The sequence below is a fragment of the Onychostoma macrolepis genome, chromosome 14 (genome assembly GCF_012432095.1).
Source record: "Onychostoma macrolepis isolate SWU-2019 chromosome 14, ASM1243209v1, whole genome shotgun sequence".
Classification (NCBI taxonomy): Eukaryota; Metazoa; Chordata; class Actinopteri; order Cypriniformes; family Cyprinidae; genus Onychostoma; species Onychostoma macrolepis.
In genome coordinates this window covers 1561493-1633581 of record NC_081168.1, presented here as the reverse complement: position 1 = coordinate 1633581, position 72089 = coordinate 1561493, and the positions used below count along the sequence as shown (strand labels likewise).

General features: G+C 38.8%; 2 protein-coding genes and 1 pseudogene across 8 annotated transcripts in view; 1 reads left to right on the top strand and 2 right to left on the bottom strand.

The window, feature by feature from the left end:
• Positions 1-6946, bottom strand: part of LOC131553354 (uncharacterized) — a 12174-nt gene extending 5228 nt beyond the window's left edge. Inside the window, exons 1-4 of one of the 5 annotated variants that reach the window (XM_058797961.1) lie at positions 6674-6946; positions 5496-5871; positions 1760-1889; positions 1580-1645 (exon numbers count right to left, since the gene is read on the bottom strand). The gene's annotated coding sequence lies outside the window, so the exon portion shown is untranslated. Of the gene's footprint in view, positions 1-570; positions 851-1579; positions 1646-1759; positions 1890-5495; positions 6240-6673 lie in introns of those variants that run through there. The other 4 variants (XM_058797962.1, XM_058797960.1, XM_058797963.1 and 1 more) reach the window with 4 other exon arrangements.
• A 33123-nt stretch (positions 6947-40069) lies between these two features.
• On the bottom strand, positions 40070-55998 carry LOC131553355 (tripartite motif-containing protein 16-like; annotated as a pseudogene).
• A 3553-nt stretch (positions 55999-59551) lies between these two features.
• On the top strand, positions 59552-71728 carry LOC131553352 (probable serine/threonine-protein kinase irlD). Of its 3 annotated transcripts, XM_058797957.1 has the most exons (12): positions 59552-59879; positions 60732-60811; positions 61810-61897; positions 61976-62041; positions 62126-62289; positions 62496-62622; positions 63570-64199; positions 64380-64561; positions 64725-64945; positions 68832-68967; positions 71323-71411; positions 71589-71728. In XM_058797957.1, exons 2-12 carry the CDS (start codon positions 60770-60772, stop codon positions 71683-71685), a joined length of 1842 nt encoding a protein of 613 aa, XP_058653940.1. In that variant the 5' UTR covers positions 59552-59879; positions 60732-60769; the 3' UTR covers positions 71686-71728. The 3 variants fall into 3 exon arrangements, with proteins under 3 accessions (XP_058653940.1, XP_058653941.1, XP_058653942.1); XM_058797958.1 differs by lacking the exon at positions 59552-59879 and having other exon boundaries at positions 60301-60811; XM_058797959.1 differs by lacking the exons at positions 59552-59879; positions 60732-60811; positions 61810-61897 and having other exon boundaries at positions 61958-62041; positions 62126-62273.
• The last annotated feature ends 361 nt before the right edge of the window (positions 71729-72089 follow it).

The window sequence follows — 72089 nt, the reverse complement described above, 5'->3', positions numbered from 1 at the left end:
GCATTAAACAGCACAAATATATTTGCTGTTTGCCATGCTGGATCAATCTAATCCTTGATCGACATTAAGGGCTACTTAAGAATAAGCATGTACAAATTAGTGAGATTGTGTGAATAAAAACCGCTTTAGCCCCGATTGATTTATTAGGTTATTTCAAGTCAGGTTTTGGACTTTAATCCCTGTTTTTCCTCAGGTCTCCGTGCTGTTGTGATTCGTCAGCAGTGGTGATGAGAGAAACAGTTTAGAGAGGAGAAATACATCTACATATAAAATATTGGTCAGAGTATTGGTCACTTTCTAAATAAAATATAGCGCATCCACTAGTAATTATATATAAATAAATCGCTTTTTACCAATGCAAATATGTTAGAAATGCATTGCGATTTAAATGACAACTTTGTAGCCGATGCACACTTTTTAAACCTATGCATCGCACTTTTTATGCCGATGCACCAAGCGAATCGAATAGATAGATAGATAGATAGATAGATAGATAGATAGATAGATAGATAGATAGATAGATAGATAGATAGATAGATAGATAGATAGATCCAGGAAGCAGGAACTTACCTAAGAACTTTGCGCAAAAGGATGGGTGTAGTCACTAGGGCTAACAGATCTGAGACAAATTTCCAGCCTGACTTAAGACTTGCCCAAAACCCAGCCCAGTTTTGCCCTGTTTCCAATCACAGTTGACAGTTGACAGTGATAGTTGAATTTTTTTTTTTTTGCTAGACTTTAGCATATTTAATTATTCAGTCTGTATTTTATTCTTCTTCAATAACTTTCATTTTAGTGATAGCTTAATTACATCATTACCGTTTAAAGTTTAATTATCTTTTAAGCAATATTACGCATTTAAAACCTCCTGAAATTAAATGAATCTGAAACCTTTAGCTCATTTACTGAACTGGCACCGTATCACGTTACAGAAAACAAGTTGTCCGGTTGTTCCAGTTTCTTTCACACAGAAGGCGGAATCCTGACAATTTACAAGTGTGTGAGTTTGTTTATAGAATGCTGTCGTCACTGCTGCAAACTCCCATACATACAAATAATTATCCGAAAAATATAATTTAGCTGCAGCCAGTATAGGCCCCTCCGCTAGGCCTCTGGGCTTCAGCCTGTTGAACCCTGTATGTGCCCCTGGCTCAGGCTGTCAGACACTACTGGTACTGGGTTCAGTTCAGTTCAGCGCAGCCGTAACCTTGACAGGGAAGTGTGCATGAGTGAAAGAGAGTTACAGAAACGTATAGATGATTAGAATAGAATCGTATACAATCAATTCTGCTTCTCCTGACTAGGTCTTAGATGACGAAAAGGGAATATTTTAAAATTCCCTAATATAGTGTTGCATGAATTGGGGAAAATATTCTTCTGCAATTTTTCTGATAAAAGACGCTGAAAACAGAATCATAAGCTGCTTTAGTGTAAATGAACACAGTGCCGAGCTTTACTCTGAAACATGCAGTGCATATATTTACTGAAATAAATGGCAGATGATCTCAATTTTATTTCAATTATCCATGCAGCCCCACTCTAATATCGATTGCTAACTGATATGGTTTATTGTGCATACCTTTAATGGTGGGTCCCAAAACACCAAGTTCTCCCATCTCAGACACAATCTCACGATGAAAAACTACTGCAGAACAAGGGGCAGTTAGTTTAAAAATGCTTTAAATCAATAGAAACTATTTTAGAAGTCCTATTGTAAACTATTAACTGTCAATGTGATATGAGTATACACATAGCATACCTTCGTTTCTGTTGGCCATCAGGATGCGTGGCATGAGTTTCTCCTGGCAGTAGGTGCGAAAGGAATCCCGAATCTTGATCTCCTCCTCTGTCAGGAGACCCTCCAGGTCCAAAGCATCACGCCAGTTCAACTTTATGTTATAAACAGACATGAAGGTTAGTGATCACCAGATCTTTACAAGTTTAGAGCATAAGAAATACTGCAAATGAAGTAAACATACATGTTTTCACTTGCTTCGCCAGACTTCTCTGCATCTGATAGAATAATATACAGGTGCATCTCAATAAATTAGAATGTCGTGGAAAAGTTCAATTATTTCAGTAATTCAACTCAAATTGTGAAACTCGTGTATTAAATAAATTCAATGCACACAGACTGAAGTAGTTTAAGTCTTTGGTTCTTTTAATTGTGATGATTTTGGCTCACATTTAACAAAAACCCACCAATTCACTATCTCAACAAATTAGAATACTTCATAAGACCAATAAAAAAAACATTTTTAGTGAATTGCACTGCTGAGGTGGTATGGAAGCCCAGGTTTCTTTGACAGTGGCCTTCAGCTCATCTGCATTTTTTGGTCTCTTGTTTCTCATTTTCCTCTTGACAATACTCCACAGATTCTCTGTGGGCTTCAGGTCTGGTGAGTTTGCTGGCCAGTCAAGCACACCAACACCATGATCATTTAACCAACTTTTGGTGCTTTTGGCAGTGTGGGCAGGTGCCAAATCCTGCTGGAAAATGAAATCAGCATCTTTAAAAAGCTGGTCAGCAGAAGGAAGCATGAAGTGCTCTAAAATGTCTTGGTAAACGGGTGCAGTGACTGGTTTTCAAAAAACACAATGGACCAACACCAGCAGATGACATTGCAGCCCAAATCATCACAGACTGTGGAAACTTAACACTGGACTTCAAGCAACTTGGGCTATGAGCTTCTCCACCCTTCCTCCAGACTCTAGGACCTTGGTTTCCAAATGAAATACAAAACTTGCTCTCATCTGAAAAGAGGATTTTGGACCACTGGGCAACCATCCAGTTCTTCTTCTCCTTAGCCCAGGTAAGACGCCTCTGACGCTGTCTGTGGTTCAGGAGTGGCTTAACAAGAGGAACACGACAACTGTAGCCAAATTCCTCGACACGTCTGTGTGTGGTGGCTCTTGATGCCTTGACCCCAGCCTCAGTCCATTCCTTGTGAAGTTCACCCAAATACTTGAATCGATTTTGCTTGACAATCCTCATAAGGCTGCGGTTCTCTCGGTTGGTTGTGTATCTTTTTCTTCCACACTTTTTCCTTCCACTCAACTTTCTGTTAACATGCTTGGATACAGCACTCTGTGAACAGCCAGTTTCTTTGGCAATGAATGTTTGTGGCTTACCCTCCTTGTGAAGGGTGTCAATGATTGTCTTCTGGACAACTGTCAGATCAGCAGTCTTCCCCATGATTGTGTAGCCTAGTGAACCAAACTGAGAGACCATTTTGAAGGCTCAGGAAACCTTTGCAGGTGTTTTGAGTTGATTAGCTGATTGACATGTCAACATATTCTAATTTGTTGAGAGTGAATTGGTGGGTTTTTGTTAAATGTGAGCCAAAATCATCACAATTAAAAGAACCAAAGACTTAAACTACTTCAGTCTGTGTGCATTGAATTTATTTAATACACAAGTTTCACAATTTGAGTTGAATTACTGAAATAAATGAACTTTTCCACGACATTCTAATTTATTGAGTTGCACCTGTATATGCATGTATGTATGTATGTATGTATGTATGTTTATATATTAAAAAAGTATTTATATCAGTAATTCAACTCAAATTGTGTATTAAACTTGTGTATTAAATAGGGTGTGTCTCCACTTGCAAATAATGATCTGTTAAATAATCACACCGGAAAATGATTGGATGAGAAAGGGAAAAGAGTTTCCTATTGGCTGGCTGGTTCTTTATGCTGTGTACGCCCCCTGTTGCGTCAGTCAGAATTTTGATCATATTTATCTCAATGGCGCTCTCTAGTGCATCTCTAATTCACTGCATGATGTTGGGAAGATCTGACAGAAAAATAAAAAATAGGCTAAGTCAAAAGGCCATAAGGAGATAAACTAACAAAGCTTGTTTCCACCACACCTTAAAATAAATAATTTATTGCACAATTCTGACTTTCGTTTGAAATTTGAGTTCATCTCTCACATTTTTTGACTCTTTTTCTGTCAATTCTAAATTTAATCTCATGATTGTGACTTTTCCTCTCACAATTCTGATTTTTATTTATTTTTGTATTGTGAGTACATATTTCACAGTTATGACTTTTTTCATAATTCTGAGTTAAAATCTCACAATTGCAAGACATAAATTGTGAGAAAAGGTCAGAATTCAGAGATGCAATTAAAAATGCAATTATTTTATTTTTTTTGGCAAAAAAAACCAAAAAAAAAACAGGCTTCTGTAGTAAACTTTTGTCTTTTTATATGAGAGTCCATAACTAACAATAACTAAAACAAACTGTAAATTACTGTTAGGAAAACAATAACATCCACAAAATGTATAAAGAACTGTAGTTACTGAATTTATTTGTAACAATAACTTTAAAGTTATTTATTGTTACTACAGTAAAACAGAGATTATTTTTCTAGCCACCAGAACCATCAAAAATAAATAAGCAGTTATTTTAGTATTCAACATACTGTATACTATTAGTTTATAGTTAATGTTTTAAATTAGCTGTTATTTTTATACTTTCCGTTTTCATTTCAGAATTCAGTTTTTTTTATGATTTATTTTTAGTAACAGAGAAGCGGCTAAAGTGTGTGTTTAGTGCTGTTCACGAATGTCATGACCAGCGGTGGTTATAGAGTGAGTAGATATGTAGGGCTTACAGACATCCATACAATGCCCTGCACTAATATTGGCACTCTTGATAAATATGAGCAAAGGCTCTCTTTTTGATCTTTCATTATTTTTTTATTTATTTTTTACAAAATTCTAACCTTTCATTGAAGTAAAACAACTGAATGTGGGGGGAAACTTACATTATGAAATAAATGTCTTTCTCTAATGCATGTTGGCCACAATTATTGGCACCCCTAGAAATTCTTATGAGTAAAATATCTCTGAAGAATAATCCCAGGGTGTGATTTGCGGGGGATTTCCCGTGTATCCATACCTCTGCTGAATTATTCTTATCACCAGTGGGGACAAAATTTATCATAGTAATTAATTCTTCTTCAAAGATAGATTATATAAAATGCCTAAAATATTAAAATATTTTTCAAATATATCTGAAAGGCTGTTAGCACGAACAATAATAAAACAAGAAATTGAATCACAATCAAGTCCTGCTCGTGTGACAATAGAGATGACAATACCGCAATCCTCTTCCAGTGGCCTTCCATGCACGTATTTACGAAATTTATCCGGGACGCTTTGCAAAATGGAGAGAGGGTCGATAGAGGCTTGCTGTTACCACAGATGGGTCAATTCAGTGTACAGCTTGCTCTTTAGGGCCATATACAAAAGAGAGCCTTCACATTGATTCTGAATATATAAATAAATATATAAAAAAAATAAACATCAGAAGTGCCAGTCCCATGTGAAATGCACAGAAATTTTGCAGAGAAGACAAGTCAGACCACAGTTGAAAAAGCAGTGGAAAGCAGTGCAGCGCTGTGGATAAAGCATAATGAGAAGAGTTTAAAAGCGACTGAGAATTGCATGTGTACAGACTATATGATCTGCCAAAATGACCTCTCAGTTAAAATCCAGCCGCAGCTCGTAGAACTGCAACAACTCAGTGGCATAAACCTGCTTCAATCTGACAAGGTTTGTCGTAATATGCTCATGTCTATTGAAGAAAAAAAAGAAATAGCAGCTCAGTTAGTGTTCTTCATCAAAAAGTTATCTGAAAAATTCAGTATTCTCACTAATGAGAGCGCATCTGTGTCTAATAAAACATGCCTGATCCTCTACATTAGAGTTCCCTATGAAGGTGAGATCTACTTCTTTCATCTTGTTGATCTGGAGTCATGCACTGCTGCAGTCATCTGTGACGTCCTGTTAAAAAGTCTTGTTGTGCAGGACATCTCTGAAGACATTTTGAGCTTGTGGCTTGTTGGCTTTGCAACTGATGGGCCGATACAGAGGAGTTTAATGCATTTATTGTTTCTTGGTGTATTTTTATAATATATATATATTAGTTTGTTTATTATTATTTAAATTTATGTCTCAGGGGCTCTCCGCTGACGATCAGGGCTGTAGACATCATAGACAGCAGTTGATTTTGATATTCTAGGTATTATCAAACGGCCAGAGTTTTGAGAACGCAGCGGACGTGGAGGACTATAATGTGATAAGAATCTGCTTCAAGCAATAAATGGGTAACACTTTATTTTGATGGTCCCTTTTGAACATTCTGTTGACACTAAGTAATGTTGCAACTACATGTCAACAAACTCTCATAAGAGTATTAGTAGACTGTCTGCTTCATATCTGCTAACTCGTTTTTGTGATGGCCTCCCAACAGACACTCTACTGACTGTAAGTAACTTTTCAAGTACGTCAACTTATTCTAACCCTAACCCTAATACTCTACTAACACTCTAATGAGAGTTAGTAGATATGTAGGTGCAATGTTACTTATAGTCAACAGAATGTGTTAAAGGGACCATCAAAATAAAGTGAAACAAATAAATGTTCCTGAATTCTGCTGCTATGCACTTTCTCAACGATTTGATCTCGCAGCATTTCCTCTTCTTTTTCACCAAATGCACATAAAGACACCATATCACAGAGCGCGGCCACATATTGCAGAATGTTTTCGTCATGCCTTTGCTCTCTTTGTCGAAATTTGTGTCGTTCCGCAATAGTATTAACTTTCGGGACAAAGTGTGCCCTGATTGCAGTTAGTCCAGATGCATATGTCATACCCGTATTTGGAAGGGTGTAAAAGATTCGCTGGGCTTCTGTTCCAAGGCAATGAAGCAGTGCAGCACGCTTTCTAGTATCAAGCCAGTCATCTCCCACTGCATGAATTGCCAACAGATAGTTTTCAAACATCTGTATCCATGTACTGAATGGAATTGCAGGTTCCTCCAGGCAATGCAAATATGTAGGAGGAAGATTAACTGCCATCCTCGTCGCCAATTTGCTGTGTCACCAGCATAAATCAGAAAAGAACACACGTATCTTTATCTGTTAATCTGTTTACTGAAGCACTGCAGGACACACACACTTCTCTTCTCCTTCACTTACATGTATGCATGACAATCCCTTACAACAGCTCCCTCTAGTGGTACTTCTTAACCAACAGACTTTATAAGTGAACACAACAGTAAGCCAACCAAATAAACCAAAACTGGCCCTAATGTGGGTCACAGATGATTTTTATTCTAACCCTGGTCTTCCCCACATTCCTCATGTGGCCCACACATTGCATGGAATGGTGCCATTTTGGCAGTGGTCCACAAGCAGGCCACTGCACAGCCACATTTTAGCTAATAATTAACCAAATAAACCATAAAGTTCCAAAAACGTGTCCTACTTGGTAAAAACACCCTGACCCAGGTTTTGCATAAGCAGCAATTCAAATGTCACAGATAAATATTCAAAGACACATTCCAGTACTTTAAAATAAGTCCTTCACAAGTTTGAACCTAAATGCTTCTAACTCAGACTCTACGTACACAGTAGACTCTACGAGTCTGTAACTGTCATGGCTACGCTGTGTTATAGAGCACACAACGAAGACGAAAGGTTACATATCATAAATCTTTAATCCAACAAGGGTACATCCAAACACAATGTAGCACTGCAACATTTAAGGCATGTACACATAAAACCATACAAACTTGAAGTGGAGATACAGGAACTTAAGTACTCAGACCAAACAAGGATAATTCACTAGGCACACCTGAACAGAATATTACAATCAACATAATGGAAATGGTGCAAAAGGAAAACAAAGTCCAAATTAACAGAAACCTTGACAGTAAGAGCTATCATTATAGTGCACTTCTGTTTTTATGCTGCACAGTACACACACACACACACACATATATATATATATATATATATACTTCCATTTAAAAGCATGTTTCAAAAAATAAATCGCTGCCCAGACAGCAACATTGTTGCTGGGCTGACACTGGTTGCTGTCTGGGTAGGTATAGCTTTCTTAAGACTCGTATCCAGATCATCCTGCATCAGTTTAACTGTGTTGCATTCTACTAAAAGTAGCCAAATTCTATTAAGCCATATTTACAATTTCAAACGTCCATTTCAATTAGCCAGTGTCAAGTGCAACATCAACATCCAAACCAGAAGTGGCCCTCATCTGTTTTATAATGTATGGGGCATATTTGCCATGTCAAATGTGGGACAAGTTAGGCTCACAGCCACATTAGCCAGTGCTCACTGTGACATATCTTTGCCAAAACTGGCCCAAATATGTTTTAGGATAACTGGGCCACATTTGTGGCATCATATATGGGCCACTTTAGACTCACAGCCACATTAGCCAGTGCTTACCATGCCATATCTTTCCCAAAACTGACCCAAACACGGTTTTGGATAACTGGGGCACATTCGTGTCATCGTATGCGGGCCAAATTTAGGCTCAGAGCCACATTAGCCAGGGCTCACTATGCCATGTGTTTGCCAAAACTGGCCCAGATAAAGTCTAGGATAACTGGACCACATTTGTGCCATCATATGTGGGCCACTTTAGGCTCACAGCCACATTAGCCAGTGCTTACTGTACCATATCTTTGCCCAAACTGTCCCAGATACGGTTTAGGATAACTGGGCTACATTTGTGGCATCATATGCGGTCAAAATTTAGGCTCAGAGCCACATTAGCCAGGGCTCACTATGCCATGTGTTTGCCAAAACCGGCCCAGATACGTTTTAATATACCTGGGCCACATTTGCTGAAACTTATTTGGTTTATACCCTGATTAGCCTTTGTCAATTGTGCCATATTTTTGCCAAAGGTGGATCCACATTTGGTTGACACTATTTGGGCCATATTTACTATTTACCACATGGGTCACTTTAGGGTCACATTCAGATTACACATTGCCATGAACATCACATCTTTGGCTACAGAGGCCCACATGTGATTTGATACATTTGGGCCATTTCTGCTATTTTACATGTGGGCCAGCTTACATCCATTTTGTACGGGCCATAAGAAGGCCAGCAGTGCCATATCATTGCCTTAAGTGGCCCACATCCGCATGCTATCTGGGTTATAATCCTCTGAACGTGCACACTAGACAAATTGACCAGACAGTGAGAGAACACACACTTGTCGATTGTAGGAACAATTTCACAGTGACACGTGATCTCATGGAGACTCGCAAGATCAAACGTGACTAGAGAAGAAAAACAAATAGAGGACAATCAACATTGTCAGCTGGCTCTCCTGGTGTGCGTTCCGTTTCCCAGTGAAAAACAAAGTATAAAAAAAGAATATGGGTGATGTTCTCTGCTTTCGTAGCATGTTTGTGGCTGCCAAGTTTTAGCTATAGAAGCACGCAACATCCGGTAGGTTACGCTTGCTCGCTCTCATTGGCTATCGCAGGTATCACATCAGAGGCAGCCCGATCAAGAGTCGTAAATATCAAACATGTTTGATATTTAAGATTTGAGTTCAGGGATGCTCTGTCTCGATCGGGAGCAGTAAAATAATCGTAATGAGACCACACAATAGAGGACTTTTTGGACAAAAAAAAAAAATTGCTTGTGACAAGCCTTGAATCGGGCCACGACCCCCCCGAATGTTCGGAAGTGCAAATAGGGCTTAAAATGAGCCTTAAAATCATCTAGTGTGCGGCTAGCCTTATCCACTCTAAATAACTCCATAATTTACAAATAATAAGTTACAGAATTATGAAACATTATGACACATTTATTTTACATGTGTTTACCATGTGAGTGTATATGTTAAAGTATCAAGGGGGTCCTATTATGCTTTTTCACTTTTTGAATTTTAGTCAGTGTGTTGTGTGTATGTTTGGGCATAAAAAGATCTACAAAGTTACAAATCTCGAAGTCAACTCCAAAAGGAGGTATTTCATTTTTAAAAAATCCCTTTTCAAGAACTACAACGAACGGCTCGTTTGGACTACAAAGTTGTTTTCCTGTATTTGTGATATCACAAATTGGTCCATTAGAATATCATTAAAATAAAATGAAATTCAAATGGTTGGGGGGTGGGGAGAACGCTTGGTTGAGCACTGCACGTTTCAAAATCAAAACCCGGTGCGGGTGTTTTTATATCACTGTATTTCTGAAGGAAACCGACTGTCTTCAGAAAATTTTGGATGTCATTTTCATTTCATCTTGCATGTAGTGTCTGATAAATCAGCGTTTGTGAGCGGAGCTCTGTTTTGTGTACAGCGTTACCGGGGTAACCTCGATCTCTCCCACTCCAACAGCACCTCCCGCTGGCAGAGAATTAATTTGCATATATATGCCGCCACAAATAGTGTAAGTCTGTAGGACTATGGTATAAATAAGTTCAACTGTATAACAATTTAACTGCAATTCATGTTATAATGTTAGAATTAAAGAACAATAAACATAATACATATTACCGTTGCAATTATCTGTACATAGTAAATGCAGTTATTTTTAAGTTCTTGTTGACATCCTATCTAAAACGTGATTTAGCCACAAAAAAACAACAACAATAACGTTACCATTTTAATATGTCTTGCAATATTTGTGCGTGCAAAGGTTATGAGCGATCCTCTTGTTCAATATTCTCGAGGTCTGAATTGATATGGCAATATTGGCGAACTTGCTGCTTTGGCAAGGGGCGGGGCAGTTCTGAAACACCGTCTAAGCTGTTCGCCAATCACAACGCACTGGGACAGCTAACCAATTACAATACATTCCGTTTTTCGGAAGGCCAGCCTTCATCAAACCCGGAACTAATCGAGCCGTTTGTGCCAGGCTGAGGAGAGAGATGTTGTAATAATGTAAATTATGTGAAAAATAATGCGATTTTCGCATTATTTTTCTTATACCATGCATAAGAGCATGTTCTTGAACACCCCCAAAACAAAATCAAGACTTTGTAAAAGAGCACAATAGGACTCCTTTAACCATTGTGAGTGCACATCTTAGTTTCAGTTTCTGTTTTTCTCGCTCCGTGTCCAATAAAGCAATCCACGTAATCCGTTTTCTGGTTCAATATATTGCTTTAAACTTGACTCAGAGATAAAATAATAAAATAAAATAAACAAAATATAATCCTAAATCTCAAATATCAGGATGCGGTAAAGAAAACTGTGTGACTCCGCTGTATTCCAAAGAACACATTGCCGCCAGACTTAACTGACTCTATTCTTAAGGAAATGGTCAGGTGTAACGAACGCGGAGATCGCTTTCGCGCGTTCCGTCAAAGGCACCTGCCAATAACCTTTGAGCAAGTCGATCTTAGTCACAAAAGCAGCGTTTCTGACACGATCAACGCAATCTTCCATGCGAGGCAAAGGATAACTGTCTGGTTTTGTAATAGCATTAACGCGTATAAAATCCGTACAAAAACGGAACAGATTTTTTTTACAAGCAAACAGGGTGAGCTCCAAGAGCTATAACTTGGCTCAGCGATGTTATTTTCAAGCATAAAGGTTACCTCTTTTTGCAACTGAGCTCGCTTCTCGGGACTGACCCTATACGCATGCTGTTTTATGGGCAAGGAATTGCCAACATCAATATCATGTTCTACCAGTGAAGTACGAGAAGGAACATCAGAAAACAAGTTTCCATAAGTCCGAATTACATTAATCACGTCAACACGTTCGGTAAGTGTCAAATGAGAAAGAAACGAGTCAAGATTTCGGATTATCTCCGAATTTTTCAACCTTCCCCCCAGCAACTCTGTAGAGGGAAAATCAACATCATCTTCCTCGAGTGTAGTCAAGACAGCAACACTATCAGGAACCGAGGACAATGGACAGGTGGTCAGAGATTCACTGGACGGCGCCTGCTCTTTAATCACAGGAGAATCTGTAGGAGAGACAATTAACACAGCTGACTTCTGTCCAGATAGATCTGACTGTCTCTCAAAGTACGGCTTAAGCATGTTAATGTGACACAGACGAGTTTTTTTCTTTCTATCTGATGTCATTATCACATAGTCAAGCTCACTCACCTTCTCCTTCACCTGGTAAGGACCGTAATAACGTGCCTGTAGTGCAGATCCAGATACTGGTAACAGCACTAACACTTTATCACTAGGAGAAAAACTGCTAAGTTTAGCACCACAATCAAAACGTGTTTTCATTCGTTGTTGTGCAACTCCAATTTCTTTTTGGCCAACTCACATGCACAGTGCAGTTTCAAACGATACTCTGAAACATAATCAAGGACGTTATTTGAACTCGAATCATTAGACCAATGATCTTTAATCAACTTCAGTGGGCCACGAACTGTGTGTCCAAACACCAACTCGGCCGGACTGAAGCCCAAAGACTCCTGCACTACCTCCCTCACTGCAAACATAACCATAGGCACTCCCTCATCCCAGTCTTTCTGGAACTCCAAACAAAACGCACAAAGCATTGATTTTAAAGTCTGGTGGAACCGTTCGAGTGCTCCTTGGATTTCTGGATGGTAACAACTAGAAATGCAGTGTTGAATATGCAACTGATCCAGAGCCTGTTTAAACACACGGGACATGTGTGTTTATTTAAAACAGTAAGATTTGTAATGTTTTTTTTTTTTTTTTATAAGAATATAGTGTCTTCAGCTCACCAAGCCTGCATTTATTTGATCCAAAGTACAGCAAAAACAGTACATTATATTTATTCTAATATATAGGCCTACATATTGTTACTATTCAAAATAAATAAACCCCCCCCCACTACTAAAATTAATAAATAAGTGAGCATGTTGATAGGCTTATCAGGAGCAACTATATTACATTAGCAATCACAAATATTGCCCACGTGATTTTATTTGAATTATCATACAATACAAAAACAACATTTTATAACTGAGAAACTAAATTATTATTGTTAAGCTTATTATAAACATGTTTGAGCAGGTATTTGCAAACAGAGTAGACTACTTCACAGTAAAGATTGGTCTAAACTTTCTTAGACATTACTTTTATATCATTGTCTATAGAACATATAACTATCCTCACGTCGTGCAACACTTAAATGCAATGAAAGGTTGTCTATCATGTTTCAAAATGTTGCACGCGATTTCACACATTTTATTCTGGAGTTATAGTTTGGGAAAAGTTCACTTAGTAAATGCCTTCAACTTTGTCACAACAACACATTATCGAATGACAATAAGAAAAATTACTTACTCGCTATAAAATATCTCCTCCTCCGCCGGCTCCAGCTGCGCTCACGTTCGGTTTGTGATGTAAACAAAGCTTTTTCCTCTAAGCGTGTCTTCTTGCGGTAAATACAAGGCTTTTTCCAGCGCGTTTCTGAGGTAAATATAACTCTTTTTTCCTCTCAGCTCGTTTCTGAGGTAAATACAAGGCTTATTCCTCACAGCGTGTTCTTCCAAAACTGAAAAGTATCCGAGATGAACGCGTTGCTGCTTTGTTTGCAGTGGTGTGGGCGTTTACATGCCGCGTGGCTCGCTTGGAGATTTGTAATAACAATAGCGCGAGCAGCACGTGGGCGTGACCTAATTAGAGATAATGAGACCAGACGGAAAAACTGGACATGTCCTTGGTTTCATACGGATTACTTTATCACAGAATATTTGTTTTCGGTAAGACTTACTTCATTTAACAGTAGACATGTCAAGCTTTCTATAGATATATTTCTCATGTCTCTGTGTGAAGTATTTGCTGAGTTAGAGTTCATTTTAGTGACGTGTTTCAAAAAGCAGTTCGCGGAGACAGAGAAGACAGAGAGCGCACCCTGTTTGTTTTCTTTATTCTTCAAAAGCACAAAGTTTAGTTGTTATTATGAGTGTACACAAATAAAAGTAGACCCCTTACAGATTCGAATGGTGTATTGCTCTTATATGTACGATCAAAAATGGCAGAGTAATTCAAGCTCATTTCGGCCTTATCAGGAAAATCTGCCTCAAAACGCGTATGCGCATTTGTTGACCCCAGAGGCTTAATTCAAACATGTTTCATAGACGTCTTAGATTAAAGAGAAAAACGAAAAAGCACTACACGAGCCAAAATTCACATCAATTTACTGCGATTCAACAAAGTTACAAAGTAACAAATCAAGTGTGTGCAGATCAAAAGATCACATGAAGTCACACAATATCAAGATCAATCCCGGACGAGCCCCCAAATATGTTACGGCCCATAACCAGTTTAAGGCTCGTTAATTCCAACATGAAAATAAAAGGACACAAGCCGAACATATTTGAAGAATCACAACACCTGATGTGAATTTCAAGACGCCTCTATTTAATAGTTTTACGGAGTTCAACTTAAACACTCAAGAAATAATACACAATTCACAAAGATACATGAACATCTCTACTAGATACTAATAAAGAAAGAATCATTAGGAATAAAGTACTCACGGGCAGGAGAGCTAAGAAACAGACTCCCAACTACACCTGTCCTCGGGATAAAGTTCTTACCTGTCTCCCGAAATAAAAATAAGAACGGGTGAGTCTTCCGGGCAACTGCTTCCCTCGCTCAGTTCTGACTAAATAAACAAAACGTGAACTAATAAATAAATACACTACCCGCTACTGATAAGTAGAAAGAAAAATATCACATATCAACACAAAGTTAAACCTAAGCGTAATAAAAAACAAAACATAGCCTCAAAGAGGCGATGAGAGAGACGCTAACGAGAACAATGGGAAGCGGAACCACAGAGAGAGAGAGAGAGAGATTGTGAGAATACTACGCCTGGCTTAAAATCCACAAGGAACTGCTCCCATCCAGAAAAGATATATTCCTATGTGCCATATACATCCCGCCATCAGAGTCCCCCTACTACAGCGAAGACATGTTCTCCACTTTAGAGGAAGAGACAAGCCACTTCCAGGCCCAGGGAAACGTGCTCATCTGCGGGGACCTGAACGCAAGAACAGGACTACAGCCCGACTTCACCGATGCACGAGGGAGCAAATATATCAACAACAAACTGACTGCTATTAATAACACATTCTCCCATATCCACAGAAATAACCATGATCATATAGTAAATAAGAATGGAAAAGTCCTCCTGCAGCTCTGTCGAAGCCTGGGTCTGAATATCATCAATGGTAGGTTACGAGGAGACACTTTAGGGAGATTCACATTTTGCTCACCTCTTGGGAATAGCACAGTTGATTATATGATAACAGACATAGATCCTTCATCTCTCAGATCATTCACTGTTAGAGAACTAACCCCTCTGTCTGATCACAGTCAAATCACTGTGCATCTCAAAAAGACAGAAAATATCATTAACACAAAGCTCAGTAAGCTGTACAACATCAGAAAACCATAAAGATGGGCTGAAAACAGCGCTGAAGAATATCAGAAAGCACTTAGCAGCCAAAAAATACATGCGCTGATAGATAACTTTCTAAATAACACCTATACTCACACTAATGAAGGGGTCAATCTCGCTGTCAGAGATATAAATTACATATTTGAAAAATCAGCAAAACAATCCAAATTGAAAACAAATAATGGAAAAAATCAAATACCCAAAAATGACAAAAATTGGTTTGATAAGGACTGCCAAACTATTCGCAAAAAACTGAGAACGTTGTCAAATCAGAAACACAAAGATCCAAATGATGTAGAAATCCGCCTTCTCTACAGTGAAACACTAAAACAATACAAACATACACTCAGAACCAAAAAAACACAATACACCCAAAACAACTGACAATAATCGAGAAGTCAGTGAACACAAACCAATTCTGGGAAAATTGGAACAATCTAAAAAAAACTGATCATGAAGAATTAGCAATCCAAAATGGAGAAATATGGGAAAGTCATTTCCAAACATTGTTTAATAAAGTACAAACAGACACAAACTGTAAGCAAATTCAAACAATCAACCAATTGGAAAAACTAGAATTAACGATCAAAGATAACCAAAACCCATTAGATTTCCCAATAATTGATAAAGAACTTAAAGAAAAAATTAAAAACCTCCAACACAAAAAAGCATCTGGACCTGATGGGATATTAAATGAAATGATAAAACACACAAGCAGTAAATTCCAGTTGGCCATTCTAAAACTATTCAATGTGGTTCTGAGTGTAGGTTACTTCCTGACGCCTGGAGTCAAGGCTTGATAACACCGATCTTTAAAAACGGAGATAAATTTGATCCTAACAACTACAGAGGCATCTGTGTGAGCAGCAACCTGGGAAAGTTATTCTGTAGCATAATAAACGCTCGACTATTAGACTTCATCATCACACACAATGTACTGAGCAGAAGTCAAATCGGATTTTACCAAATTACCGTACATCTGATCACATCTATACATTACATACTCTAATTGAAAAACATGTTAACCAAGATAAAGGTCAAATATATGCATGCTTTATCGACTTCAAAAAAGCTTTCGACTCAATTTGGCACCAAGGACTATTTTACAAAACTATTGAAAGTGGCATAGGAGGTAAAACCTATGACCTTATTAAATCAATGTACACTGAAAGTAAATGTGGCATAAAAATCAGCACCAAATGTACGAGGTATCTTTCCCAGGAGCGTGGAGTGAGACAGGGCTGCTGCTTAAGCCCAACATTATTCAACATTTACATCAATGACCTGGCGCTCCGTCTGGAGCGATCTGCAGCCGCTGGCCTCGCTCTACACGACTCACAGATCAGATGCCTGCTGTATGCGGATGATCTGGTTCTGCTGTCTCCCACTCAACACGGTTTACAGCAAAACCTGGACCTGCTAGAGCAATACTGCCAGACCTGGGCCCTGACAGTCAACCTGAATAAAACCAAAATTATGATATTTCAGAAAAGATCCAGATCCCAGGGAACACAACACACATTTACATTAGGCACTAACCAGATAACACACACATTACACTACAACTACCTGGGCTTGAAAATCACATCCACTGGAAACTTTAACCATGCTGTGACAGAACTGAGAGATAAAGCACGCAGGGCCTTCTACGCCATAAAACGGCAATGTCCTATAGAAATCCCTATTAGAATTTGGCTGAAAATATTAGAATCAGTAATTGAGCCCATTGCCCTCTATGGCAGTGAGGTGTGGGGTCCACTGACCAATCCAAATCAAGATCTCACCAAATGGGAAAAACATCCAATTGAGACCCTGCATGCAGAACTCTGTAAAACTATATTACACGTGCACCGGCACACAACAAATAACGCATGCAGGGCAGAATTAGGCAAATATCCTCTAATCACAAAGACACAAAAAAGGGCAATTCAATTCTGGAAACATCTGAAACTCAGTGACCCCCAATCATATCATTATAAAGCCCTGCAATACCAAGAGATGAGCAAAGAAAGCAACCCCTTCCCTCAGCTGATCCAGAGCTTCAGTTCTGATGCTTCACTAACATCTGCTGATGCTCTGAATCACATCAGAATCAATCAGATTACTGCACAAATCAAACAGAGTTACATCACTCACTGGCAAACACAAACACAACAGCAGAGTAAGATGCAATGCTATTCGGCCCTAAAGAGAGAGTACAGTATGGCAGAGTATCTGTACACAGTGTCAGATCAGAAACTCAGAAGCACGTTGACGAGATACAGACTCAGCGGACACAAGCTGATGATAGAGACGGGCAGACACAGAAAAACATGGCTGCCCCCGGAGCAGAGATTGTGTTCACACTGTGATCTGAATCAGATGGAAACAGAGCTGCACTTCCTAACAGAATGCTCCAAATACACCGACATACAGACAGAGTTCTCTGATAAAATACAGCAGATCCATCCGACATTTAAAACTCTCTCAGACCAGGAGAAGATGCCGTATCTGTTAGGAGAACACAAGAACTGCTGTGTGTTTGCTGCTCAATATGTGTCTGCCTGTCACCACAGAAGAGAAAACACTCAGTCTGCCCTGATCTGAAGTTTCCAGCACATCTAGATTATATTAAACCATTTTACTCTGCTATATTACTTAGATGTACATTTTGCTTCTGTAAATTTGTCTAATCCCTGATCTTATTTATTTATTTATTTTTTCTAGTTTATATACTTACATACATTAGAAATTAATTTTGCATTACATGCTTAATACTTTTTATATATTATTACTATTATTCTTTTATTTTATTTTTTTTTCTCTTTGTTAATACATATATGCACTATTTGTAAGCAGCCCAGCTGCAATTGCTTTGGCAATACAAATGTATAGTTTTTGTCATGCCAATAAAGCACTCCTTGAATTGAGAGAGAGAGAGAGAGAGATAGACTTTGACTTTTAACCCACTTTATTTAAAACAAATAAAACCACTACATTATACCCCACACATCACATTGCAATTTTTTGCTTAAAAAGACAACCATAAATCACCAATTAAACATTATTTCCCCATCCTCACAAATTGACAGTAAAGCACCATTTGCACACCATTTAAACTCAAACTCAAGCAAGTTATTTGTCATTTGAAAGAATCTGTGCTCCACTCTTATTCTGGATTCCACCAAAGCAGTAAAAAGCTGAATGATATTTATATTTCGCCCTTCAGCAGCCAGTCTACATGACTTCCAAATGGCTAATTTGGCTTGTCCGATTACAAAGTTTGCTACAGTGCACTGCTGTCTGTGCACGCTTGAATATTTACATCCATAGATGAAAAGTGTCTTGTTAAAAACAAAACCCAAGTTCCCAAGTAAACCTTCTATCAATGTAAATAATGGAGTCAATCTAAAACACTCAGTGAAAACATGAAAAACAGATTCCGGTAAAGAACAAAAGATACAAGATGGCGAAACATTCAAATTAAATTTAGAAATGTGAGAATTAGTGGGCAGTGCACAGTGTAGTAGCCTCCACTGCAAATCCCCACTTCGTTTAGGTAGAGGACTCTTATAAAAAAGCCTCCAAGAAGGAGAACGGTCAGCAGGTACTGTTAAAAATCCTCTCCATTTTGTATCACTTCTGTCTTTAATATGTTGAAAATAATCGATTTTAATACACATCTGATATAGGTCTCTCTTTCCAGCAGCCTGGAAATCAAGCTCTTGCAATCTATCAAATTTCAACAGTTTTCCTTCCTGACCACCTTCAACACAAACCTTAGGAGACACAAATAACTTAGGAAAAAACACTCTAGAAGGGCCTCCGGACAGAAAACTATTAACAAACAGGAGGAGTGTGGAAGGAAGAGCTGCCTTCAACCCACCTATGAGCTGCTCAACCATCCTGACTGATCTAAAACCAGCCTGATTGCAAATGTCCACCACTGACCTCCATGTTTTAGACAAAGTGTTAACCAAGTCTGAAACTTTAGTCAATCTTTTTTCCATAAAAATTTTAACAATTGTCTTAGATGTACAAATATTATCTCCTAGAAGAGAGTTGTAAAACAGTGGCTCTTCAAGGCCAAAGTGCTTGTTTTCATGTCTAATCAGTTTAAAACCTTTCCAAACATTTAGCACAGAACCATAAAATTTTACATTAGTTGAAAAATTCCCATCATAAGAACACATTAAAAACAATTGCCTATCAAGGCAGAACCCACCAAAAGTTCTGAGCAAAGCAAGACCAAACGACACCCATGGCCTAAGCACAACAGGGTAAAGTAGATTTTGGACCGTCTTTAACCTCATAGCCTTAACCTTGGCTGCCAATTCAATCAACCCTTGGCCTCCTTCATTCACTGGCAAGTAAAGAACTGCAGGGGGAAGCCAATGGTAGCTATCCCAGAAAAAATCCACAAAATTCTTCTGCAAACGTTGCAACAAATCTTTTGGTGGGTCAAGCACATTTAAGCGATGCCACAACATGGAAGCTACCAAGTTGTTAATGATGAGCACTCTTCCCCTATATGATAATTTAGACAGAATCCATTTCCACCTCTGTAAACGTCCAGAAACTTTAAAAAAAATACCATCCCAGTTCTTCTGAATATATTGGTCGGTCCCAAGGAAAACTCCCAGCACTTTAAACCCTTCCAGACTCCAAGAACAATTCTGCGGAAGTACTGGAGGGCCTCCATTCTCCCATTCACCCATTAAAAAGGATGCACACTTTTGCCAATTGATTCGAGAAGAGGAGGCTTTTTGATAAATGTCCAGAGATTCTCTCAAATCCATAACATCTTGAGCAGATCTAATGATAACAGTAACATCGTCAGCGTAGGCGCTAACTCTAACAGTTATCAGTTCTGAAGTAGACGGACACACCGTTGATATGCCACCTAGCTTGTTTCTTAGTGCAACTAAAAGAGGTTCAATAGCAATGACGTATAAGATTCCTGAGAGACCACACCCCTGCCTTATGCCTCTACTTATGCTGAAAGGTCTTGTAAGGGTACCATTAATTTTGAGCATACTATATGTGTCAGTATACAAGAGTCTTATATAGGCAATAATAGATGGGCCAAAACCAAAAGCCTCAAGGCACTTAAACAGGAACCCATGATTCACCCGATCAAAGGCTTTCTCCTGGTCCAAAGACACAAAACCAATATTAAGATTGTGTACCTTAGCAAAAGAAATCAAGTCCCGAGTCAAAAAAATATTGTCAAAAATAGTCCTTCCTGGAATACAGTATGACTGATCTGCATGAATCACTGAAGAAATGTAGAGTTTCAGTCTATTAGTTAAAGACTTTGAAAATATCTTATAGTCAACTCCGAGTAAAGAGACTGGACGCCAGCATCTGATGTCTTCAAGATCCCCCTTTTTAGGCAACAGGGTGACCACAGCTCTACGTAGACTCACTGGAAGTGTACCTCTTTTAAAACTCTCCAAAAAAACAGAAAACAAATCCCTTCCAATAACAGGCCAAAAGTGCCTATAAAATTCAGCGTTAATTCCATCCAATCCTGGAGCTTTGCCAGAAGACATCTCTTGAACAGCTACAGAGAGTTCATCAAAAGTCAATGGTTTAGCAAGCATAGATTTCTCCCCTTCCGAAAAATGAGGTAAATCCTTAAGGAGAAAATCAGCCATCTCCTCATCACAAGGTTCAGCTCTGTAAAGATCCTCATAAAAAGACAATGCATAAGAAATAATCTCATGACCATCAGTGATCCTCCTCCCCTCTGGAAGTTTCAAACAGCCCAAAATCTTCTTATCCACAGTCTTCTTCTCTAAGTCAAAGAAAAAAGATGTAGGAGCATCCATGCTATTAAAAGTTACAAATCTTGCGCGAATAAGCATCTCCTGGGCTCTTTCCTCCAATAGATTCCGCAAAAGAAATTTGTTGCGTTCCAAAGACTCAGCGGTGTTAACAATGGCCCCTTCAATATTCAGTTGAAGTATCTCTTGCTCAAGCTGTGCCATCTTATTGTCCAAAGAACTTTTAATATAAGCAGAATAACTCTGGCAAAACAATTTGATTTGAATTTTGCCAATGTCCCACCACTGGCTCAGGGACTTATACTGTGTTTTTTTCTCTCTCCAGATCTCCCAGAAATAAGTGAAAGAGTGCACAAAGTTGTGATCTAATAATAATCTGCTATTAAATTTCCAATAGGAATACTTGAAAGTGCTCTCTACAGTGATGACATCAATAGATAAGGAATGATGATCAGACAAAGCAGTAGGAAATATACAGCTGTTATAAAATTGACCTCTTTTACTTTTTTGTACATAAATCCTATCCAGCCTAGCCCCAGATACCATATTGGAATTTACTTTCACCCAGGTATATTGCCTAACCTGCGGAAATGATTCTCTCCAAACATCAACAAGATTGTGATACACAATCAGGGACCGAAGCACATCAGCTGATTTACTATGGGGTTCTTCATGGTTCCTATCCAAAGTATGACTTAAAGTACAATTAAAATCCCCAGCCAATACAATGGTCCTATCATGAAAACCATGATTTAAAGCTGTTTTAAGTTTTTCAAAAAAAGTAACACGTTCTGACCCAATATTGGGTGCATACACATTAACAAAAGAAAAATCAACGCCATGAATAGTTACATCAACTCTCAGCAATCGACCAGAAACTAGTTCAAAAATACTAACAGGTTGCTCTTTGTATTCAGGTGCCAACAATATAGCCACCCCTGCACTGACACTAGAGCCATGACTCAAGATCGCCTGACCCTTCCATTCACTCCACCACTGTGTCTGATTATTCACATCTGTATGCGTTTCCTGTAAAAATACCACACCGGCATTCTTCATCATAATATAATCAAAAAGACTAGCCCTTTTCATAGCATCACGACACCCATTGATGTTCAATGAACTAATTCTTAAAGGTGCCATAAAGAAAAGTATAAAATAGACACTCAATATTCCAGGTAACCAAGCCATACTCATTTTTTGCCTTGCACATTTAAGGAACTTCTAACATTACTAAGAAGCTTTTTAAGACGGTACCGTTTGGGTTTATCAAGCTCATCAAAGGAAGCTTTCAAAACGAATCAGTCTCAGGCACGGACTGCAGGCACACCTGCTCCAGGCTCGTCTCTGCCTGTGGCACAGCGGAATGACTCGGCCCGGCCGCCTCCTCAGCAGTCTCCACCAGGCCGTCTTTAGAGGCAACCAGCACCGGCCTCTCGGGCAAGTCACCCGGCGCTGAAAACAACATCCGCGCCGGCCGCCCTCTCGCTGTTCTCCGCACCTGCAGCCGGAGCAGCAGGAAGGCCTGCCGGCCTGTCCCGATTCGGGCAAGTTTGTCTAACGTGTCCAAAATCACCGCAAACAAAACATTTCATAGAGTCTGAACTGACAAAAATAGTGTAATCTTTGCCATCGATGCTCAGTTTCACCGACAGATTTAACGAATCATTCTGACAATTCAAAATCATAAAAGCCTGACGCCGAAAAGACATTACATGTTTAATATCAGGATTTTTACATCCGAGTGGAATCATTTTAATGGGACTCACTATTTTGCCATACCTCTGGAGTATTTGCTCTAACTTTTCATTTTTAACAAATGGAGGTACGTTCGATAAAACAACTTTCTTGGATGGGCTTGACAAAGGCAATACAGGCACAAAAGTTTCTTTAATTATCAACCCAGTTTCAATCAAGTCATCCACCATTTTGCTTTCACTAAGAAAAAACACAGTGGCTTTATTCATACGAGATGCGGATCTGATATTAGCGCCACCGACTACCGCACTCACAGCTATCAGGCAATCCTCCACTGACACCTGGCCATCAGGCATGCATTTACAACCATGCCTGAGTGTTAACCGCGAGAAATCTCCCGCTTCCGACCCCATTATCCCCACTCACTGACCGAAGTCAGGGATAAATAAGCCTTTAACTAACCTTATAATTGACAGAAGGAAAAAGGTCTCAAAGAAACAAGAAAACTCACTCCAACAAAGAGATACTCTCGCTCACGCCAAACGGCTCCGTCCACACTCACTCCCAGCATGCACTCGCACCAGAGAGAGAGAGAGAGAGAGAGAGAGAGAGAGAGAGAGAGAGAGAGAGAGAGAGAGCCCGCATATTTTGTCGCCTCGCAGCCTTTTATCCAGAGTCCTTGCTGACGTCACGCGACTCTCGAAGAATGGGAATCTCCCCACAACGCCACCTACTGGGCTTAGAATATAAGTGTCACACAGATACACGTAATACCGCTCTTGGTGCGTGCTTTCTGCTGGGGCTGGATGATGAAATGATCCGTTGCGATCTTCCTGTCTCGGAATTTCCCCTGATCGAACTGATTAATCTTGTGCTCTTTTTAAATAGTTCTGACTTCGAAGTTAAGGAACTTCCTAAGCCTCGTCGTCCAGTCCACTCAGAAGCATGCCGTGTAGCACCAGCTCACCTCATGCCCAGAACCCCCACATACCGCGCCAACGGCTCAGACCGCCGGCCCGACCCCAAGTACCCCCGTGTCCTCCATAGCTCCACCCTTGTCCTCAGCCCTAGTCACCCGCCACCGTTCGCGGCTCACGCAAGCATGCCGCCATTCGCGGCCCACGCAAGCCCGCCGCTGTTCACGGCCCACGAAAGCCCGCCACCGTCCGCGGCTCCCTCTCACCAGCCGCCGTTCGCGGCCCACGAAAGCCCGCTGCCGTCCTCTCACCAGAGAGGCCTTCACTATATAGGCTACTCATTCTGCCTCCTGCAACAGGCAAAGTCTTGTTACAGGTCTTTCCAAAATGTTCGCTTTTGTCTTAATGTGGACTTGTCAGACGAGGCCCTTCTTGTCAGGAATGGTTTCAATGACTCTGGCTAACATCCATGAATTCCTAGGGGTAGAGTCATCAACTGCAAGAACAATGTCTCCAACAGAGAAGTTTCTTGTTGTGTTGTTCCACTTTTGTCTGTGGCAAGTATTCCCGAAAACCAACGCTTCCAGAACAAATCAGAAACATACTGCACCTGTTTCCATCTGCGTCTAGAATACAGGTCATCTTGGTCAAACAGTCCTGGAGGCAATGATGGCTTTGTCTTGAGTAACAACAAGTGATTCGGAGTCAGAGCTTCCAGATCATTTATGTCACTTGATGCTGCTGTGATTGGATGACTGTTGATTATAGCCTCTGCCTCACAGAAAACAGTTTGAAGGCATTTCTCATCAAGAACTTGTTCTCTAACTGTAGCATTAAGGATTTTTCTTATTGAACGTATCAGTCTCTCCCATACCCCGCCATGGTGAGACCCAGTGGGAGGATTGAAAACCCACTTAATTCCTTGTTGGCTGAGATGGTCCTGAATCTTCTGGTTGTTCCATTTTCCAATTGATTGTCTTAACTCACGCTCAGCAGCTACAAAATTGGTCCCATTGTCTGACCTGAGAAATTTCACTTGTCCCCTTCTGGCTACAAACTGACGTATAGCATTTAGACAGGAATCAGTGTCCAACGAAGAAGCAACCTCGATGTGCACTGCACGAATTGCCAAGCAAGTGAAGATAACTCCATATTTCTTGACAAGGCTTCTTCCACGTTTAACCATGAATGATCCAAAGTAATCTACACTTACTTTTGTAAAAGGTGGATCATCTGGCATCACCCTGTCTGATGGTAAATCTGCCATAATTTGTTTTCCTGTGGAGCTATGTAAATGACGACAAGTAACACATCTTGCAAGCATTTTTCTGATTGCAGATTTGGCACCTGGTATCCAGTACTTCTGTTGCAGTGTAGAAATCATGTGATTTCTGCCACCGTGTCCTGTTTTCTCATGAAAGTTCTGGAAGATCAAGTTGGTGACATGAAGATCCTTCGGAATAATCATAGGCCGCTTGACTTCTTCCGGCCTAGCAGCATTGCCAAGTCTTCCACCGACATGTAAAACTTCATTGTGCAACTGAGGGTTTAACCTGTAGATCGAACTGCCTCTTTTTATGGCTTGTCCACTTTGCAAAGCTAATATCTCCTCAACAAACTTCTCTCTTTGACGGAACTTCACTATTTCAAGCTCAGCCTCCTTCAAATCATCAACTGAAATGTGACTTCCTTTCCATTTAGCTTTGATATCCGTCATCCTTTTGTCCACTCTAGTTGAGTTAACTGGAGTCTCTGCAGTAAATATCTTTCTCTTTTGCACAAGTTCCAACAGCATATATTTAAACTTTAGAATCCACGCTATGGTGCGCTGAAGCTTTATCCGAGAGGAGAAACGATTCATAAGTTGTCTAACTGAATTGTTGCTGTGTTGGGTCTGTATTGAATTGACCAACACTGACCTCTTGATCTCTGGATCATCTGCAGATATCATCATTTGGTCCATGTTCTTTGGCCACTCTTCTGGAAATTGGTATAGAAATTCTGGGCCTGAGATCCATTTTTCATTTTGCAGGAAAGTATAGACTTTCTGCCCTCTTGAGGCACAATCTTCTGGATTTGATGCGGTATCAACGTGATTCCACTGTTCGATGCTTGAGCCCTTTAGAATTGTTGTGACTCTGTTTGCCACGAATGTTCTGAATCTTGTGCTTTTGTTGCTGAGGTATTTAAGCACAGCTGTGCTGTCCGTCCAGTATACTGAAGGTTTAAGTTCCAGCTGTAGCTCTCTTCTTAACATCAGATCCATTTTTGTGGCCACTGTCGCAGCTGTCAGTTCCATTTGTGGAATTGTAGACCTTTTTAGAGGGGCAATGCCATTTTATTGATGGCATTTTGAATGCACAGAGATACCGTGACGAGATCCTGAGGCCCATTGTTGTGCCATTCATCCACAACCATCACCTCATGTTTCATTGGATCCAAGATGGCGGCGCGATCAGACGCAGCGGCTGCTCCAGGTCCCAAAGACGGTGCTTTTTTGTCTTTTAATGTCGTCTGTTCGTCTCCAAATAGTGTAAATTTACCGCTAGTTCATAAGGAAATCACTCCTAAACTCAAATATGTTCGCCAAAGACTTTTGGATATCGGCAACGCATACAAAGACCAACTCTCGCCGGCGGCTACTGAGAAGCTACGAGGCCTCTGTTTACTGCTGAAGCCGGACCTCGAGACCGCGGCCTCGCCTACTGTCGCTACCCGCACAAGGCGGCGTCGCAAGCGGTGTGAGAGAGGACGGAAGCGCGGTAAGCGCGGAGGTATACGAGCTAGGCTGAGGGAAAACCCCACAAGACCGGCTCTTCCAACACTCATGCTCTCAAACGTTCGCTCTCTGGAAAACAAACTGGACTTAATTCAACTCAGTCGATCTACACAGCATGAGACAAGGGATTGTTGTGTGTTTGTTTTCACTGAAACATGGCTGAACGACAACATCCCGGACTCCGCCATTCAGCTGCACGGACTAACTTGCTACCGCGCGGACAGAGATTCATCACTGTCTGGTAAGACTCGCGGCGGTGGCTTGTGTGTGTACGTCAACAAAGAATGGTGTAACAATGCTGGGGTAGTGACAAAACACTGTTCATCGCTGGTGGAGTTTATGTTTGTGAAGTGTCGACCGTTCTATCTGCCGCGGGAGTTCACGGCCATTGTTATTGTCGCGGTATACATCCCACCGTGCGCAAACGCAAAGGAAGCGCTTCGCGAGCTGTACAGCGCCATCAGCGAACAACAAACAAATAACCCCGACGGCTTCTTCATCATAGCCGGTGACTTCAACCACGCAAACCTAAAGACAGTTTTGCCAAAGTTCTACCAACATGTGAACTTTGCAACAAGGGGAAATAACACACTGGACTTTGTTTACACAACAGTTAAGAGCGCATACAAAGCTGAACCCCGCCCCCACCTCGGGTACTCAGACCACATCTCTGTTATGCTAATCCCAGCATACAGACCACTTCTGAAACTGGCCAAACCGGTTCACAAACAGATCAAGGTATGGCCAAACAATGCCACCTCAGCACTGCAGGACTGCTTCCAGGACACAGACTGGAACATGTTCAAAGAGGCGGCCACCTACAACAGCCACACAGACCTGCAGGAGTACACTGAAACTGTGACTGCTTACATCCAAAAGTGCACTGATGATGTGACAGTCACCAAGACCATCACCACACGCACCAACCAGAAGCCATGGATGACAGCAGAGGTTCGTGGGCTGCTAAAGACCAGAGATGAAGCATTCAGATCAGGAGATAAAGCAGCCCTCAAAACAGCAAGAGCCAATCTGTCCCGCAGCATCAAAAATGCAAAACGGTCATATGCTCAAAAAATCAACAATCACTTCACAGACAGCAGTGACACACGGAGCCTGTGGCAAGCTATTCAGACCATCACAGACTACAAGCCCCCGCCACAGGCCTGTGATGACGACACATCCCTCCCAGATACACTCAACCACTTTTACTCACGGTTTGAAATGCAGAATGACACACCTGCACAAAACTGCCCACACCTCCCAACGACCAGGCGCTCTGTCTGTCTCCAGCCGACGTAAGGAAGTCCCTATCTAGGATCAACCCACGCAAGGCTGCGGGTCCCGACAACATACCTGGCCGTGTACTGAAAGACTGTGCTGCACAGCTGACAGATGTCCTAACAGATATCTTCAACACCTCGCTGAGCCAGGCAGTCGTCCCCACATGTCTCAAATCCACAACAATCATACCGGTACCAAAGAAATCACCTGTGTCCTGTCTAAATGACTACCGTCCCATAGCACTGACTCAATCATAATGAAGTGCTTTGAGAGGTTAGTCATGCACAACATCAAAACCAGCCTCCCCAACACACTCGATCCGCTCCAGTTTGCATACCGTCCGAACCGCTCTCACGGACGATGCAATTTCCTCCACTCTCCACCTGGCTCTTACCCACCTAGAAAATAAAGACTCCTACGTTAGAATGCTGTTCATTGACTTCAGCTCAGCATTCAACACAATAATCCCACAACAGCTCATAAATAAACTCAACCTGCTGGGCCTTAACAATTCCTCTGCAATTGGATCCTGGACTTTCTAACCGAAGACCTCAGTCAGTCCGTGTCGGCCACAACACCTCGAGCACTACCACACTGAACACAGGTGCCCCACAAGGCTGTGTGCTCAGCCCGCTGCTCTTCACGCTGCTGACCCACGACTGCACTGCCAAGTCCAGCTCCAACCACATCATCAAGTTCGCTGATGACACAACAGTGGTAGGCCTCATCAGCAACAACGATGAAATGCACTACAGAGAGGAAGTGGCACAGCTGGCTGAATGGTGTGGCACTAACAACCTGTCCCTCAATGTGAGTAAGACAAAGGAGGTTGTGATGGACTTCAGGAGAAACTCCGGTGATCACCCCCCACTGACCATCGACAGCTCGACTGTGGAGAGAGTCAGCAGCACTAAATTCCTGGGGGTGCACATCACAGAGGATCTCACCTGGTCCACCAACACCATGTCACTCTCCAAGAAGGCACAACAGCGCCTACACTTCCTCCGCCGGCTGAAAAGAGCAAGTCTCCTCCACCCATCCTCACCACTTTCTACAGGGGCACCATTGAGAGTGTGCTGACCAGCTGCATCACTGTCTGGTACGGGAACTGTACTGCAGCAGACCGCAAGACCCTACAACGGACAGTGAACACCGCTGCAAGGATCATCGGTGCCCCTCTCCCCTCCATCCTGGATATTTTCCTCACACGATGCTCCAGCAAAGCCAATAGTATCGTGAAGGACTCCACACACCCTCCCACAGTCTCTTCCAGCTCCTACCATCAGGAAGACGGTGCCGGAGCATCAGAGCCCGCTCTGACAGACTGCTCAACAGCTTTTTCCCCAGGCTGTGAGAGCCCTGAACTCAAATCACCCCGCCTCTCTGAACCCCCATACAAACCCCTACCTCCTGAAACATGTAACGTGCAATTCGAAGTGTGCTACACACAGGTGAGTGGGCCTGTACAAACCACCTGTAGTAGCACACCTCCTCCTCTATGCGCACTAGTCACTTTTCACACACACTGCTGTGTGTACACAAATCCCACAAAAGAACTCAGTAATATATGTATGTTTACATGCTCATGCACTACAAATCATCCTGCACTGTTCCCCAGCCAGCTGCTTGAACTCAATGTTTCTCCTTGCACATGTACAGTATTTATCTGAAGCATTCGTATAGTTTGTATAGTTTGTATTTTTTAGTTTGTATAGGTACTTTTTTATAGATAGTATATTTATATTTATAGTCAAAATCTATCAGTAGGATAGTTGTGTATAGGTTTATATTGTCTTACTCCATTGTTGTATGCCTGTATTCATGTAGCACCGTGGTCCTGTGAGGCACGACATTTCGTTCCACTGTATGCCCCTGCATGTAGCGGAATGACAATAAAGCTCAACTTGACTTGACTTGACTTGATGTTGCAGCATGATAATGCACGGCCCCATGTTGCAAGGATCTGTACACAATTCCTGGAAGCTGAAAACATCCCAGTTCTTGCATGGCCAGCATACTCACCGGACATATCACCCATTGAGCATGTTTGGGATGCTCTGGATTGGCGTATACAACAGCGTGTTCCAGTTCCTGCCAATATCCAGCAACTTGCAAGTTGACAACCTCTATGTGAAAGAGATGTGTTGCACTGCGTGAGGCAAATGGTGGTCACACCAGATAATGACTGGTTTTCATTATAAGTAATTAACAAGATTTTAAAATCTATCCGATGTTTGATAGGGAGCCAGTGCAGTGTTGACAGAACCGGGCTAATATGGTCATACTTCCTGGTTCTAGTAAGGACTCTAGCTGCTGCATTTTGGACCAACTGTAGTTTGTTGATCAAGCGTGCAGAACAACCACCCAATAAAGCATTACAATAGTCTAACCTTGAAGTCATAAATGCCTGAATTAGCATTTCTGCATTTGACGTTGATAGCATAGGTCACAATTTAGATATGTTTTTGAGATGGAAAAATGCAGTTTTACAGATGCTAGAAACATGGCTTTCAAATGAAAGATTGCTATCAAACAGCAAACCTAGGTTCCTAACTGATGAAGAGGAATTGACAGAGCAGCCATCAAGTGTTAGATAGTGTTCTAGGTTATTACATGTGGGGTTTCTAGGTCAGATAATTAACACCTCTGTTTTTTCAGAATTTAGCAGTAAGAAATTACTCGTCATCCAGTTTTTTATATCGACTATGCATTCTGTTAGTTTCTCAATTTGGTGTGTTTCACCGGGCCGCGAAGAAATATAGAGCTGAGTATTGTAAGGATCCACCCGCTAGTCCAAACAACAGAATCCAGCGGCCTGGATTCTGAATATTTAATGCATATTCGGTCTTTTACTTGCGCTTCTGAATTTATCAGGATTTAGTTTCAATTTTGATCTAGCTCCAATTCTGATCTGACTCCAATTCCATGTAATCATTAAATTTAGACTAATTAAAAACTGATCACAAATATCGCTTATATATTAATGTAGATATTTGATTATCCTCGACATCCCATACTTTCAATTATCCGTTCACTGGGGACCTAATGTCTCTTTTGAGCCTATAGCATCGGCCGAAGGTTCCGGTCTCACGATCACAAATTCGCCAGTCCGATGTTAGTCAGAGGATGTAGGTAGACTAATACCTAATTGTCTGCCGCTAACTGCTTGCTTATGACAAAAAGTGTAGTTTACTTAGTCTTTTCCCGTACAACTTGCTAGCACCAGTGATAGACAGAAATCTGAGGTCTCCGATGACGTGCCTACTGCTCCATTCATTCATGAGCCTTCAGTTTGATCTATCCTGGCCGTAGATTTGCGGTAACAAAAGCCTCCTCACAGTCTAATAGTCATAATGATTTCAGGACAGTTCAGAATAAATCAAATATAACAATTTATTATTAGTCAGGTAAATGTGTCGTGCCAATTACATAAAACAATAAGAAGCCAATTCAAAAATAAGAAAATACATAACATCAGTTGTTCAAAGATGAATCTACGAGTAAAATGTTTACCTGAATTCAAGAAGAAAATACATAGTATGGAACATATTAAATACCCTCCACACTACGGGCTGATCTGGCTGCAGAATCGCCCTGACTGATTTGCAACTTTCCCTTAAATACTACCAGAACAAAAGGCCCATAAACATTTATTCTCTGCCCCAAAACAGATTAGATCTGTGTATGGGGGATGAGAAACCTCAGTAGGAGCTGTTCTCGTGCCCCAAATGGTCACACCTGTAGAGCAATGTTTGTCAGGTTTTGAAAGGAGATTGTCCACACAACAGAGGTACAAAATTCACTTAAGTTTTCAATATTTCTCATACAAGTCACTACTGTGAAATTGAGACCAGTTTACCCATCGCACCGAGACCTTTAAAATGATACCAAACATGAAAGGGAAAAACAACATGTTCACAAGATACATGATATGTGGTATTAGCGTGAAAAGTAACGGCCCTAGTACTGAGCCTTGAGGTACTGCATACTGCACTTATAATCGATATGATACCTCTTCATTCACTGCTACGAACTGATGGCGATCAGATAAGTACGATTTGAACCATGCTAGGCACTTCCACTAATACCAACAAAGTTTTCTAGTCTATTCAAAAGAATGTTGTGGTCGATAGTGTTGAACGCAGCGCTAAGATCCAGTAGAACTAATAAAGAGATACAACCACGATCAGATAGAAGCAGGTCATTTGTAACTCTAATGAGGGCAGTCTCAGTATTATGATACGGTCTAAATCCTAACTGGAATTCCTCACAGATACCATTTTTCTCTAAGAAGGAATATAATTGTGAGGATACTACCATTTCTAGTATCTTTGACAGAAAAGGGAGATTTGAGATCGGTCTGTAATTAACTAGATCTTTGGGGTCAAGTTGTGGTTTTTTAATGAGAGGCTTAATAACAGCCAATTTGAAGGTTTTGGGGACATATCCTAATGACAATGATGAATTAATAATAGCCAAAAGAGGATCTATGACTTCTGGAAGCAGCTCTTTTAGTAGTTTAGATGGAATAGGGTCTAACATACATGTTGTTGGTTTATATGATTTAACAAGTTTATACAATTCTTCCTCTCCTACAGTAGAGAATGAATGGAATTGTTCCTCAGGGGATCTATAGTGCAATATCTGATGCGATACTGTATGCGATTAAACATCATATAGATTTTATAATCTTGTTAATTACTTATAAAGCCCTGAATGGTTTAGCTCCTCAGTACTTGAGAGAGCTCTTATCACATTATAGTCCTCCGCGTCCACTACGTTCTCAAAACTCTGGCCATTTGATAATACCTAGAATATCAAAATCAACTGTGGGCAGTAGATCTTTTTCCTATATAGCGCCAAAACTCTGGAACAATCTACCTAACACTGTTCGGGAGGCAGACACACTCTGTCAGTTTAAATCTAGATTAAAGACACATCTCTTTAACCTGGCTTACACATAATACACTAATACGCTTCTAATATTCAAATCTGTTAAAGGATCGTTAGGCTGCATTAATTAGGTCAACCAGAACCCAGAACCGGAAACACTTCCCATAACACCCAATGTACTTGTTACATTGTAAGAAGAATGGCATCTACGCTAATATTAGTCTGTTTCTTTCTTATTCCGAGATCACCGTAGCCACCCGATCCAGTCCGTATCCAGAACAGATGGTGGATCAGCACCTAGAGATGACCTCTACAGCTCTGAACGTCAGCGGAGATCAGGACACCTAGATGAGCCCCAGAGACAGATCCCCAGTGAGGACCTCGTCACCTAGACAGTCATCGGGACAAGACCATGGGAACCAAATGAGTCCTTTACACAATCTGACTTTGCTGCAGTTGGAACAAACTGCTGGTTCGTCTGGTCAGAGGAGAATGCAGACATGGTAATGTTTACGAGGCGCGATGCAACGCGACGTGTTAAAAGACATCACACTATGGTAAGGGGCGTAACATTTCCGTCACACGCTTGAGGTATTCTGCCAATCATAACACACTGGATAGCTGGCCAATCAGAGCACACCTTGCTTCTCAGAACGATGAGCTTTGTAAAAAAAACAGCGTGTTTCAGAAAGGCGGAGCCTACGGGCAGCTTTGCGGCTCTCTGATCACTGTTTGGTTCATCTTATACCAACCTACAGCCAGAAACTTAAATCAGCTAAACCTATATTAAAGGGGTGGTTTACTGCGATTTCACTTTTTTCATTTTAAATAGTGTGTAATGTTGCTGTTGGTGCATGAACAGTATCTGCAAAGTTGCTGCGCTGAAAGTTCAACGTAAGCGGAGATATTGTCTTTTAAAAATCAGGAAGTTTAATGCATTCAAAAACGACTCATATGGGAATACAACGAGATACTTCCCGGGTTGCATACGAAATAAACCCATCAACCCCTCCCTCCGGAACATGCAAAAAAGGGGGCAAGGCCATGTTCTGCGTCTTTGTCAAAGTGGAGAGTTGTAGCCATGCCGTCGAAACGGTGTTATTTTCACCCAGCTGTCAGGTCTTCTGTGTTCGGACTTCCTACAGATGCTGTAGTTCGTCAACAATGGTTAAAATTTATGTTTGATTATGTTCCTGACAATTACAATCCTAATTTAGCTCTCTGTGCTGCACATTTTACGGAAGACAGCTTCCAGAATCTACACGAGTTCAATGCCGGATTCACACAGAAACTATTACTAAAACATGGAGCAGTTCCAACTTTAAAAACAGAGGCAGCAGTTGTTGGGCCAGAACCTGTAAGTAAGATTTCATAATTTTAAATGTATTTGCATGTATAATTTCAGACGTAATGTTTTAGTTTTATCAAGGACATAAACAAATGCCAACTCTGGCTAGTTAAATGCTATTTCGTGTGTCTTTGACAAACGCGTACAAACATTTTGGACCCGAATTTGTTATTATGTACTAATTTTGTAAATGTATTTTCCATGTATACTTTATGACGTAATTTTTCGATTTGATCAAGAACGTAAACACAAGCCAACGCTGTTTGGTTATAGTAGCCAGTTAGTTCGATGCTATTTTGTGTGTATAAGACAAACGTGTACAAACTTAAAAAAATGATATGTAATCACAACAGCAAACTTCCATTCAGAAACGTTTTGTAAGAGCCGTGCTTGTGGAAGTTCTGCTTGACTCTCTCCATTACCGCTTTCTGTGTCTGATTCTGGCTCAAACTGATACGGCAATATTGACACCATTATTTACATTTGACCGGAGCACATGCAGCTGTCGCCCCGTGAAGGTAATGGGCGTGAAGTTTCCGGACAATGTGCAGTACGCAGTTTAGCCAATCACAACACACCGGCCCAACTAACCAATCTGAGCCCATTGCCTGTTTCTGAGGGAGTGGTTTCATAGAATCAGGAAGTCAACCGGTCGTTCAAATGACAGAGGAGAAAGCGGCTTACAATAAAGGTGAAATACAGTATATGAAAAATAAGGCGTTTTTTTAACAAACGAAACACGAAGACATGTTATATTGCACCCCATAAACACAATCAAGCAAAGAAAAAAAGCAGTAAACCACCCCTTTAAGAACTGTTAAAAGATGGACTAATGAATCAGAGCGGGATTTACAAGCCTGCTTCAACTGCACTGATTGGAGCGTTTTTGGAGCTGCAGCTACTGATCTGGATGAGCACACAGAGACTGTAACTTCATATATCAGCTTCTGTAAGGATATGTGCATCCCCACCAGGATATTCTTATCATTCAATAATGATAAACCATGGTTTACTGGGAAACTCAATCAGCTTCGAGACACCAAAGAGGATGCTTACAGAAGTAGGGATAAAATATTGTATAACCAGGTCAGAAACAGACTAACAAAGGAGATCAGAGTGGCTAAATACTACCATGAAAAGCTATAAAAAAAAAATATAAAAACAGTTTTCAGCCAACAATCAGTATGGACTGGTCTGAAGAACATCACCAAGTACAAGATACCACCCCCACAGTCTGTGGAGAATCAACAACTGGCTGATGATCTGAATGTGTTTTACCTTTATGGCCAGACTCACACCCAACACCCATTCTAATCTGCACTTCACACATTCACCTACCCCCCACCCACCATTCAACTTGCGCTTAAGGTCTGTGTAGAGGATGTGAACCAGGTCTTCAGGTAGCAGAAGTCTAATGGCGCTTTTCCACTGCGTGGTATGACTCGGCTCAGTTCGGCTCGGTTTGCGTTTCCACTGCAGTTTAGTACCGCTTTATAGTGGGAGGGATTATTCACATGTCGTTATAGTTGCGCCACATCTACTGCCGTGACTCCTGAAAAACTTTTTAATTCCGCGTCGCTCCATCACCCTCTCGCTGGATCTGCTCCTCAGCTATCAATGAGAGGACAGTCTGTACTTCCTCAACAGACAACGAAACAGCCATATTTTCATTGTTAAAAGAAAGGTGCGCTCATTCAAAACAGTTGCATTCGATCCTTCGCTGGCTGTGCTGATTTAAATCTAGTGGGTCTGTTGTGTCTCGTGCCACAAGTTCAATGACGCAGGCAGTGACGATTTTCTCCGGCCAATCAGTAATCAGCAGAGTTTACATGTCATGTTTTGGTAACGGTACTGTTCGCTTGGAACCTCGGCTGAGGTGGTTCTAAATAAAGTACCAGGTACCAGGTACTGTATCCAGTGGAAAACCCCACAAAAGTGAGCAGTACTGAACCGTACCGTACCGTACCATGCAGTGGAAAAGTGCCATAAGAAAGCTAAAGGCCCAGATGGTGTTTCTCCTGCCTGTCTAAAAGTCTGCGCTGACCAGCTGGTCCCCATTTTCATCAATCAGATCTCTGGAGCTGTGTGAAGTTCCCTGCTGCTTCAAAAGACTTAACGACTACAGACCTGTCTCTCTCACTTTGGTCGTGAAGTCATTTGAGAGACTGGTGTTGGCTTACTTGAAGGACATCACTGAACCCTTACTAGACCTCCTGTAGTTTGCTTACTGAGCAAACAGGTCTGTGGATGACGCAATCAAAATTGGACTGCACTACATCCTTCAACATCTGGACAAACCACGGACTTCTGCAAGGATCCTGCTTGTGGACTTCAGCTCTGCTTTCAACACCATCATCCTGGATACTCTTCTGAATAAACTGACAGCTCTCTGTACCCACCTCCATCTGTCAGTGGATCCCCAGCTTCCTGACAGGTAGCAGCTAGTGAGGGAAAACTCGCATCCAACAACTGCACCATCAGCACTGGAGCTCCTCAGGGCTGCATTCTCTCTGCACTGCCCTTCTCCCTCTACACAAATGACTGCACTTCTAAAGACCACTCTCACAAACTCCTTAAGTTTGCAGATGACACCAGTCATCTGTCTCATCCAAGAGAAGAGGTTGAGCAGCTGTCTGTCTGGTGCAGTCACAACAACCTGGAGCTCCCACAGTAACATCAAGATGGGGCCGCACATGGCAGCCACGGTGCTTGGCTCTCCAGTTGTTTTAGTCTTTTTGTTAGTTTTTCCTGTTTTTTTGTTTGTCAAACACAATCAGTTTCACCAGGGATGAACTGATGAACATTCGGCAGAACACACCACAAAATCTCTTACCGGTTTTCGACTATTCTGATGTTTTGCTGAACATAGTAGTCAGAGGAGCTGCGGCGCTGTTCAGACGCTTCAGGACAAGCAGACAGGGGAAGCGTGCCGGTGTGCTCATGAAGCTCAGACAGCACTGATTTCGAACGCTGCTACCCAGTATCCATCTGGCGAATCTCCGCTCTCTACCCAACCGAACGGACGAACTCCTTCTGTTTTCCCGGTTAAACAAGGACATTTCAAACTCTGCTGCTCTGTGTTTCACAGAAACCTGGCTGAATGACGCCATTCCAGACAGCGTGCACTCCATCTGCCGGGCTTTCAGCTGTTTAGAGCGGACCGCGACGCAGAATCAACGGGGAAATCACTTGGCACCACCGCATCACTTGGCTTTTACATCAATGAAAGGTGGTGTACAGATGTAACAGTGTTAAAGAAGATGTGCTGTTCAGATCTAGAAGCGCTTTTCATTAACTGTAAGCCTTTCTTCTCGCCACGGGAGTTTTGCTCGTTCATTCTCGTGAGTGTTTACATTTCACCGCAAGCGCACATGAGCTCAGCTTTACAGAAACTCGCTGATCTGATCACAGACACAGAACAACAACACCCAGACAGACGTGAGTGTACACCAAAGCACAGAACACAAAACAATCTACTAACAACAGGAACTAGTCAGAAGAGAAATATAAAGGAAAGGGTAATGAGCAACAGGTGGCATAGAAGCAGCTCGTGACATGCGCAGCCCCACCGCCAGATCAGCGATGATTGCACCTGTCACGAGCTGCCGAAAAGGACATGACAACACAGACAGCAGAGGGAGCCAGGGAGGCACCCTGGCCCATGACACTAGGGGACTTTAATAAAGCAAATCTCTCCCGTGAACTGCCAAAATACAGACAGCATATTACATGTCCCACCAGAGACAGTAATATACTGGATCACTGTTACACAGCAATAAAAGATGCATATCACTCTGTCCCACGGGCATCTTTAGGACTCTCTGATAACTGTTGGTTCATCTTATACCGACCTACAGACAGAAACTGAAATCAGCTAAACCTGTTTTAAGGACTGTAAAGAGATGGACAAATGGAACAGAGCAAGATTTAAAAGCCTGTTTCGACCTCACTGATTGTAGTGTTTTTGAAGCTGCTGCCACTGATCTGGACGAGCTCACTGAGACTGTAACATATTATATCAGTTTCTGTAAAGATATGTGCATTCCTACCAGGACTCATCTAACTTACAACAACGAAAAACCGTGGTTCACTGCAAAACTCAGACAGCTCAGTAATAACTCAGTTATTACAGGTTTGAAAAAAAACACCATTAACACCTCGCAACACCAGCAACTGGAGCTCCTCAGGGCTGTTCTCTCTCCCCACTGCTCTTCTGGCTGTCTGGTGCAGTCTTAACAACCTGGTGCAGTCTTAACAACCTGGAGCTAAACACGCTCAAAACTGTGGAGATGATCGTGGACTTCAGGAGAAACCCCCCTGCTCTCCCCCCACTCACCATCATGAACAGCACTGTAACGACAGTGGAGTCATTCAGATTCCTGGGCAGCACCATCTCTAAGGACCTGAAGTGGGACATTCACATTGACTCCATTGTTAACAAGGCCCAGCAGAGGTTGTACTTCCTTCGCCAGCTGAGGAAGTTCAACCTGCCACAGGAGCTGCTGAAACAGTTCTACTCTGCCATCATTGAATCTGTCCTCTGCACTTCAATAACTGTCTGGTTCAGCTCAGCTACCAAATCTGACCTCAGAAGACTACAAAGGGTAGTCCAGACTGCTGAGCGAATCATTGGTACAACCCTCCCCACTCTCCAAGAACTGTACTCATCCAGAGTGAGAAAAAGGGCTGGCAAAATTACTCTGGAGCCCTCACACCCAGCACACTCCCTCTTTGAACTGATGCCGTCTGGTCGACGCTACAGAGCTCTGAGCACCAGAACGGCCAGGCACAGGAACAGTTTCTTCCCTCAGGCAATCCATCTCATGAACATTTGAACACTTAAAGGGTCATGAAACCCTAAAACACATTTTTTGAGATGTGACGTAAAGTTTCGAAAAGTGACGTATATGTGTTAATCTGGAGTGGTGATTGGATGCCATGGCTAATGAGTACACGTCTACGTCATCAGTTTTATGAGCTATTCTCAGTATTATTCATGAGAATGAACTCTTAGCGTCCAATCACTGCGCTGTAGTATGCATGAAGCCTTCTTACATGGGAGAATTCAAATTTCACGAAAGAGCTTTGCGCTGTTAGTTCAGTTCTGTGAACATGACCGCAACAATATTTAATATGACAACACGTGGAGTGCGCATGATAGAGTGGTTTCTGCGTGGAACGCCGCGATGGGTTTAATAACACTCACTGCGCGGATTATAGTTCATATCTGGACCGGAGCAAGTGTGTTTGTGAGTATATTTAATATTCTCTCGTGCTCCAAACATGAACCAGCACCGCCTTAGCACACCTATCATGTCTTCTTCCAATGAAATGTGCGCGAATAAGGGCGCTGATACAGCTGTACATCTGATCATGAACACGATGACACGACGGATAATTGTGACACACAGCAAACAATGATATAGACCGAAAATACAAAGAAAAGTAAACAAAAAGTAACTATGGCTTTATTCTTTCTGTTTTAAATATACTTTACTATTCATCTATCTGTATAATGAGTTTGTTGTAGGTCTGTGTTTTATTGGTTGTTTTCTCCCCTCTTCCCACCCTCTACTGTACACTCTGTAACATGGCTGACGAGACGTGAGTCGTGCGGATCCATGTGCAAGCTTTATTTAGGCAGAGACGTGGTCGTACAGGCAGGGTCGAAACAATGGCAAACAGGTATGGCAGGGACAAGACAGAGTTATCCTAGGGCAAGCGAAGGTCGATGATTGGCAACAGTATCCAGTGGGCAAGGCAGAGAGATAATCCAGGGAACACGGGCTAGAATCCAATGGGGTGCAATGAGATTCCAAACGGCAAGGCAAGGGTTAATCCAGGCAAACACGGGCTAGAACAAACACGGGCTAGAACAAACACGGGCTAGAACAAACACGGGCTAGAACAAACACGGGCTAGAACAAACACGGGCTAGAACAAACACGGGCTAGAACAAACCAAACAGGCAGGGGAAAACAACAGGGGCTCGGTAGAGTAGCTACGGCTATGGGAGCGGTAAACGCATACAATACTTGGCAGTGTGGCAGAGAAGGTCCAGGGTTTAAATAAGGTGTGTGATCAGTGTGTGCGTGGGATCAGGTGTGCCTGTGATTAGTGCCTGCAGCTGTGTGCTCAATTAGTGCAATGGATGATGGGAAATTGAGTCCAGTGTGCTGTGTGGTGACCTCTAGTGGTGAATGAATGGGAGTGCAGACCAGATTCGTGACACACTCCCACTTTTCCACAGTTTTACACGCCCATTTCTGGAGTCTTTTTCAGATCTAAGGTGTGAAAGACCAGTGCTGAAACAGGGGGGTTTCATGACCCGTTAATAATAAACATGAAACACACAACACTATCATACATTTATTTAAAATAAAAAAGAATCACAATGAAAAAGCATTTTCAGTAACAATGTTTGGATTTGAAATCAAAATAATGGATAAGTGTTGTGTTTGTGGTAAACAGATGGATCAGTAGTGGACTCCTGTGTGAAATCAGGCTTGTGCTGTGTGTAAGCTTTTCTGCAACAACTGCATGATTGCAAAAACAAAAATGCACTGGATGATCAAACATTTAGGTGAGATAAATGTATATTTTTGAAAAATGTCTAAAAAAAATTACCCCACCCCTCAAATTAAAAAATCCTCTCTCACAAGAGTCAACTAAGAGGGGAATTCCCCCCATTTTCAGAAATGAAATTCAGTCACTGAATACATGTTTAAAAATCCTGTTTGGAGTATCACTATAAATAATTTTACATGATAAAAATATGGCTTTAAAAAGATCGGTATCGGTGATCGGTATCGGCAGATAATGTCTCCAAAATCCTGATCGGAGCACCCCTAGTTTTATATGTTGTTCCAGGGTTAGCATCATCTCTTCTCAGGTGTTCGGTCATCTCAGATCTTTTAAGGGTTGGATCCAGGCTGAAGCTTGTGTAATTCTTAGCTATCTCAGGATATCAATCATGTGGCAGAAATGGAGAAACAAGTAGAAAAAAATTAGCATAGCTTCTGTTCAAACCAAGCAAAAAGTATGTGTTCAACCCAAGCAAAGAATGATGTGCATTTGATCATATATAACTGAAGTACATATATGCACATAACTCCTACTTTGACAATATCTTGTTTATTTTAGATCTGATATTTAAAAACTTTATATATAGTATAAACAGCAGAAACATTGAGAAAATGGCATTAAGTTTTGTTTTTTATTTGTTTAGGTAAACTCATAAAATGACAATTATTTTGATTTTATTGTGATGTGCATTCGTTACACAATTATTTAATGTAAACTTGAAGAGGAAAAAAAAAATAATTTTATACATTTAAAAAAAAAAAAAAAACATTTGACAAAAACATCTTTGATTAGATTTTATGTTTCTGGCCACTTTAAAAAAAATGTGCATGCTTTACACAATTATTTGCTATGTACTGGACAATAACTGTGAAAACTAAATGATCGATTGATTTGATCAGTACAAATGAAGGTTGGGAAAAGCACAGAAACACATAGTCACACACACTGATCTTACTGTCTATATGAGGATTTATTACACACATTTATTCTGATTCATGTTATTTCACTGACAAGTTCAGCTGCAGTATTAATGTCATGAAGAGAAAAGAAGAGACTCTATAACATCTCACTGTTACTGATTTATCATGCAGCTCAAAGCATTATGGGTAGAATCTCTCGTCAATCTATTCTGATTTATTTATTTATTTATTTCACAAAAAGGGACAGTGTACATGAATCAACATTTATGAATGTAAATGTACCCAAATTAGCCCAAAGGCTAGTTTTCAGTGGTAGTCCCTTTTGCCAGATGTTATTAGGCCAAAAAACTTGAGGACAAAAGAAACAAAATAGAAAAAACAATTACAACGAAATACAACCAAAAATTAAACAACTAATTATACAAACTGACAAAAAAAAAAAAAAAAAAAAGAAAGCAGCTTATTAACATATAAACAACATTAATCTTCACATTGTTGGTTATGAAGAAGCCATTTCTTAAAATGATGCTTAAATACTTTAAATTATGTACATTCTCTAATTGATTGTGGCATTGAATTCCACTGATGTGATGCTCTGAATGAAAAAACAGCTTGACCAAACAAGGTTTTTCTATATGGAATTATGCAATCAGCTTTAGTTGCACCTCTAGTTACTCTGTTTTCAATAGATTTAAATGTAATAAAATCAACCGGAGGAGGAGCTAAACCATGCATAATCTTATAAACTAAACAAAAATGTTTAAATTTAGAAATATTTTCCCAGCTAAGCAGGTTATATGCGTTTAAAATTTGACAGTGGTGAAACCTAAATTGTTTTTTTTATCTAAAATTGTAAGTGCTTGTTTGTACAATAATTTCAATGGTTTTAGAACTATAGCATGTGTATTAGACCAACTTGTCACACAATAAGTAATGTGAGAGAGAATCATAGATTGAAAATATACCTTTGCAGCCTCAATTGATAAATAGTTTCTGATAAACCGAAAATTAACTAAATTGAATTTTACCTTTTTACATATCTTTTTTATATGTGTTTTAAAACCAAGACATCAGTCCAAATGAACCCCTATGTCAGGAGTCCGGGTCCTGCGTTTCTCTCTCTCACCACCAGAGGTCACTGTCTCCCGGATTCAATTCCCCAAACTCCACTCACCTCATTATTGATTAATTTGCCCCAGCTGTTTTCCTGATTGCCGTACCTATTTAGGCTTCCTGTGTTTTCTGTTTGGTGCTCGTTTGTCTCACTTTTGTGCCAGGTATGCCTGTGACTTATGTCTGCCCTGTGCCTTGTGTATGTCTTGTTTTCAGTGGTTGTGTTTACTCTGGCTTTTTCCCCTTCGGGGTGGTTTCATTTGTGTTTTGGTTTATTTTGTAATTTGTAAATAAAGAAAATTCCTTTTGCCAGCATTTGAGTTTTCGTCTCTCCTGTCCCGTGACACCCTAGATATTTATATTCTGAAACAACCTGTAATAAATATACCATTTTATATCAACACTATGTCCTTTAGAAAAGAACATACAAGCTGTTTTTGACACATTTAATTTCAGATGACACTGATTGAGCCAGGATATGATTTTTGCCAGAACATCTATCAACTTATTAGCAACCTCTTCTGCATTTTTACCATGCGTGAAAATGACTGTATTGTCGGCATACATTATGATATTACATTGTTGTCACACCATGGGTAAATCATTAATATACATGCTAAAGAGAATTGGCCCCAATATGGACCCTTGTGGAACACCAGCTGAAAGGCATAGTGAATTGGATTTGTAATTATCAATTTTTACTACCTGAGAATGGGAAGAGAGATAAGATTCAATTAAATTTACAGATTTAGTCGAATATTTAAAACTGAGTAATTTATGTAAAAGAATATTATAATTTACAGTATCAAATGCATTCTGTAAATCAAGAAATACAGCCCCTACCACTCCACCTTTATCCATTAATGCCTTTACCTTTTCAATAAAATAACAAGTAGCCGTTTCTGTTGAATGATTTATCCTAAAGCCGAACTGTATCAGATGTAATTGAAAAGGACTATTATTAAAATGGTCAATAATTTGTTTAGCCACCAGTTTTTCAAAAACTTTTGATATTGTGGGGAGGACACTAACTGACCTATAATTGCTGGTTAAACGGGGATCGCCTCCCTTAAATATAGGGGCCACAACCGTCTAATGAACTATTAATGATATGTGTTACAGGGTTAACTATTGAGGAACTAATTTGTTTTAATAAAAGTGTGTCTATACCATAGAAATCTTTAGCCCTTGAGGACTTGAGAGACACGACTACCTTTTCAACATCTAACTTAGTTACTGGTCCTAATACTAAAGCTGTCTCGCTAGCATTATTTGTTCGTATATAAGGTTGTTGTACTTTGAAACCTTGAGCAATTTTATCCACTGAATCAATACAATAGTGATTAAAGGCCTGTGCCACATCAATTGGGCTCTGTAAAATTGTATCATTAATCTTCAATTGAATTGGCCTTGCTTTGATATTATTTTGCCCGGTTAATTTTTTAATCTGTCTCCATATAGTTTTTGAGTTACCATGATAATTTTCAATAATTGTGTTAAAAAAACAAAAAAAAAAACAAATCCGCCTTTGCTTTCCTTAAAACTCTTACTACCTCATTTCTTAACATTAAAAATGTATTTCTATCATGAGCCATCTTTGATCTTGTTGTTAATTTTAAAGCATTATCGCGTTCCTTCATTCATTTTTTTATATTATCATTCACCCAGGGGTGGGACTGTTTCTTGTTCCTGCATTTCATCTTGACTGAAAAATCACTCATTGTAGATTGTAACTTTTCTGTAAAGATTTGACTAGCTATTTCTGAATCAGTATTATGTAATAAATCTTCCCAGTTCACATTTTTTATAGCTACATTAAAACCATCTTGCTTATTTTTTGGAATACCAAAGAATTCCTTATTACTGGCATGCATATTGAATCGCTTGTTAGTTAATTTTCTAGATATAAGCACCATATTATGATCTGACAACCCTGTTATCATATTATAAGACTGTGTAATTCTTTCCGGTCTATTGCTAAATATTAAATCAATCTGGGTACTAGTACTATTTGTTATTAGTGTTGGACCTTTGACCATTTGAACCAGATTAAAACCATCAGTGATTTGCTTAAGCTTCTTCCTCATGGTTTTGTCTTCCCAGTTTAAATTAAAGTCACCCATAACCATAACTTCTTTCTTAAAATCACACTGACATAATACCTTCTTAAGTTCATCATAAGAGCTATTATTTAAAGCAGGTGCCCGATAAATAACTATAAGTGAAAACGACATCTGAGATTAATCATATTTAAACCTATACATTCTAGATCAATAGGATTTTGCCATAAGATCTCATTACAACGGATAGTGTCTCTCGCATAAATCATAACTCCCCCTCCTTTCATTTCCATTTCAATCCATTGAAGCAACCATCAACGCAGTTTCATTGATGATCCAATAAAAACCCTAAACCCAGGATAGAGCGGCTGAGTGAATGTGGTCTGGACTGTGTGGATGAGGCTCATTGTGTCAGAGACGCTGTAGAAGGACAGAGTTCCTGCACCGTGATCCACAAACACTCCTATTCTACTCATGATGGACTTTACAGAGAGACGAGTCTCTATATTATTGTGTCTGAATGAGTAACAGGAGGGAGAACAGTCCAAACTCCAGGACTGATCATTATATCCAAACAAACACTCTTTACCTCCTCCCTTCCTGCTGATGCTCTTATATGACACTGATATAGACACACCATAATTTCCTCTCCACTCAATCTCCCAGTAACAGCGTCCACACACACTCTCTACACAACACCTGCCACTTATCATCAAATCTGTCTGGATGATCAGGATACGGCTGATCTGTGTCAGTGTTAGTAATCGCTCTGTTTCTCTCAGACAGAAGGAGTTGTTTATTCACTGTGTTCAGATCCAGAGTGAGCTGATGGGAATCTGATGGAGATAAAACACATCAGAATCAGGAATTATGAATCTGTTTGATCTTTTCATGTAGATGAACTCTAGCCTGACTACGTCAGACTTCGTACTTCCGCTCAATTTCATTTCATTTTGCTTCTGTACTCTGTCTACGAAACAAAGCGAAGTAGCAGAGTTTGGTATTACTAGGCTAGCTGGACTCTTCATGTTCAGTGTATCATCAGTGTCTCAGTACAGATGACCAGATTCACAAAACATTCTTTAGAAGAAATTTCTTGTTAACATTTTCTTCTTATTTTCTAACTTGAAAAGTTAAGAATATTTTGTATTCCAAAAAATATATTTAAGAATGTTCTTATCTTTTTTTTATTAAGATTTTTCTTCTCTATGATTAAACGTTACAAGAACACTAGTTATGTAGCCTACACAGTAGGACTATTAATAGGGATTGTGACATAGTAAACAATGATATGGCATGATTGTATAACATGATTATTTTGCTGAAATTCAGTAACAACTCTATAAAAAAATAAAAAAAATGAGTCAGATAGTGAGCTCATTTCTAAATTTAGTCTATAAATATGACAATCTTGGCAGTATAAAAGGCAGTATTCAGCACATAAACACAGCACATACAAGATGCGTTTACTGTAGCAGCACACGTACAAGACTCGTTCACTCTGAGAGCACAAAAACAGCATAGAAATGAACAAAACAGATCACTAGTAATACCAAACCTGCAGAAATGAAAAATACATATATGGATAAATAAATAATTAAATAAAATAATAGGAAAATAAATAAAAGAATAAATGATTTGATAAAAACAAATTTTAATTAATTTGAAATTAACTTTAATCCTAAATTTATTTTTATTACCTTTTTTCTTTATTTAATTTTTACATTTATTCTTTTAAACATTTTACTTATTCCTTCATTTATTTTTTAAAATTATTTTATATTTATTTTTTATGCATTCATATATATATATATATATATATCCATATTTATTTCTTCATTAATTTGTTTCTTTTTACTTCTGCTAAATGAGGGACATGGTTCTTGTGGAGCTCAATGGTATAACAAAGAGAGAGAAGCTATTATTGGTCTTTTAAATGGCATACCCCGATTAATATTCAGTGTGACTTCGAAATACACTGAAATGGCATTCATTCAAAAAAAAACAATAAAAAAAAACAGTATAAAATAATCACATGGCTTCCAAACTCACTGGAGGGTATCGTTGTCAGATTCAGCAGTGATACAGGAATAATTATTTTATAATGTCTTAGAAGGCAGTGATAAAGGAGCAGTCAGTAACTTCAAAAGGACCTTAAAGGGCCTTTTTAATTGAATTATTTTCTTTATTTACAAGTGAAAATCTCACAATTCCAGCTTTACTGAGAAATGATGCCAGCCGTCCTTTTGCGCCACCTGGTGGTGATTTCACAACTGCGTTTATATGACTATATATTGTATACATGAAAGAATATCATGCACAATCATCTTTATTCATTTTCAACAATTTTTTTTTTAATTTTTTTTATTTTTTGCAAAGTTTTGATGACTTTAAAATGATAGTAGCCTAATAAAAATAAAAATAGTAATAATGAAAATGAGTGCACTGACAGCTTGCCTAAAATGGATATTAAATAGATTGTAATTAATTAATCTCAGGGGGGTCTAATTTCTCTATAAACTCCATGTTTTAAGAAATATGTAGGCCTTTTTAATAAATCTAGTTTATAGGCATATTTCCAGAATGCTTTGATTATTACTAAAGAAACGTAGGCTACATTGCACATGAGTCTCGTTCAAATCCTCGGTGATACATGCGCATGTGCATAATGTCAGCTACTCACTCACTCAGAATCCTCAGTAATCTTCAGCAAACTTCGACAGTAGTTTGAACCGGCTCATTCGGTTCTTTTCGAGTCCGGTAGCAAACTATCACTAGTTTGATCTGATGCTTCTGCGCGAGCTCTCAACCAATGATGCACCGGAGCTCCACAAGGACTGCCTCCCTCATTTCCATGTTGCACACGGAAAAGTAAAAAGAAATAAATATAAAATATTAATGTACGCATAAATAAATAAATAATTAATTAATTGAAGAAAAAAAAGAAAAAGAAAAAAAATATATATATATTATTTTATTATTATTATTATTTATTTTATTTTTTTTAATAAATGAGAAAAGCAAATAAAAGATAAAAAGAATAAAAATAAGTGTAAAAATAAATAATGATAGTAATAATAAAGAAAAATGTAATAAATTCAGATAAAAAAAAAAGATTTATATTTGTTTTATCAAATCATTTATTTTTCTATTATTACATTTATCTGTCTATTTATTTATTTAACATTTTTGCAAGTTGGGTCCTCTAAATATTCCTGCATCTTGAGACTGTTCAAAAACACAACGCATTAAAAATGCTGGTAGTGACAGAAATGTTGTATGATTATCATTATTATGATTATTACGGTAATCTGCAAGCTGCACAAAAACACAATCCTTGAAATGTTTTGCATTAAGTTTATCAGTCAGTCTTCAGGGGGAAAAAATGACATTTATTCAAGCAGATAAAGACTATCATGTTCTTCTTAAGGAAAAAAATATATATTTTCTAATAAAACATAATTGAGAACTTTCTAATATTTTTTTCAAGAACTGCACTTGAGAATGTCTTGGAATTTATACTAAGACATTTAAAGTGATTTCTGTGAATCTGGCCAGATATTGACCAGATATCTGTGCTAATCATCATTTACATCATCAATTATAAAACTCTTGTTTCTCCTTCTACAGAAGAACATGAACTCAGTGAGTTTTTCTGCTTGTTTTCTTACTGACTTACATTGTAGGAAGTGGTTCCTGGTCCAGAGAACAATGTTGGTGAATGTGACTGTGGAAATCAACAGACATGAACAGTGTGATTCTCATGATCCTGCATCCATTCCTAACACATTTATATATGATGTTCTCCACTAGGGGTGTGCAGCAGAGCCATTATTTGTATCTGTATTCGGATGGATCCTGAAGTGGGCGTGGCTTAAACCGGAAGTTCATCAAATTACATGAAAATACCATTTTAAATGCAAATCTGTTTGATTTGTAGTTTTCATTTAACAAATATGCCTTGTATAACTTTTTTATTATTATAGGTAACTTTGTAAATATCTTCTATTTAAAACTACAGAAAATGTTGATCAAAAAAGAAAAATAATTTTATTCTTCTTGTTTTCCAGTGAAACTTTGTGTCTAATTTGTCAAGCAACAAGCATCCACAATCTTAAATAAGAGCACTAGTAGAAAAAAAGAAGCTGAAAAAAAAAAATAATAATTAGATTATAAATTATAATTAGAAATGGAAAGAAAGTGTTCAGTAGCCTATCAGAGCAGAATGACAATAAAGCTCGCTTGAACTTTAAGTAAATTAGAGATCATGTGTTATGGGAGTCTTTTGATAATTTTTTTAATTATACAAATCATTTGGACCCTCCGAAAGCCTTGATCAAACATTGCTTTTCTTCATCTTGTATAATTAAATGTATTGCCATTCACGAAAAGGGCTAATGTAATGCGTTTTTACAGTTGGACTGTTTTTAGGATATTTAGGAGTTAGTTGATATAACTCCAGACAAATGTCCAGACCTCCGTAAATGTTTCCTGTTCAAAAATACAATTTTAAGACATTATGAAAAATTGTTTAAAATCATGTCGCTGAATAAATTCATGTGGCTGACTCGCAGCAGCTGCAAAACGCAGGAGTGAAGGAGCTTGGCGCAAGTGCAGCCTCCACTCCGCTCCGTGTTGCCAGATCTAGTTATTATAAGCGTCGCTGGACTTGTTTTAATACTTAATGTAACAGAGTTAATAAAGTAATTAGGGCATTAATAAAGTGGGAAGATGAAGATTGATGTTAGAGATTCTGTATCCTATTTGCAAAATACAAGATTTAAACTTATTTTGGTGAATTTTTCAGGAGAGTGTTGGTGTTTTTTTTTTTTTGTAGCAATATCTGGCAACATTCGCCGGTGTGGTGACAAATCGAGTCCCCCCTCGAAATTGGGTCCAATTAGGACCCCAAGCGATCCCATTGGCTCAAATTACTTTTAATAAGTACTCTCTTTAGTGCCTGATTACAATTCCTACAAAATTATGTTATGATAAATGCTGTTTAAACTACGTTACAATGATAATTAACATCTGTATTCGTTAGCTTATGTGCTAGCATAGCATACAGATACCTGATTAGCTGCATAGTTTATTTTATACAGGAATTTGCACTTATCATACATGTATTCACGATTTTTGACATTTGACATTTAACACTTAATTTAACATAATTAAAAAAATAATAATTGTGAGCACATGTAAGTTAAGTGCAAATTCCTGTATAAAATAAGCTATGCAGCTTGGTATCTGTATGCTATGCTAGTACATAAGCTAACGAATACAGACATTAATTATCATTATAACGTAGTTTAAATTCATCATTACATGATTTTGTAGGAATTGTATTCAGGCACTAAAGAGAGTACCTATAAAAAGTAATTAGAGCCAATGGTATCGCTTGGGGTCCTAAGCGGACCCGATTTCGAGGGTGGACTCGATTTCTCATGACACCGGGACTGACAGGCAGCAATCAAAAAAGGAGCGTGCGGATAGTTTATTGCTGAGGAGACCTTATTGGTTAGACAAACGCAATGATCACCATGATATTATCTGTACGAAACTGTATCAAAGCAGTACTAGCCATTATTATTGCACAAATCTTAACAACCGCAGACCTCACTAATGTAGTGCTGTTCCAGCAAACATGTGATTGTCTGCCGAATATTTATTCTGTTATTCGGATAAATCCGTTATTCATTTTAAAGCCATTATCTGTGCCTTTCCGAATAAGGTATTCGGCTTTGGGCACATCCCTATTCTCCATGATATGAGATGATGATGGACTGGTTTCTGAGAGCAGATGAATCTCCAGGACTTTACCTCTGTCTGAGATCTTCTTGAGCTCCTCTTTGCAGAAATCCTCCAGTTTGTCTCTCATCTGATGGACAGATTCTCTCAGATCATCAAAAGAGACGAGAGAAATGAAGGGATCGTCATTTACGTCTGTAGATTCAGGAGGTGCTCAGAGAGACTGGAAACTCTACAGAAAACACAAATCAAAACTCATCAGCTCCACACTTCACCCAATAACCTGCTCCAACATCAGATTTGTGCGGCTCTTGTTGACTTAGTCTCGCGTAGCCAGACCTTCAGACTGACGGCTGAAGGTCTGGGCCCGTATTCCTAAAGATTCTAAGAGTCCTCTCATAGAGCTCCTAATTTAGCCTAAAAATTTCTAACTAGGAGTCTTAGCTTAAAAGTGATTCAGGACCAATCTGAGAGCAACTCTGAGCGAGGAAAAGACAAAAACTTTTATCTTAGTGAGGATACGGGGCTGACCCCGTTGCTAGCGATGTCACAGTCTTTTGAAGACTGTGATTGGTTGGTTGTCCAAGAAGGAAATAAAAGAGCGCTGTTAAGAGTAGGGTTTATTATAAACCTACACTTTTAAATTACAGTTATAATTTTTCCTGTTTTACCGTACTCTCTCTCTCTCTCTCTCTCTCTCACACACACTCACACACACACACACACACACACACACACACACACATTATATATGTATATATATTCTTTATTTTTTATTTACCATGCTGTCATACTTAATGTATTTTATAGGAAATGAACAGCGACACAATGAGGTTCTGAAAGTGCTGTAACAGACCCTAATCACCGCTGCTGCAGAGTTGCATTTTTCCAGTTGCCAAATAAGTTAATGTAGTTAATGTAGTGATTACGTCCATTTCTGGTGCTATGGCATTTCTGCGCGGTGTCTGAGATGTTAGCGTGTCTCAAATAAGATCGGTCACAAACATGATTCCTGCACGATCTAATATGTAGCGTCTTATTAACTCACTGTCATGCATTATGTGCAACACATTTCTTCTCCCTCTTCATGTTTAGTCCATTTTCTCCACTGCTAAGAAACTCTTAAGCCTCTTAAAAGTCCTCGTTCGTACTCCTAACAATTTTGGACCTTAAGACCTCTTTTAAGGGTTAAGATGCTTTTTGAATTACTTTTTTCTTTACTAGGATCTTTTCTTTAATTTTAAGAGGAAACGCCCACATTTCTAAGAATTTTCTTAGAATTTTGTTACTAGGAGCAACTCTTAGCGCTAAGATTCTTCATGAATACGGGCCCTGGAATCTATTGCAGCTTTCATTGGCCAAGGCCCGCCCATGATGCCATTTGACCGACTTGTCAAACAACCAATCACAGTTCATTTCGTTCAGCGTCATGTTTCGGGGCGTGGAAATGTCGCCACAATAATAGATAGGTGTGTAAAACTCTTGGACGTATTTTAAAGATTCTATGCCACGAACTTTAAACTTTTCACATACTTTTGAAAATCCAGCATTTATTTGATCCTGATAAGCGTTTGTCGTCACAGTTGTAAACACGACAGCTTTCTTCTTTCATGAGGGGGTTTGGCGTCACGGCATCTTTGTTTCCACGCGGAACGTTAAAGAACGCGACACACACATCTCCCGGAAATCCTGTATAATTCAACCAATCTGATGACAACTTCGACACTCCTGAAGTGTTTCCACTTTTGTATGCCATATGCATCAGATGCAGTGGTGTAGTGGTGCCTGGAGAAGTGGGTATACTCTTAATATATGCCCCCAATTTTTTTTTCTTTTTTAAATGGCCCGGCAAAGGATGAACGACCTGTGTCATAAACAGTGACATGTAAAACTAGTCTTGCATATTTAGTTCACTATTGCAATATTTGCACACGCTCACTTAACTTCTGCTGCTTGAGTAAGGATCATTATGAAAATAATATTATCCACAGAAGAGGTGCAGATTTAGCAATAAATAATTAAAATAAATAAACAAATATAAACAGACTGCAGCAACTGACATTTTGTCAGAACCTCTTGTAAATCACTTGCCATTTTGTTTAGTTGTCTGTTCAGAATTGTGGGAGAATTGTGATTTCTATTTGAAACAAACAAAAAGTAGTGATTCTCAATCATTTCAGAAGTGAGGGGGACAGAAATGTCAAATATAATAACTTTTTTGTCTAATTGACAGGTTATATTACGATTATTATTATTTATTAATTATTACCTCTTGCTTTTAATTGGCTGAGAAATCAAATACACTGCTTGACAATAACCAATAATTTATCATATTTTTCCTATATTTTCCTAATGACAATTTTATGATTTGTTTAGCCTATATACTACATTTTTGTCCCATTTTTATCACAGAATAAGGCAGAATATATATTGTATAGCCTAGTAGCCTATCTATTGCCAAGTGTAATAAATGCTATCAATTAGCATTGCATTATTCAGAATCAGATGCTTTTTTATTACCTGGAGATGACTTGAAAAACACACATAAACCATATTGTCGCAATCATGTGTTTACGGTCTTCACGTTTCTTTGTATTCAGCTTAGCTACAGTAGAGATAGCTTTGGCTACAGTAATAGCTGGATTCTTGCATGTCGTGACTCGTAAGTTAACACTTCTATGAGGCCGATTCGGACTTTCTGCGCGAGAGCGCCATCCGGCTTCGAGTAGCCTTTAAATGAAACATACACTGCATGAGAGTGTTTACGTCTCGTTCCTGACCACATCACTGTCTTTACTGGATGTTTTTAGAGAATATTTGCATTTATTCACATGCGATTGGATTAGTTACTCATATGCTGGACTATCATGATTTGGCTAGTGCAGGACACGCATCAGAGAGGATTTAGAAAGGGGTATACGGAATGCCAACTGATAAAGAAGTGGGTATACGCTGTATACCTGAGTATACCCTCCACTACACCACTGATCAGACGTTTAGCTAACGTTCCGTGGACATGATGTCTGAGGCTGAGACTATTGTTGACTAGATTGATCTTTAGCAACCAGAGGTGAGTAGCGTACCCAAAAACTGTACTCAAGTAAAAGTAACAATCCTAATAGTTACTTGAGTAAGAATAAAAAGTATCCAAAGAAAAATCTACTTAAGTAGTGAGTTAATAGTTACTTTGGATATATATACATACATACACAAAGTGGTGGCCAGAATTATTAGAATACTAGTATTTTCAACAGCTAAAAAATGGTTTTAAGTCGGTTATCTCTATCTTTTGCAGTAGTGTGTCAGTGTGACATTCATTTAGCCATTAATTGTAATAGTCCAGTGAGATTTTTGTTTGCTCTACACAGAGATCTGATCTGATCATCATCCAGTCTGTCTGGAATGACATGAAGAAACAGAACAAACTGAGACAGACTAAATCCAGAATAACTGTGTCTCCAAGACGCTTCAAGAAAGCTACCTGCAAACTTACAGTACTGTTAACAGTTTTAGGCACTTGTGTAAAAATGCTGTAAAATGAGGATGCTGTCAAAGATAAAAGATAATGTCATAAATAGATTTTCTTTTTCAATTAACTTCTATTAAATCAACATTTGGTGTGACCACCCTGTGCATTTAAAGCAGCTTTTGCCCTCTATGCACTTGCTCACAGTTTTTCAGGGAGCTTTGCAGGTAGGTTTCTTGAAGCATCTTGGAGAAGCTGCCACAGAGCTGAGAGAAATGATTCCTAAGAGATTTCCAGAGCTGAAAGCCATTTGTAAGCAGCGTCTCTTTCAGAAGAAGATGATCAGATGAGAGTCTGACTAATGATTATATAATCATGAAATGTTTCTCTGTGAGTCTGGTGTCACAGCAGGATCTGCTCAAGTCCACTATGATCCTGTTCTTCTAGATCTGTGTTACCTGCAGGAACTGGATGTGATCCTGTGTGTGTGAAAGCTGCTCCAGCTCAGCGTCTCTCCTCCTCAGATCATTGATCTCCTGCTCCAGTCGCTCCAGTCGTCCTTCAGCTCGACTCACTGCTTGCTTTTCCTGATCTCTGATCAGCCGTATCAGCTCAGAGCGGCTTCTCTCAATGGAGCGGATGAGCTCAGTAAAGATCCTCTCACTGTCCTCCACTGCTGTCTGTGCAGAGCGCTGTTAGGACACACAGTGATTCAGGCTTCAGTGAGTCTGAACTGAGACTGAGACAAACTTCTCTTCTTCTCCAGACTCACCTTATGAGACTCCACAACCTCTCTCAGCTGCTGGAGATCTTTCTCTCTCTGCTGGATTCTCTGCTGGAGCGTCTTCTGCGTCTCCTTCAGCTGCTTCTGCAGGACGAACAGATGATAGTGAATCTCACAGAAAACTACTGGCACTAAATCATCATGTGTACTGATGAATCCAGTAAAAGTGGAGCTGATAACTAATGGCTGTAGGTTCAAACTCCAGAAGTGATGATTACAATCATCACACATGAATAAACATGAAGATTAAGGCTTATAAAAGTGAACTAACAGACATAGAGCTTCACACTCTTTTTTGTGTCCTGTGTAATTAAGCTGTGGCTCTACACAGAAAATAAACAGATTATTGGATCACTATACTGAGTATTAACTTGATCTCTAGTGTTAAATACCTGTTTCTCTGTCCTCTGTGCTGCAGTTGATACAGTGTCATGGTTTTTATGTTCAATAATCGTACACAGCATACATATACATTTCTGGTCAGTGCGACAGAAAACCTCGAGGAGCTTCTCATGTTTCTGGCAGATCATCTCCTGCAGTCGTCCAGTGGCTTCAGTCAAATTGTGTCTCTTTCCTTTAAACCAACTCTCATGTTGTTCGAGGTGATTCTGACAGTAAGAGTTCAGACACACCAGACAGGACTTGACAGCTTTGTGTTTTCTTCCAGTACAGACGTCACACTGCACATCTCCAGCTCCAGCGTCACAGTCAGCAGAGAGTTTGGTCTTCTTCAGTTTCTCCACCACTTCAGCCAGCATGGTGTTTCTAGCTAAAGCAGGTCTTGGACTGAAGGTCTGTCTGCACTGAGGGCAGCTGAAGATTGTCATCTGATCCTCCTGATCCCAGCAGCCTGTAATACAGCTCTTACAGTAACTGTGTCCACAGGGAATGGCCACTGGATCCTTCAGGAGATCCAGACACACTGGACACAAGAACTCATTCTTATTCACTGAAATTCTGTCGTCTTCCATTTTACTGCATGAACACAGAGACACAAACACACAACAGCTCAACTACACTTCAGTTTCTCTTTCTCTGAAATCAAGTGAATCTTGTTTCCTGGCTCTGTGTTCGAGTGACATGTGTAAAACAGGTTTGTCTGCGAGTCTGTAAAGCAGGTTCCTCATTCCTGCTCCTGTAGAGTCACACTAACACGCGTATTGGGTTTGCATATTTTATGGGTTCATTCCATAGGAGTAATTGTTTTTGGTCTGAATACTGAAGCCTGATTTGTTATTGTTCATTTAGATGTATGATCAAATGACATTTCAGCCCGACTGCCTACAAGTCAATGCTGAGTGCTATTTCATCAGAATTTTTTTTTATCAACTTTTTTATTTATTTATTTTTTTTACACACAACATCTATTCAAAACAACAACAAACACACACACACACACACAAAAACAACAGACATATAATCAATAATTTAAAGAGTCAAAATCAAAATGAAGAGAGAGAGAGGGAGGGAAAAAAGAAAAAAACTAAAGTAATTCCTTTATATAATCAAGTATGTTAAAGGAAAAACACTGCCAAGCATCAATAGTAGAGGGCTTGGCCCCATTAATTCACACTGTTGTACATTCACAAGTCACTATTTTCAGGAGGCTATGAATCCAATATGTTTTTGCACACACGTGCGGTATAAACCAGTTCTGTATTATTGTCTTCTTCGCAGCCGTAAAACCAGCAAACAACATTCTCTTTTGTATTAAGCTTATACATAGACCAGAATCATCATTAAGAAGACACAAACTTGGGTTAGCAAAGCGATCAATTTGTAGTATGAGGATAAAACCAGGTTTATGTGTGTCCATAGATTAATGACGATAGGACACTCCCAAAACATATGAAGAAAATAACCTGATGATGCAGTATTACATATATGGCAGTTAAAATTTGGTTGTAGTTTCATTTTTATTATTTTGTGAGGAGTTATGTATGCTCTATGAATGACTTTGAAGTGAATAAGGTGATGAGCCAAGTTTTTAAATGATACATTTTATCTATATATTAGAAATTATCTTTGACACTTTGACAATTATCTCAAATTGATCAAAAAAGCCCATACATTTTGCTATTCCCATAAATATCTAGCTGTGTTTTTTTGCTGGTAATGTTTTTTTTTTTCTAAGTAAATTCATGATTATTCAATAAAATCATATTATTTAGTTCCGTACCTCAGTAACCCCTCAACCCCGTAAACCCCCATAAAAATAATGAACTGATCCTTATGTGACATCATTAATAGGACGTGACATCATATAATTCTTCTGAACAACATTGTGAGCAGACATAGGCAAATTACCACCTTCTTTTATAACTATAACTTATTAGGGGCCAAGCACCAAAGGTGCGTATAGGCACCTATTGTATCCGTTAGCGTTCTTATTCTTCTTCTTCTTCTGTTTCTTCCGCCGCAAAGTCAATGGCTGCCCATAGAACCGCTTGGGCAAGGTTGTAAAATTTGGCACACTGATAGAGGATAGTGTCAATAGTAACCACAGCAAATTTGGAGTCTCTAACTCAAACTCTCTAGCGCCACCACTTGTCCAAAGTTTCAATCTTTATATGCTAATAACTTTTGAACCGTAAGCCACAAAATGAAAATTATTTTTTCCTCTGAATCCTTGGCTCAAATTCCAAAATTCCAAAATCGTAAGCTTTAGTTTTTTCGCTATATTCAATTGTTCATAAAACCTACTTTGTCGAACTCGTCCTAGACGGTTCGTCCGATTCTCACCAAAATTGGCTCCGATCATCTACAGACCATGCTGGCAAAAAGTTATGGAATTCAAGTCGATTCGTCCAAGCGTTTTCGAATACCACGCTAATGAATTCGCTGAAAAGCACGCAAATATAGATCTGAGGCTATATCTCCGCAAGGGTTTGACGTATTGAGACGGAACTTGGTGACTCTTATAACAAGCATGACCTGAGGCAACCTGCTGTGTTTCAGCACTGTGCCCCCTAGTGGTCAGGACATATGAAAAATGCATATTTTTGCTTATAACTTGTGAATGGTTTGGCCAAAAATCAATTAGATTCGGTGCATCATGCCGAGTCCAACCATATCCAATTTTCCCATGTCAGCCATTTTGGGCGCTGGCCATGTTGAATTTTGTAGTAAAATGCTATATTTTATGAACGCATTGACGTATCGTCACAAAAATTGGTATGGGTCATCAGTACGATGCCCTGAAGGAGCCTGAGAAGTTATGAGTCAGCGCCACCTAGTGGTAAAATCATATATTCACATGCTTATAACTTTAGGTGTGGTCGACTTATTTTCACAGGCGTCACCTTTTTAGACTCCTGAATCCTTGCCGAGTCCAGCGATACCAAACCTGCTAGGTTTCGCCTTATGGTTTGTGCAGTGTTGCACTTTAGCGCTTAAAAACAGCTGGCAATATCTTAGAAACCGTTACTCCGATCGACTCGAAACCACCTTAGGAAATTCGAAATCGTAGCTTGTTAGCTATATGCTAATGACAAAATGTTGATAGTAAGTGGTACAAAAATGCAAACAAAGTCGACAGTCAGTCATTTTTTTCTCATCTCGTATATAAAAATGTCAATAACTCCAAAACAAAATGAGATATTTTCACAAAATTTGACACACATATGTATGGGCACACTCTAAGGACACATGACAAATTTGGTGGGATTGTGCCTCTTGGTGGCGCTATAATTGAACAAAACATGAAATTTCCATTGACTACAATACAATATTATGATGTAAAATGCTATATTTTAGGAATGCATTGGTGTACCATTACGAAACTTTGTATGTACCATCGAGACCACGATCTGAAGGTACTCAAAAAGGTTTGAGACAGTGCCACCTTGTGATCAAAAGTCAGTCAGGGCGATTCTGCAGCCAGATCAGCCCGTAGTGTGGAGGGTATTTAATATGCCTATAATTTAAAGGCTATTTTTAGACACAGACAACATTGGGAGACAGAATAAAAACACAAGAATATATTTATTTCGGTTATCCATGACACGACCCACCCGCCATATGGAGTGTGCATCTATCTGCACTTCGAATTCTTCCAACTGGAAGTAGGTGAACATAGTGATGGGGAAGTGAAGCGTTCTGAACCAGTGATGCTTTCAACCCAATTGTATCGGAAAAAGGTGTATTACTTGAAGCGAACTTAAGATGTTTCCTGCTGTGGCCATGTGGTCATAAAAATGAATAACACTTTCCAAAGTGCTGTGATTCATTATAGCTGCTGGTTTCACTACTGGTTCCTTGTTTTAATTCATTGTATAAAAATAATGGCAAAAGTCATTAATTTTTGTCGGTGTGCAGCCACTAAAATAATTCAAATATAAACTCATGAATTAAATCTGTGATCTGTCAATGATAACTCTGCCTCAGTCCTTAGACTGTTATTTCACAGGCAAAGTTCATTTGACCTTAATATATAAATTACGATAAAAAGAAAACAATTGTAATGCATTATAATGTAATGTAATGTAATGTAAAGGAAACGGCGCTGAAGTTCGCCAGATACTGAAGCAGTCACGTGGTTTCAGGCGAATGAAGCTTCAGACGTCATAGATCACGTGCTTTTGGCAAAACGAATCAAGCTCCGATACAGTGCTTCAATGTGAAATGTGTTTTTTTAATTTTTTAATTTATTTATTTTTTATACAAGCTTCGGTGGAAAAGAGGGAGAAATATGGAGTATGTGGTTAGGAAAGTGCAAGGAGCTTTAGATAAGGTGGTGGTATGGGGGTGTAGATTCTCAGTGGAGTTGTTTTAGTTTGTTGTTATTGTAATTTAAAAAATAATAATAATAATAATAATAATCCCCCCTCTATCCCTAATTCATAGTAGAAATAGATTGTGAATTTACTTACTGATCCACACTCCGGAACAGAATGGGGGGTGGGGGTGGGGGGTTGGGTGTAATGCACCAATAAGATGGATGCCAGCCGCCGTTAAAAAAGAAGAAGAAGAAGAAGAAGAAGCAGAAGAAGTACAAGCTTCGGGGTTTCGGTGTTGAGCGTAACATCACTACTAGAACATCCGGGAATCGTTGGCATACTTTTTAAAACTTACTTTAAACTACCTTTTTAAACATACTGATTTGGGACATACTAATTCTATTTTCGAATAATATTTATGACGGATAGTATGCGAATTGGGACGCAGCACTGTTTTGTATGCTTGTGTAACTATTCAAAAAATATTAAACAAAGGAAAGAAGATTGTTCAAAGCTCACTCTCGTGATTTCACAAACGCTGTGAGAACGAATCAATACAAATAAAAAAAAAAAGACCTGGTTGAGAAGAAAAGTTAAAGGTAAATTTACTTCCGGTTGCTTGAAATGTCTTGCCCTAAGGGTGTAGTAGTAGTTATTTTCTATTTGGACACAAACTATCTTGGTGTTTAAGGACCTCAGTGCCTGTTACAATAGTCTAACGTTACATGATATAAAGAGTGATGCAAATTTCAACAAACACCATTATTAAAAGTAATGCTAATCTATTAACTGTGCATAAAACCTTCTTCATAAAACCTCATTTGGGTGTACCAGCCGTCAATCTGCATCCAAATATATATATATATATATATATATATATATATGTTTAACGCATTATTACATTATACTTATAAATATTGTTACAAATAATAGTTATTATCATTTATTCTAATACTTATAATTTAGGCTAATTGCCTTGACTAAATATTGATTTATTGTAGGCCTATATAGACTTACTGGATATTCTAATCATGTCTTCATAATTTAACTTTGACATTGACTTTTTGATTAGATTTTCTGTGTATAAGACTTGCCACTTTTAAAGGCATTGCACAAATGGTAGCAGCTGCGTAAGTTTTAAATTTAAAAGTTTAACCTGACTAAACCAAATAGCTTTAAAATGTGGATCATATACACCATTCTGTATTACTTCACCATGATGAGTAGGAACTCTCTTAATTAATGTTTAATGATTCTTCTTTTTTTTTTTCTCAGATGTTAATTATCTTCCTTGCGATGAATGCTAGTCGACTTTACCTATATTTATCGAATTCTCAGTAAATGAATCGGACCATATTGAGTTATTAAATTGTTTAGAGTGAGTGTTTTGGCCTGAGCTCAGACACACTTGTTTATTTCACATTTAACACATTTATTCTTGTATTTCTCAGGAGTTTGGTGTATTTTATTTATATTTGTGTAGTAAATCATGGCTGTTGTCAATGAAGGAGCTATTAAAAAGATGCTGAAGGTCAGTATTATGCCTTTTGGTTTATTCTTTCATTTGAATAGTTCAATTGAGTGGGGGAGAATATAATGAGCATTTGATATTATTGTGTCAAGATGAAAAATAATCTCATATATACTGTATTACGCAGGTTACTTGTCTGTGTTTATATTAGATGTACTGAGATAATTGTCATTGATTATAGATATGTTTTAAAGTCAAAATAGTTATGTTAATACTTTATAATAACTTTAATAATATTAGCAGATATTTTTACACAACGCTTAACAGATCATTATTGAATGCACATTTAAATAATTTGATGCCATCTTGATTAAATATATTTTCATACAGTTGTGCTAAGACTTTGAAGACATAAGGAATTATACATAAGAATTTTAGAAAATTAAGAACATTATTACATAAAGATGATTGTTTTAGCATCAAGATTTTTTGTATAATTTCTCATTCTTGTTAATGTAAAGATAATTATAAATGATAAAGTATATTTATATTTAAAATATACAGTGTTATTTTAATATTATGCATATGCTATCATATATTAATATTTTCAGTTTTCATTGTAATTTTAGAAATTTGTTTCGTGCTTTTTTTTATTTTTTTTTATTTTAGTAGTTCAGTTCATTTATTGTAGTTGCAAAGGCAAGCATTCTGTTTATTTATTTATTTTTTAAAGTTCAGTTTATCTACTGTATCAGGCAGGTTATTTGTCAATATTTATATAAGCTGTACTAAAATAGTTGTCATACTGGATTTTGGGCATTTCATATGCTATTTTACCGTTTAAAAGTCAAAATTATATTAATATTTTATAACAACTTTAATAACACAAGCAAACTTTTTACGTATATAACAGATTATTATTGAATGCACATTTAGATAATTTGATATGTCATGTTGATACAATATATTTTCATACATTTCATTGTGATAAGGCTTTATAATGGAGACAACAGTTTGTTGGGTTATTCATATAAGTGTATTATTTTTTAATACTTCAGCAATACAAATACAGAGATCTCGCTGTCCGAGAGATAATAAACGTCATCTCTCACTATAAAGACCTCAGACCTGCTTTGGATGCGTACGGTAAGATTCTGTGTTTTCTAGGTCTCTGGAAACATAATTCTTTGAGTTTCCCATGAATAACTGATGTTTGTTTCACAGTGTTTAGTGATGGATCATCCAGAGACTTGATGAGCCTCGCAGGAACTGTTCCAGTTAGTTATAGAGGTGAGTTAGAGAACTGTTTATAGTGTAAAGATGAAGGCTGCATTATAACATATATAACCATGCATGCATGTTTTCCTGTTTCAGGGAATGTGTATAATATTCCCGTGTGCTTGTGGCTGCTGGATACATATCCCTACAATCCTCCTACATGTTTTGTGAAGCCCACCAGTGCGATGATGATCAAAACTGGCAAACACGTCGACGCCAACGGCAAGATCTACCTGCCATACCTGTACGAGTGGAAACATGTATGACTCAATCCATCACACAAAATTATTTCATTCTAATATCAGTGTTTTTTCCTCATGTCTCATTGAATAAAAAAAGATATTGTTTTACGCTATTTCAATACACTTTGCCAGTGATTGATATTATTATGAAATCAGGAACCTGGAACACGTCAGATATCTCACTCATTCTTTTATTTCCGTTTTATTTCATCCTGGCCCATTAGCCCCAGTCAGATCTGTACGGGCTCATCCAGGTCATGATTGTGCTGTTTGGCGAGGAGCCGCCTGTTTTCTCCAGATTCACCACACAATCTCCTTACCAGGCCGTCCTAGCAGCCGGACCCCCAAACCGTAAGCACAGCTTTTTCTCCCCTAAAGCTCTGCATTCACGAGCGAATCTCACAAAACAACTGACAGGAATTTTCCATGAGATATATTCAGTTTTAAATAAGACTTTTTAAAATAAGAACTTAATTATGTTTTTTTTTAATTAGAACTATAATATTATTTTAATAAAGACAATGAAGCCTGCATTTGGCATCAAGACTGATTTGCAGATTTTCTCATTCATGTTATTGTAATGATAAATTCTAAAGTACTTTTGTAACATACAATTGCATACATCAATTACATGGACACTTTTTGCTTCCATCGGAATGAATTCATTCTGACTGACGAATCCGAACGTAGTGTTTACATGAACGCTAAATAAAGTGATCGAGTTGATATGCGCGTTTTATATGTCACAAGCTTCTGATTGGATTTAATCTTTTGACATGCACACACTGCATGAATATACAGAATTTCCCGCTGTTATCATATACTGTTTTAAAAACCACATGTGATATTTATCTACTTCGGGTCCTAATTAGGTGACAACCAGAACATTAACTTTTGTGCAGTGCTGCTTACTTTATAAAGCAGTAAAAGTGTCACCTTCCCGCACCCAAAACACATCATTTGCTCAAAGTTAATAAAACCTTCCTGGTTGAAGATCAAGGTGAGAGATTCTAGATCCGAATGGATGTTTATACTCATGCAGTGTATGACTAATTTATTATTTATGTTAATATTTGTAGTTTTAATTCTAATTTAATATGTTTATATGGTACTAATACTAAAATCTAAATTGTGAGGTTAATTGCATAATTATAATTTCATTGTCAAAATTACTGTGTTGTGCAATTGAGATATAAAACCTTAAAGTAAAAAATATTTGCCTGACCACTTATTAATGTATATTATATATTTTCTTATAACTGTAAAATAAACAACATTTATTTATTATTTATTTATAGGAGTTAAACAAGGGATTGCATGGCCATCTGCACAGACTTCATCAGAAGAACTGGAAACTGAATCTCGCTCTCAAAATACAGAAATACTACAGATGCAAGCTATCCAACAAATGACTGAGGACATGCGAATCACCTGGCGGAATGAATCCTCTACAAGACATAGTACAAAAATAAAGGAGCTGTTAAGAGAGCCTAACATAAAAAATATAGACAGCCTCTACTTTTATAAAGATGAGAAGTACATGATTGGGTCTGGAGGAAGTGGCACACAAGTATATATTGGAATAAGAAAAGACGGTATTGACGTGGCCATTAAACTAATAACCAAGAACCCAAAGAACAACAAAGACTTTGAAAATGAACTGAAGCTTTTGCAAGATTTAAAGCTTGAAAGCAAGAATATCGTCAGGTATGTGACCTGTGCAGAGGATGAAGATTTTTACTATCTTGCAAACCAGCTTTGTGAATATGATCTAGAGGAGTATATGGAATATCTTCGTCAGCCAGAGCAAAAGGACAGAAAAGAGACCGCTTTGAGGAAAATAGTGAAGGAGATGCTTCTTGGCCTTCAAGTTCTTCACCGTGCTGGAGTGATACATCGTGATATAAAGCCTAGAAATGTTTTGATAGGTATAAATATACATCTATTTTTACTTTTTCATTTCTCAGATTAATGTAAATCACTCTACGACTTTATTAAAAGCGATGGTTCAAAAATTTACATTTTCTCGTCATTTACTGCTGCTGGTCCTCATCCAGATTTCAACTTTCATTCAGCGTATTCAAAACTATCATTCCTACTCCTATTAGATAAAGAAGAAAGGGCAAGGCTGGCTGACTTTGGTATAAGTCGCAAACTGGACGAGGGGAAAAGCAGAGTTTATACTGATAGAGCTGGTACACAAGGCTGGGAGGCAACCGAGATCCTGGAACAGTTCGAACAGGGCAATGCAGCGATCAAAGCTCATTACAAACAGAGCTCTGACATTCAGGTTTGTGAAATACCATGAATCGACTGCAGTCATGCCAACATGAGCTAATCTAAGAGAGGATTTTATTATCAGTTGAGTTCACAGAACTCATGTCTGTTTGTGATTTCTTGAACTTTTTCTACTCTAATCATGGCCAGTGGTTAGTATTGTGCATTTATTGTAGGTTGCGGGGATGTTAACATATTACATCCTCTCTGATGGGAAACATCCTTTTGGTTACGTCATCTCACGTGAAGCGAACATTCTAGAAGGGAAACGTGTTCGGGATGATGTCAAAGACAGCACAGCAATGGATCTCATAGATTGGATGATCAGCAAAGACCAATCTGAGAGACCGACCGTCGACAAGGTCCTAGATCACCCTTTTTTCTGGGATGATAAACGGTAAATTATAATTAATGCTTGATCCTTAGAAAAAAATCATTTGCTCCTTATTCTTGCTTTATCTTCTGCCTAGTCTTTCACTGCATTCTTTTACTTCTTGATCATTTAATGTGTTTATTTCCAGTATTATATCTAGGTATTGTATATATATTTGTTTATTTCCAGTATTATATCTAGGTATTGTGCTGAAAGGTGCTCCACGCATTCTGTTTATCATTATTTACAGGCCTCCAAAATACTCTCCAGCCTTTGTTGAAGAGTTCACAGAACTGTTATCAATGATTTCCTCAGAGTGTGACTGTTTTACTATTGCAGGGGATTTTAATATTCACATAGATAATGCAGAAATCAAAACTGCAAAAGAAATTATTACTGTTTTAAACACTTTTGATCTGATCCAGCATGTGCATGAACCCACACACAATCGTGGACACACTCTAGATTTACTCATCAGTAAAGGTCTAAACATTTCATCCATTGTTATTAAGGATGTAGCACTATCTGATCACTTCTGTATTTTCTTTGATATATTGATCTCTGTTACCACTGAATCTAGATCTGTCTCTGTCAGAAAGAGATGCATTAATGAGAAAACTAGTGCGCTATTTATGAAGGCTATATCTTTAACACCAAGCATTTCTGCAGACTCTGTTGATCTTCTCCTGGATTCTTTTAACTCAAAAGTTAAGAACGTTATTGATGATATTGCTCCGACAAGGGTCTGCAAAAAGAATGGCAGACAAAAATCACCATGGAGAAAATCAACAGCAGTTCAGAGTATGAAAAGACAATGCAGAAAAGCTGAGCGGATGTGGCGGAAGACAAAACTTGAAATTCACTATAGCATCCATAAAGACAGCCTTCATGCTTTCAATGTGGAACTAGCCACAGCTAGACAGACCTTCTTCTCAAACCTTATAAACAGTAACTTAAACAACTCTCGCACTCTTTTTGCTACTGTGGAGAGACTGACAAACCCCCCGAGTCAGATACCCAGTGAAATGCTCTCCGACAGTAAATGCAATGAGTTTGCTTCCTTCTTTTCTGAGAAGATCAATAATATCAGAAAGGATATTGGCATATCTACTTCTGCAGAGGTCACACAGATTCGACCGCAATTTCAAAAAGAAGTGACTATGTCTGTTTTTGAAGCAATTGATAGCAAAATTTTGGAAGAAATAGTACAGCACCTTAAATCATCAACCTGCTATCTTGACACACTTCCCACATCTTTTTTCAAAAGTGTGCTTAACTGTTTGGAAGCAGATCTCCTAGAAGTGGTGAACGCTTCACTTCTTTCTGGGACTTTTCCAAACTCCCTGAAAACTGCAGTTGTTAAGCCCTTTCTGAAAAAGCGCAATCTTGATAACACAATGTTGAACAACTATAGACCAATATCAAATCTTCCGTTCATAGGTAAGATTATTGAAAAGGTAGTTTTAATCAGCTGAACAACTACTTAAACTTAAATGGATACCTGGACAATTTTCAATCTGGTTTCCGAGCGCATCACAGCACAGAGACAGCGCTCATTAAGATAATAAATGATATTCGCTTCAATTCTGATTCAGGCAAAATATCAGTGCTGGTACTACTAGATCTTAGTGCTGCGTTTGACACTGTTGATCTTCTCCTGGATTCTTTTAACTCAAAAGTTAAGAATGTTATTGATGATATTGCTCCGACAAGGGTCTGCAAAAGAATGGCAGACAAAAATCACCATGGAGAAAATCAACAGCAGTTCAGAGTATGAAAAGACAATGCAGAAAAGCTGAGCGGATGTGGCGGAAGACAAAACTTGAAATTCACTATAGCATCTATAAAGACAGCCTTCATGCTTTCAATGTGGAACTAGCCACAGCTAGACAGACCTTCTTCTCAAACCTTATAAACAGTAACTTAAACAACTCTCGCACTCTTTTGCTACTGTGGAGAGACTGACAAACCCCCAAGTCAGATACCCAGTGAAATGCTCTCCGACAGTAAATGCAATGAGTTTGCTTCCTTCTTTTCTGAGAAGATCAATAATATCAGAAAGGATATTGGCATATCTACTTCTGCAGAGGTCACACAGATTCGACCGCAATTTCAAAAAGAAGTGACTATGTCTGTTTTGAAGCAATTGATAGCAAAATTTTGGAAGAAATAGTACAGCACCTTAAATCATCAACCTGCTATCTTGACACACTTCCCACATCTTTTTTCAAAAGTGTGCTTAACTGTTTGGAAGCAGATCTCCTAGAAGTGGTGAACGCTTCACTTCTTTCTGGGACTTTTCCAAACTCCTGAAAACTGCAGTTGTTAAGCCCTTCTGAAAAAGCGCAATCTTGATAACACAATGTTGAACAACTATAGACCAATATCAAATCTTCCGTTCATAGGTAAGATTATTGAAAAGGTAGTTTTTAATCAGCTGAACAACTACTTAAACTTAAATGGATACCTGGACAATTTTCAATCTGGTTTCCGAGCGCATCACAGCACAGAGACAGCGCTCATTAAGATAATAAATGATATTCGCTTCAATTCTGATTCAGGCAAAATATCAGTGCTGGTACTACTAGATCTTAGTGCTGCGTTTGACACTGTTGATCATAACATACTTCTAGAGAGACTGGAAAACTGGATCGGGCTTTCTGGGATGGTACTTAAATGGTTCAGGTCATACTTAGAAGGGAGAGGTTATTATGTGAGTATAGGAGAGCATAAGTCTAAGTGGACATCCATGACATGCGGAGTCCCACAAGGCTCAATTCTTGCACCACTCTTGTTTAGCCTGTATATGCTCCCACTAAGTCAAATAATGAGAAAGAACCAAATTGCCTATCACAGCTATGCCGATGATACGCAGATTTACCTTGCCTTATCTCCAAATGACTACAGCCCCATTGACTCCCTCTGCCAACACATTGATGAAATAAACTGTTGGCTCATCCAGAACGCTGCTGCCAGGATTCTGACTAGAACCAGAAAATTTGAGCATATCACACCAGTCCTCAGGTCCATACACTGGCTTCCAGTTACATTTAGGATTGATTTTAAAGTACTTTTACTCGTTTATAAATCTCTAAATGGCCTAGGACCTAAATACATTGGAGATATGCTCACTGAATATAAACCTAACAGACCACTCAGATCATTAGGATCGAGTCAGTTAGAAATACCAAGGGTTCACACAAAACAAGGGGAGTCTGCTTTTAGCTATTATGCCGCCCGCAGTTGGAACCAGCTTCCAGAAGAGATCAGATGTGCTAAAGCATTAGCCACTTTTAAATCCAGACTCAAAACTCATCTGTTTAGCTGTGCATTTGTTGAATGAGCACTGTGCTACGTCCGAACTGGTTGCACTATGTATAATCACTTTCTATTCTTAAATGTTTTAAATTCTTTTAAAATCAATTTTTAAATCACTTTGTTTTTATTGTTGTGATTTTTATTATTTTTAATTTCTTATTATTTTTAATGACTATTTCACTTCCTTTTATGTAAAGCACTTTGAATTACCATTGTGTATGAAATGTGCTATATAAATAAACTTAACTTGCCTTGCCTTGCCTATTAAAGATTCTGTTTTCTCTGGCAAAAGTGTCTCTCATACTGAGCTACTGGCGGTGTTTTGTTTCTAGACTTTGGGCTCTTTATTATCTTGCCATCTATACTGAGCTGTCAGTCTGCATCAGTTCTGATCCTCCTTGAGACAGCTCTACAACATGCTGCTTTGCTGAGTACATTGTTAAATTTCCCTATTAAATTAAGTAGACCATGTCAAGAAAAATTTCCTGACTAGCCCACATATTATTATTATTATATAATTGATCTGTGCAGAAATTATGTGAACTCACCCTTGAACATGCTGTATGCCTTCACAATCTTGTTTTTCCTTCAGAATAAGAGAGGTTCTTCACAATCTGGGGAATAAAGAGGAAGTCCAGGGATGCAAGAACTACAAAAACAATGAAAAGCTTTATGAAACTGTACAGAAATACACAGAGGGAAAAACCTTTTCTGACTGGAAGACAAAGGTGAGCAATGACTTCTTCACCTAAACGTAAGAGATGTGTTTTCCTCTCCTTGCTAAACTGCTGATTGGTTTAGTTACGGGTGTGTTTGTGTTTGTACAATTAAAGGCTGATTTATACTTTTGCGTCGACGCAGAAGTAAATGAAAAGCGACGCATAGCCTACGGCGTAGGTCAGATGCAGAGATATAAATTAGCCTTAACAGTACAGCAAACTAGATTAGTGATTATTCACTGGTAGGCAGTGTTGGGAAGGTTACTTTGGAAATGTAATAGGTTACAGATTACAAGTTACCCTGTTTAAAATGTAATAAGTAGTGTAACTATTTCAATTACTTCTTTAAAGTAATGTAACTGATTACATTTGAGTATTTTTGATTACTTCTAAATTTAAATGTCTTACTTTTTTTTTTTCTGTTTTTTTCTTAACTGTTAATCATTTTCAAACATTTAAACCAGGCAGGGTTAACCTTACATTAGAACTCAACACTGATGTCAACAATCCTTCATCACTTGAATTAAGATTATAATAATTTAATTTTAAAGCACAGCCACCACAAAATCTTTAGCACCTCTTTCTACTTTGAGATCGTTCTAAGGTTAAATGCAGATTTAAAATCATAAGATACAGTTTAATAGATACTGTTTTTGAAATCAAATCTTTGCACAGCTATGACAAGAAACACTGGCATCTAACAATGCCTTGGAAAAAACAGTTAACCTTAAAAAAATAAAGCATATACATGAAACCAAATAGGAAATAAAATGGTTATCAAACAAGCATGTGTCCTAAACTCCTGAAACATTGGTGTCTCATATTAGAGCAGTCAATGCAATTTGGGTAAGAAATCAATAAAATCTCTATGAGTGTGAACATATTCAGATGTAACCCCCTTTATAATCATAAACATTTTCATAAGTAACTGTAATTTAATTACATTTTTCTCAGTAACTGTAACATATTACAGTTACATTTATTTTGTTATTAAATTATGTAACTCCGTTACATGCAACTAGTTACTCCCCAACACTGCTGGTAGGTATTAGGTAGTACTCGTGACCCCAAACTGGGTTGTAGGGTCATTTCTTAGGGTGCTGTCACACCTGTAGATCGATTGCTTTGTTCCGAAACAGAGATTAAAATAATTACAATGTTGCTTTTTATTCTTGGTGCGGTTCACTTTCACATGGAAAAGTTTCTAAATGGACCAAAATTGTTAATACAAGTCACGTGTGAGTAAACTGTTCTCATATTGGTCAAAGTTCCACGGTTTATTTTCAGGAATTCCGCTCATAGCTGTCATCCGTCAGGACTGAACTACAACAACTTCGAGGGCTTATTGTTGGGTCTTTTGTAGCTGTCGTTATATTAATTTATTCATTTATAATTTTGAGCAGAAGTCCAGGATTCGTCGGGCAAACATTGTTAAAATGCACCTACTACAAAGAGCAATAAGACGGCATTATAAAATGAAAAGGTGCGCTTTGATTTTGAATGGCGAAGACGTGCTCACCCACAGACATCATCTACTGCTTTTCACGGAACTTACGTAATTACCCATTATACACTGTGATATAGCCTGGTTTGTTGGTCCATTGGATCGGATTGCTTTCTTACTACAACCGAACCGCTCCAGAGTTGGTTTTCAATCGAGCCGAGACCACCTCGTTCAGGCGATCTCAGACCGATTGTTTTGGTGCGGATCCGAGCGTGATTGCGTTCACATATGCCCAAACGAACCGAGCTAAGGGGGGAAATGCGCCAGGTTCCGAAACAACGGGCCAGGTGTGAAAGCACCCTTATGTTCAGACGGAGGGGAAAATCAAAGCTAAATAGCCTAATAAAGTACACCTAATCATGTATTCGTGCATATTTAGTACAGCAAAATAAACAACAGTTTTATTAAATTTCAAAGGGGGAGGAAACACTTCACTTCCATTTCTATTGTTGTTTATGTCTACATCTGTGCATCTTACAAATGTATAAATCACTTGTAATCACAAATTAGACAAATGGCAGCATGGATAGGTGATGTGATGCCCTTACGAATCATACAACAAAATGCACAAAGCAGAGGAAAATACAAAACACATAAGTTCAGTTGCAAAATAACTAAACCTGGTTTGTGCTGTTTTTATGTGCTATATGTGAGATTCATATGTTTTTTATATATATATATATATATATATATATATATATATATATTATAATTATTATTTTCAGATTTAAATGTTTTATTATAAGGACTTTTTTTTTAATAATAAACAATTTTGGTGTTGAAGAACGGAGGTTGAGAACTAGAGTGATTCTTCCTGCGCTGAGATTTCCAGGTGTAAGACCCTAACTTTGTATTTGCAGGCTCCTAAGACATGGACAAAAATTGGAAAAAATCTTCCCAATAACTTGCTTGGCCTGTTACGGCATTTACGCAATGCACTGGGACATCGGTAAGTATAGAAAAGGGGCGATATGTAAATTTCGCAGGATACAAGTTTAACAAAGAAAACCTCCAGTAGTTTCTGCATAAATGTTTAGAGTGTTTAACTGAAGGTTCCATTATTTTTGTATTTATTATCGTATATTATATATTGTAAGGTCTGAGTCTTTTAATTTGTTTCCAATAGGGAAAAAGAGTTCTATGACGAGAAGATGATTGATGAGTTTCCAGATTTCCTTATCAGTTTACATAGGCTGGCTATGGAAATGGGCTGGGAATATTGAAGACACCTGTACACAGTCTTTCTTTTTTATTTTCATATCATGCCCTTTGTTGGAGGCAAATATTTAACATATTTCACTTTTCAGTCTTTTGCTGCCTCATATGCTTTACACTTAATGTTGAATATTGATGTTTTTAATGTCCCTAAACATTTTTAAACTCCACAATATTGGTTTCGGTTTTGTTTCCGGCTTCACTACTGTTCGGACACTCCTGCTTATTGCTCTGCGCTTTGCTCCCTATTTATGTACTTTTTTCAGATTTCTCTAAGATTTTAACTTCAGCAGATCAGCACAGTGCTCAAACAACACATTTTTTGGAAAAAGAAGACTCCCACTGCCAGCAGCTTACATTCTGGAGATGGGAAAACACAGCTGCCTACATTCAAACAGACTAGATAAAATGC

Excerpts from the sequence above, each read along its gene's own strand:
- LOC131553352 (XM_058797957.1), top strand. The coding sequence starts at position 60,770 with ATGGCTGTTGTCAATGAAGGAGCTATTAAAAAGATGCTGAAG. Across the intron at positions 62,042-62,125 it reads TGTTCCAGTTAGTTATAGAG|GGAATGTGTATAATATTCCC; the intron begins GTGAGTTAGAGA and ends TTCCTGTTTCAG. Across the intron at positions 64,562-64,724 it reads AACAGAGCTCTGACATTCAG|GTTGCGGGGATGTTAACATA; the intron begins GTTTGTGAAATA and ends CATTTATTGTAG.